General features: G+C 48.0%; 2 protein-coding genes and 1 long non-coding RNA gene across 5 annotated transcripts; 2 read left to right on the forward strand and 1 right to left on the reverse strand.

Annotated features, from left to right (window-relative positions):
• Positions 1–1,319: 1,319 nt before the first annotated feature.
• NPBWR2 (neuropeptides B and W receptor 2) lies at positions 1,320–5,291 on the forward strand. 2 transcript variants are annotated; one of them, XM_033075157.1, is made up of 4 exons: positions 1,320–1,368; positions 1,481–1,639; positions 1,976–2,065; positions 2,576–5,291. In XM_033075157.1, the coding sequence occupies exon 4, from the start codon at positions 3,213–3,215 to the stop codon at positions 4,209–4,211; it is 999 nt and encodes a 332-aa protein (XP_032931048.1). In that variant the 5' UTR covers positions 1,320–1,368; positions 1,481–1,639; positions 1,976–2,065; positions 2,576–3,212; the 3' UTR covers positions 4,212–5,291. The 2 variants fall into 2 exon arrangements, with proteins under 2 accessions (XP_032931048.1, XP_032931049.1); XM_033075158.1 differs by lacking the exons at positions 1,320–1,368; positions 1,481–1,639 and having other exon boundaries at positions 1,744–2,065.
• A 9,118-nt stretch (positions 5,292–14,409) lies between these two features.
• On the reverse strand, positions 14,410–28,944 carry OPRL1 (opioid related nociceptin receptor 1). The gene is made up of 6 exons (XM_033074794.2): positions 28,857–28,944; positions 27,816–27,980; positions 27,338–27,601; positions 26,688–26,935; positions 17,843–18,198; positions 14,410–17,504 (listed from the first exon to the last, which is right to left on the reverse strand). Exons 4-6 carry the CDS (start codon positions 26,912–26,914, stop codon positions 16,981–16,983), a joined length of 1,107 nt encoding a protein of 368 aa, XP_032930685.1. The 5' UTR covers positions 26,915–26,935; positions 27,338–27,601; positions 27,816–27,980; positions 28,857–28,944; the 3' UTR covers positions 14,410–16,980.
• Positions 26,942–46,529, forward strand: LOC117004207. Of its 2 annotated transcripts, none has more exons than XR_006163085.1 (2): positions 26,942–27,218; positions 45,356–46,529. It is a non-coding gene; the product is annotated as an uncharacterized LOC117004207 (long non-coding RNA). The 2 variants fall into 2 exon arrangements; XR_004419601.1 differs by lacking the exon at positions 45,356–46,529 and adding an exon at positions 28,533–29,961.
• Positions 46,530–70,940: the final 24,411 nt, after the last annotated feature.

Raw genomic sequence — 70,940 nt, forward strand, 5'->3', positions numbered from 1 at the left:
CCCTTTGTAGCAGCATCTTCACACCAGTGCTTGATTTTCAGGGCTTCACACCACTGTCACTTTTATAATCAAGGGATGCCCAGCCAGAGAAGACAAGAAGGAAGAACAAAACATTCCCTCAGTCTTCTTTCCAAGCACTCCCCATCACACCAATATACATGGATCTGTTTCCTCTGTGCACAGCCTCTGGCCCTGGTGGGGCCCAGAGGTATACAGAGGAAATATTTTCACTGTTGGTAGAACAGTTCCTACTGCAAAGCAATTTCCTACGTAAATTTAGATCTGTTGGCAATTCTTCTCCCCAAAGCAAACAAGTTTTATTGGAGAACCAGGAAAGGAGCTTCGAAAGCAGGTGCCAGTAATTTGTTTGGGGCATAAAAGCAAAAGCCCCTCTACCCACTGCAGGCAATGAGATTTAATTAGTCTCCATCTCATCTCTGACAGGTTATTTTAATCAAGCACATCCTAACCAAGGCACGGAGAGCATGTTCACTACGGATAATGAGGAGTAAGGCACAAGGCAGAGGGTAAAGCACAAGGGAGCATCGTCAGCCCCTGTGCCCCCCTCACCCCTAAAACACACACAACCAGGCACAGCACCCTGGCCACGGCAGCATGATGCCAATTCCTGGATAATATTGGTTGGGAAGAGAAAGAACAGCTTTTAAGCTATCCCAGAGACCAGAGATATACTTTATGCTGAAAAAACAGAAAGCCTCAAAGGATAGTGGATGAAAAATACTTTCAAACCCTTTTGTCCCAGGGAATAGTTACAGATCAGCAAATGTAACATCACATTCTCCTGAATTTCTCTGCCTTCCTGTATGTTCTTTTCCAAAAAAGACAACAGCAATTCCTGGAAACTGCCTTCCCCCTGCAGACCTATGCCTTGCTTCATTTACAACTCCTTATAAACCACAGTAGCTTCCCCAAAACAGGCAAGAGGAAAGCTGCGGGGGTGTTTCATCCAAAGAAGTACCATCCATATCATTCCTATGCAATATAATTGGACAATATAATTCTGTTTCATTTTCCTTAAGCCCAATGCCTGGTTAGATTTTGGCCAAGATACAGGAAATGTCTTGAAAAGTTGTACGTTGGGCATAAAAAAAATTCCCATCTGCTGAAAAGTCAGTTATAGCCATGGCCTTAAGAAGTGCAGTGAAATGTTTTACTCCCACCCAGCTACTGGTGCACAATAATCTTGCCAGGAAAATATAAAAGCATCCAAAGAAGAGGAGCAAAGTCGAACACAGTTCTTGGCTGCATGGCTCAGATCTATGAGCTGGCCCTCCTGGTTAAATGCACACAGCCAGGCACGGCAGTGATGGATGCCCGTGTTTTCCCTAGCCTTGTCTTCAAACAAAGGTCAGGCAACATTTAAAAGACTAAAGGAGAATCAAAAATTCTTGATTTCCTTTTTTTTTTTTTTTTCCCTTTAGGGACATGCTGGTAAAGTCATCTTACATTCTTGCTCTAGAACCTGGGGTGCATTTCTGACAAGCTCCACGGGACTCCTGCACCTCCTGATGCACATCTGAAGTATTCCATTGGATTTCCAATGCCGGATCAGAGACCCAGCTGGAGAAACCCGGCCAAACTCCCCCAGAGCAGCCCAAAACAGCACAGATCTGGCAAGGTAAGTCTGTTTATTTGTTTATTTTGCACATTGTAATGTTGCTTACCCTCCTCCTACTCCCTTTGTTAAAACCATCCACTGCTCTCTGTTGACGCAGTTTAACCCCCTGCTTCATGCATCCCTCAGCCAGTCCTGGGTGCTGCCTGTGTCCCTCGACATCTCCCTCATTCCTGAAGGGAACATCCACCGTATTTACAATTGTAATAATCCTGCAGAGAGAAACCTTTTGTTTTCCCCCCCTTGCCTGGTCTGAGCAAGTGCTAATTGCTCAGACATGCAACGCGCACACACAGAAGCATCATGTTGATCTGATTGCAAATCCCGGTACGTCAGCAGCCCAGAGACCCTCCTCCAACTCGGATTAGAGGGAAAGGCTCACCAGTGCAAGCAGCAGGTGCCGGAGGAGACAGCAGAGCCGCTTCCCAGGTAAGGGACACTTCAGCCCTCCATCCCCAGCGCCGGCAGTCCCGCTCACTTTATTGCCACAACAAAAGGCAAGAGAAGCGAGGCACTTCTCTCTGCAGAGCCTCGGACCGGTCGCCAAACCTTTGATCTTCACGGTGGGGGTAGGGGTCGGTTGTTTGTTGAATCCTTGTGGAGGAATTCTTGGAAGTGTGGGTCCGGCGGTAGTGATGGATGTGGTAACTGCTACAGATGGGATGATTCTTGCTGTGTCTCTAAAGTGGCTTCGCTTTCAGGGTACTTTTCTCCCTCCTCCCTGATTAATCCTGAACTTCTGAGGTTTACAGGTTTGTCTGTCCATCTGTGCCAAATTTGGGGTGCTGCCAGTTGTTTGTACTGGGGATGGTTTACCTGGTGAATAAATTGATAGCTCACCCTCACCTAAAGGTCTACTTTGATTGCAGGGTAATCCCCTTTAACCGTTAGTTTCAGAAATACTCCCTGAACTATTTTCCCCCCTCTTTCTTTTGCTAGGGGACCCTGGGAGTGGGGAGTAGCAGTGTCAGAAACTTCTTCATTGTTTGTGAAATCCCAGTCCGTGAAGATCCTGAACTCCGACACAAAGGCAGGCGCTAATTAACCACTGGAACGCTTCTGCTCCGGCATGGAAAGCGAGCACTGTGCCAGTGAAACAGCAGCAGCCATCCCTCAGGTCCACCAAGGGCTCTGAACAGACAGCCAGGCACGAAATTCCCCTTTCTGCCTCCTTGTTCCTGCCAGCCCCAGAAGAACTCTCACTGCAGACAGCTGAACGGGAGCCACTCAACTCCCCCAGGAAAGAAAAGCCAAAGCTCACCGGAATGCTCTCGGAAAGAAGAGTTCCTTGACTTACTTAGAAAGTCATCATTCTCTTGTTTTCTTGATTCATGGAGCCTTATGTCTTCCAAATATTTTTATCTCCCCTCATCACTTCAAAATCTAACTTCTCCAACAGGGCGGAGAGGTAAGTTAGGCGTTCCATGAAGCCTCACAAGTCACCTTTGAAAATCTAAATGAGGTAACAGCTGCTTCTCATGGGAGGGGGGGGAAAAGCCAACCAAACAAAAATCCTCTCACTTCTGGGCTAGTGAGGCTTTCAGTGGCATCTGTGGGTGGACTGTGATCAATAGGCATGGGAAACATCTCCTTTTGGGACGATCTGAACAGCTCCTGCAGCAATGCAGGCAACAGCTGCTACCTGGAAAACACCATGAGGTTCAACTTCACCCTCCAAGAGCAGGCAGCTGATTTCTACGTTGTCCTGCCTGTGATCTACTCTGTGATCTGTGCTGTGGGGCTCACAGGCAACACTGCTGTCATCTATGTGATCCTCAAGGCCCCCAAGATGAAGACTGTGACCAACATGTTCATCCTGAACCTGGCTATTGCTGATGACTTGTTCACCCTTGTCCTGCCCATCAATATTGCAGAGCACCTCCTCCGCTACTGGCCCTTCGGAGAAATCCTCTGCAAGGTCATCTTGTCCATAGATCACTACAATATCTTCTCCAGCATTTATTTCCTGACAGTGATGAGCATAGACAGGTACCTGGTGGTGCTGGCTACAGTCAGGTCCAAGAGGATGCCCCACCGCACGTACCGAGCAGCCAGGATTGTCAGCCTGTGCATCTGGATCCTGGTCACCATCATAGTCCTCCCTTTCATCATCTTTGCAAACGTCTACACCGACGACCTGGAGATCAAGAGTTGTGGTCTCAATTTCCCCAAGCCTGAGAGGTTTTGGTTCAAAGCCAGCAGGATCTACACCCTCATCCTCGGCTTTGCCATTCCTGTATCCACCATCTGCATCCTCTACACCATGATGCTCTACAAGCTGAGGAACATGCACTTGAACTCCAATGCCAGAGCCCTGGACAAAGCCAAGAAGAAAGTCACCATCATGGTCTTCATAGTCCTGGCTGTGTTCCTCTTCTGTTGGACCCCCTTCCACTTGGCCACCATCGTGGCTTTGACCACTGACTTACCCCAGACTTCCATGGTCATTGGGATATCCTACTTCATCACCAGCCTAAGCTATGCCAACTCATGCTTGAATCCTTTCTTGTACGCTTTCCTGGATGACAGCTTTCGGAAAAGTTTCCGCAAGTTGCTGGAATGCAGAACTTCTTGAACAGAGGGTTGGGGCTGGCAGGTCCCTGCCCTCCTGGGGCTTTTCAGGGGCAACTTTGCAGACTGAAGGGGCAGCCAATGAATGCACACTGTCCTTTCTTTCATTTACATGTAATGTATGGTCTGTTTATAATCCTCAACAGCAACAGGGTTTGTCCTGCCCGCTTGCAACTCTTGTATTTCCTCTCTTTGCTCCTACCAACTTCTCAGAGTTGCATTTCTATACCCTGATTTTTAATTTCACCCTCTGAATTATTGAGGACAGAACATTTCCTTTTCAGGGGTGTACTTCTGCCACAGAGTGGTCCTTTATTGCCATCTGCTGTACAGCACAGACAGGCTGGAGACCAATTTCCAGATGAGTGCAAAGCTCAGTTCTTTATCACTGTGTTATTAGGAGGATTGTTTAATGGAGCAGAGCTAATGAGCACTTTCAATGAAATGTCAATAAAACAGAAGATGAGTATTTGAAGGAGAAAAGAAACTATTTTAATGTTCATGTATGTTCCTGTGTGCAATGGCTTTCTTTTGATTTTGAAGGATGTCCATCTTCCACCCCACCACAAATTTTCTCTTTTCAATTTCTTGTTAAATTTAGACCAAAACAAATATTTGAGTCTCAAAAATAGTAATAAACAGCACACCATACAAGTACTATGACAACTGTGAGAATTTGTGTTAGAAGTTATTTTGGACTAGTTGTTCCTGTTAAGTGTCAAATACATATTTATTTAAGAGTGAGTAATGAAATAAACCTCATGGGGGGAGAAAGAGACTGGTTGTTCTTTCACAAGAGAAAATTTATGCTACTTGTGCCATGTTTTTGCTATATATATTGCATTTTGCCTATTATAAAATAAAACACAGTACATTTGTAACAAAATTAAGGTGTTTTGTAAGCCATAAGAAAAACTCCAGTGAGCACGGCAGATATAAAGTTCCTTCTTTCACAGAAAAATAGTCAAAATACTTGAACAGAACCAGGACTTGACTGGGAGAGTCTGGAGATCAGAAACTCCTCGTTGAAAGCTTGGGAAGCTCATTCTCACACCCTTTAGCCCTGAGGAGTTTGTATGTTACTGGGTTTAGCAGGGCTGTCTTAGTTGAAATATTCTTTTCAAGCTCTCCCCAGTCCCAGGTACCAAGCTCTGCTGTTACCTGTCCAGATTCCCCCAGGAAATCTGTGGGAAGTGCAGGACAGGTAACACAAAAGCAGAGGAAACTGCAGCTCTCAGCTCAAATGGACTCTCAGAGCAATGGGTGAGTGTGAGCGGAGCCCCCAGGCGAGACCCCAACACCAAAACTGACAACCCTCAATACCTCAGGCTGGCAATTTCATTTATAAAAGAATAAAAACAGATGTGTGGATACAAGATCACTCTGTTGCCTTCTCCATATTAAAGGTGCTAATTTTGGGAGGACAGGGACTCATTCTTCCAGGCAAAACTTCTCCAGGAATTTTGCTTTGGCATGGTTGCCACCTGCTGGCAATGGGCATCTCAGGTGGAAAAACCTCTCTGAGTGAGAAAACTGACTCAAATTATGTCACCTCTCACACAAACTGCCCAATCAGCTGAAACATCACTGTTCATTGCCATTGGGGCTCTAGGAAATCCAATGTATTTTATTACGTAGAAAAACTACTGTATCTTTTTAGATGGAAAGGACCTTTTCAGTGTGTTACCCACTTTCTGACACGACAGTGATATTGCTGGAGCTTTTTCCATTAAATCACAAGACATGACAGACACAGAGCCACAGCATGGCTCAAGCAGGGTCAAATTTCCCAGCACTTGGGTTTGAAGGTCTCCAGGGATGGAGAAGGCACAGCTCCTGTGGACAACCTGTTTCTGTGCTTCAGCACTCTAACAGCGAATTTCTTTCTTACAATTTAATGGAATTTTCCATATTTCAGTTTGTGCCTCCTGTGCTGTCACTGAGCATCACTGAGGAGAGTCTGGTTCCCTCTTCTCTGAACCCACCAGAATTTACAGACACTGCCTGCATCCCCTGAGACTTCCCTTTCTGAGCATGAGCAGCCCCATCTCAGCATCTCCTCACGGCAGCATCCTGCTGCATCCACGCTTTTCCCCGTGTCAAACCCACGACACGAGTGTGGGTCCCCGGTGTGAGTGCCAGGCTCCTGTGGCTGGCTGTGACCTCTTTTATGACTTGAGATCACTCACTGCACACATTAAGGGGTGGTCTGCGAATTCCTGCACCGCGGGCCGAGCACACAGGGTGTCAAAGAAGACTCAAGCAGGTTGATTTTCTGAGTTCCAAGGCTGTTTATTTTATCTTATCTAAGGAATTTTCTCTCTAGCTTACAGCTATCTGCTCTGCATTTCCTTCAAAGCTCTTCTCCCACCCTCAGGGTCTGGAGTTATCTTTTATACCCTAAATTACGTACACTTTATTTACAATTAATCACCAATACTTTATACCCACATTACACCGTGCAGTTTTCCCTTCACCAATCCCGAGTGGGCATTCTGACCCAGAAGATGGGTGCCATGAAGAAGAAAGAATTTCTTACTATGCCACAAATCCTCCATTTTATGTTTAGGTCCTTAATGTAAACAATCTTTAAAACCTTACTTTTCTACTTTCTGATACACCACTTATTTATAATACACAATCTACTTATTTTTGTGACCTTGTAATTCTGTATATAAAGATGGTAATTTCTCCCATGGACTTAGATCGAATTCACAGGCATTTTGGGCACCTTGCCAAGGTTTCTGAGCCCCCTGCCCAGTTTCCAGAGAAGCCAGGGGAATACCCTGGGTTCCCACAGGCTCCAAGGGGAGGAGGTGTGCATGGCTGGGGTCCCGTCCCTGCCCGGGAGAGCCCCGTGCGGTTCAGCCCGGCAGCGCTAAGCGGCACTCGCCGCTCTCAGCTCGGCATCGCCGCATCTCACACAGCATCTCTCACATCTCCCGAGCCTGGGCACACCCTCGGGGCACAGCATCCGCATCCAGGCTGCCTCTGCTCCCTGGGGATGCTTGCCCACTCCCAGCACAAGATCCCCCCAGGGATGCCCCCAGCTTGTTGCTTTGAATTCCCTCCCACTGCTGGGCTGGCTTGTCACACCAGCCCACACCAGCTGCATCTTGAGGAGTGTGAGTGGGGAAATAAACCCCATTAACGATTCACTGAATAAATCCTTCTAAAGCAAGCATCGGGGTCTGCAGGAGGCTGAATTAGAAACCCTCAAAGCTCTTTCCTCCTCCTGACCCCTTCCCAGCCAGCCATACACTGAGCAGGGGAGCCAGCTCAGCCTCAAAGCCGGGGAAATTTCCTTCTGGGACAGTCTGGGGTGTGTTAATAGGTGCAAAGGTGCAGCCACACAGCTCCGTGGGCACAGCTGGAGCTGCAGCCCTGCCACTTGCTCCTGGCCACTGCAGCAGAGGGCTCCTGCTCCAGGCAGCAATCACCTTCCTCATTCTGTCACCAGTGAGGACACAGCCCTGGAGGACTCTGCTCCATCATCCCTGGCAGCCATTTCCTACCCAGAACAGGAATTAGGGCTCATATTCCCACTGCAGGGGGATCAGAAGCAGTTGTTGCTTTCCAAGTCTCCGTGCTGCAGCAATATTGGCTGTTTGGATCAATTGTCCTCATCCGAGCTCTGCTGCAGCTTGTTCTCCCGGGAAGCTCTAATCCCCTGGGTCTGAGACAGTCTCACACTGCCTCCCTAAGGCTGGTCACGATTTTTGGGTGAGAAAAGAAATAATACCCCCCTGAGAGTTGAAGGCCTGGCTCTCACAAGCGTATTTATGTGAGAAAAAGATGAAAATAAAAATTAAACATAGATAAGCAAAAATTTGGATTATGGAAGATATGAAGCAGAAGGGTCTCCAGAGGATACTCTTCAAATCAAACCAAGAAAGTCAATTTGTCCCTTCTCTGTACAGCCTGACATCTGTAGCACTTCCTTTTTTTCCTCGGGGTTGCTGGGAGCCCTTGGGTGCTGATGATCCACTGATGCTCCCACCATAAACCCAAGGAAATGATGACCCTCCAGCTTAACTGCCAATTCTGGGAGAAACAAACCAAATTTTGTGCCTTCAGAGGGTTCTCAGCACATTAAGGTTTGACATTCCCACCTGCTGCTGAAGGGAAGGGGACATCCCAGGCTGGATTCCCTCTCACAGTGAGTCAGGACATCCCCTGAGCATCCTCTGTGGGACATGGTCCTGGCAGCTCCCTGTCCATGCCCAGGCAGAGTGCCTGGGTCCTGCCCCATCCACAGCACCACTGCAGCTGAGGGTGTGCCTGAAGGCAGTTTGGGGTGATAAACTCTTGTTCTCTGGCAGCTCTGAGGCCTCCAGAGGAGCTCCAGGCTTGTCATCATGGAGTGACAGGGTGAGAGGAAACAGCCTCAAGTTGTGCCAGCGGAGGTTTGATTAGATATTAGGAAATATTTTTTCATCAAAGGGTAGTCAAGCCCTGGAAAAGACTTCCAGGGCAGGAGTGGAAGTGTTAAAAAAACTTGTGCAAGTGGCATTTTGTGGTTTAGTGGTAAATGTGGTGGTGTGGCTGGGTCGAGAGCTGGACTCATTGAGCTTCTCTAAACTTAATGATTCTATGTTATCAGGCATCCTCCAAAAAGTCCTTCCAAAGAAACACCAATTGAAAAGCCACGAGCCACATTTCCCTCCCTCCTCCTCCTGTTGGCTGGAAGGGAGGAAGAGGAGTTCATTTAAAAGCAAAGGCCAAGAATAGTGACTGTAAATATTGCCATGAGTCCTTGTTGGCGTTGGTGTTTGGTGAGTGAAGATGCAGAGAGAAGGATCAAAGCTGCCTGAATGGCTTTTAATTACAAGCCTCGATTGTTCTATTTTCTCTCAGAAAAATACCGCAATTATCTAACAAAGCTCTTCAAGTGGAATTAGACACTAGCCCCAAGCTTCAAGTGGCTATTTTCTCTTTTAAAAAAAAAATAAAAAAGTAAATTTGATGTGTAGATAAAAACCAGGCACTCTGCTTACTGCCTACAGCCAAGTCTGGTTCTTCCTGGGTAAACAGTGGATGGGAGCTTTCCCCATGAGGAAGTGAGCAGCCTGGGGTGCACCAAAGGCTGCTGCTGCTCCGCTAAAGCCCCCCAGAACAATGTTCCATGGCTGGGTGGGGGCTCTGGGTGCTGCCACCAGCATCCCACATGGGAAGGGGGAGTTCCCTCTGGGGGTAAAATAAGCTACAGTTTGGCAGCAAGACCTTTATCCCTATTTTCAGCTTTCCTGACATGTGTTTTCTTTCTCTGTCTTTCACCAGGATTTCTGCACATCTCCATCCTCCCCCTTGCTCCAATGCTTCTCCTGTACAGCTTATGCCAGAGCTGTAAAATAGCTCAGGAGTTTCTAAGATCCAAATCATCCCCTGTACAGGACTCAATAAGCAGCTGAATAAGGAAGTCAGAGAAATAAGGATCCCGTTTCATAAACTTAACCCTCAAATGAAATCAGAGACTGGTAATTAACAAAGTCAGATTTCAATGCAATGAAAAATCTCCCCTGAGACGCAGCCTGCTGCTGCTCAGCATTGATGGAAATCTTACAGATGTAATTAAATTTCCCTTATCCGTGTGATGGATTCAGAGGGATCCTTCATGCCTGGCCACGCCCAGCTGAGCTCCTTCATCCACATCAATGGCAGTGAGCAGCCACGCTGCCCAGGAGCTGGGATGTGAAGCTGGTGGGCACCATTTCATGATGGATGGGGCAGGTCAGAGCCAGCAGCTCACAGACTCTCATAGACTCACAGAATCACAGCCTCACAGAATCACAGAATGGTTTGGGCTGGGAAAGACCTTAAAGATCATCCAGTTTCAACCCCCTGCCATGGAGCTACACCTTCCACTAATCAGGATACTCAGAGCTCCATCCAGCCTTGAACTCATCCTGCACAATCCTGGTGGATAGCCCCAGGCAGAAGGGCTCAGTGACATTCAGAAGATGAAGCGTTTTCCAGCCAAGCACATGCAAATTAAACCCCCGTGCAGATGCCAAAGCAAACCACAGGGACAGCCCTGCTTGGCTTTCCATTGCCACCCCCCAGTCACCTCTGGAATGCAGGGACAAGGGTAAAAACCAGCACTCATTTCTGTCCCTTTATGCTGGGTCCCTGGAGGCAGGTGATTATCTCCAGAAATTTTAATGTCATGAAGGTTGGATAGATGACATTTAAGGTCTCTTCCAGCACAATCCATCCTGTGATTCTATGATTTCCTCTGTGGTTAAACAAAGCAAAAGCAGTGCAAGGCTGAGATGAGGGAAACTCTAAAATATGTGAGCAAGTGACCTGTGCATGTGGAGAAGTTGCTATTAATGCCTAACACTGAGCAAACATTAAATAGCCAAATCGCAATACGGGGTTTGCTTCACACAGAGGAAAGCAACCTGAAAAGCCATTAATCTTAATTTCATGTTGACTGCAGAGCTTCTGTTTTTATTGCTCGTCAGTGAATGAAATCAGCATGGCATGAGCTTTTCTTGGAGCATTCACTGCCCATGCCAGGCTGGAAACACACAGAGAAACTGATGCTTATTGAATGGACAGAGCCAGCTCAGGCTCTGCCTGGGCTCCTCTCTGTGGCCAGGAAAACAGTGCTCTAATGCAGCCAAAACCAGGCTGTGGGAAGGTGCTGATTCTTTCAATGGTTTCCTTGGAAAAATCAAGTTTCCTGCTTGGTTTCTCGAAGGATCATTCTTCATTTCACTGCATGGAAAATGTGCTGTTTGGCAGTGCTGGTGCTCCAGGCTCCAGCCCTTCCTGCCTGGCCTCAGGCCCAGAGGAGAGGGAGGCAGTGATGCTTTCCCTGACCACTGCTGGCAGCAGGAGACTCCATCAGCACTGCAGCTACATCCTCTCTCAGAAATAACACAGACTGGAGGAAAAACCCCTTTTGCTGCACGAGTGGGCTGGTTGAACAGGATATGATTTCCTCTCAGAGGCCCTTCCAGCAGTTCAGCCACAGGAAGACCAAATTCCTGAGAATCCTGCCCATGGCAAGAGGTTGGAACTAGATGGTTTTTGAGGTCCCTTCCAGCCCCAACCCTCTAGGACTGTGAGATTCTGTGACTCTGAACATGGGAGATGTTGTACTGTGGGGTGAAGGTGACCCCAGCTGGGGTGGGATATTATTGTGCCCTTACGGAGTTTTGGGGCTGCTGAAGCACAAACCTTGAGATGGGAGAAGGGGCTGTGTGTGTCCCCCAGCGCTGTGCAGAGCTGGCATCACTCCTTCCCTGCAGCCAGACGGGATCTCTGCACTGAGGGAGAGAGAGCAAACCCAGTTTACATGGTTCAGCAGCATCGTCGTTGCCAAGATACGAAACCATGTTGCTCTATTTATTGATTATTTAATTCTGTCATGCAATCTACCCAGGCTTCAGAGTGATGAAAGCAGGAGCAAAGGGAGTTTGTGGGCTGTGGGGCTCTTTGGTTTAACAACATCCAGTCTAAGAGGAATCTCTTTGCTTGGAAAAATCCTGAATCTCTCTCTTTCAAAAGGAGCTATGACCTTGGTACTTCTGCTACCACATTTTGAGCAAAGGTGTCATGAATCCCCAGCCTAAATGGGCAATGGGGCAGTTGCATGCAGCAGCTGTGAACCACTCAAAACAGATGTGCAGCAGCTCAGACACAACAAGGAGTCCAAAAAAACCCTGTGCCAAACATCCATCAGCATCACACAGCACACAATACTTCCTTATAGTCCATCTTTATTCCTCACACAGCACCAGGACTTCTGGCTTATGGGCTACCCTTCCCACCGTTCATAGAACCACAGAATCTTAGATTGGGAAACAGTCTTAAAGGATGTTTCATTCCAGCCCCCTGCCATGGGCAGGAACAGCTTCCACTAGGTCAGATTTTTTCAACCTGGCCTTGAGCATTTCCAGGGATGGGGCAGCCACAGCTTCTCTGAGCAACCTGTGCCAGGGCCTCACCATCCTCACAGGGAAGGATTTCTTTCCACTATCCAATCTAACCTGATCTCTGGCAGGCTGAAGCCATTCTCCCTTGTCCTGTCGCTCCAGCCCCCTGTCCAAAGCCCCTCTCCAGCCCTCTGGAGCCCTTCAGGCACTGGAAGGGGCTCTGAGGTCTCCCCAGAGCCTTCTCCAGGCTGAACACCCCCAGCTCTCTCAGCCTGTCTGTGTAGCTGAGATGCTCCAGCCCTCAGAGGATCTTTGTGGCCTCCTCCGGACTTGCTCCAACAGGTTCCCTTTGTCCCCTTCTCTCCCTTTCTCATCCTCCCCACCTCACAACCAGTCCCCACCACAGAGATGGGACATCTCCTACATCTGCTGCTGCTGGATTCTTCCCTCCCCCCTCCCATCTCAGCTCTGTGCTTCTCCTCAGCAAAGAACAAGTCTGCTGAGCAAGATCTGGTCCTTCAGACAGCCCTGGGCAGGGGAAGATCAGGGATGTGGATAACAAACTGATTCTGCAGAGTCCCAGCCATGCAGCTCTGCTGCCACAGAGCCGTGAATGCACAGCCAGGGCTGCAGCCTGGGGTGTGTCCGAAGGAGATTCTCCTGTTGATGGAAGGAGAAAATTGCTTTTGCATAAATATCCACAAAAAAATAGCTGAGGGGAAGCACAGCAAAATGAGTGGGAAAGCAAGCTGGAGTTTTCCTGGCAGAGCCTGCTTTGCTGCCAGTCTGAGTCTCTCTTCTGAGCAGATATCAAAGGCTGCACCCACACCAACTGCTGCTGGAGATCCTTTTCATTTAAAAAAAGAAGCTCTAACTATAGACAGCAGCCACCTTCCCTACAAAGCATTGCAGGGTGAGAAGCATCCTTCTCTGGACATATTTTGTTGTACCCAGCAATGATATTCCAAAGTTTTCAGAGAGAGACTGGAGCCCAGTGACAGCTCTTCAAATAGTTAACAAAACTGGAAAAAAAATTATAGGAGAAGATAGTTTTTAAAAAGAAAGACATATTAGACATATTTATAGTGTCATGAAAGCCATGTGAAAACAGACATGGCAACTGCTCAGCATCAGGCAGTGTCTTCATCTGGGTCTGAGTCCTGGGCCAGGTTTTTGGGGGGCAGAGGCATTTGGAGCAGGGGAAAGGCTTTGGGGCTCCCATGGGGAGGGGGATTTCAGCTGAATACTCACCCAAAACAAACGCCTGCAGCTCAGTGAAGGGTAACCCAGCATGTCCCAGCTCAGCTCTTCCCATGGCATAAAACCATAAAACACAGAATATCCAGAGCTGGAGGGGACCACAAAGATCAGAGAGGAGCTCCTGGCCTTGCAGAGAGCAACACCAAGAACCCCACCATGTGCCTGAGGGTGTTGTCCATCCAAACCTCAGTGAAAGTGTAAATTCTGCTCCTTATTTTTGCTGTTAGAAGTTGTAATTGATGGAGGGGAGAGTGTTGTTGGCTGAGGAAGAGAGATCTGGCTCTTGCAAAGCCAGAGATCTACCCAGCTTTACCAAGAGCTGCTAGGGAGACAGCTCAGTTCATCCATTCTTCAGCCTTTTCCAGCACTTGATTTCAGCCAACAGCAACAGAGAGAATACTTGGAACATTAATAAATCCCATAATACTGAATAAAGCACTTTTGTTTATGGTTTTGCTGTAAGAACTCACCCCTGGGTACTTATCATTAACTGAACTAGAGGAAAATTTAAGATTTCCATTTTTATTCTCACCAATTTACTTTTTCTTTTTTAAGGAGAAAATCACCACTGCCAATAAAAAACCCCCTCCCGATATTTACCTGCTTGGGTAGGAATATTGATCTTAGTGCAGAGAGAAAGCACTTTCCTTATTGCACATCTCACTGGCTGATCCATCTTTCCTGCAGGATATGGCCTTGGCTTTATTTTCAGAGCAGTTCTGCAATTTATTGTTCTCCCAGGCCACTCCTAACCCCATAACTCCTGGGAATTGTGGGGAGAGGAGGTGGAAAGAGCTTTTTTTTCATCCTTCAGCGGATTTCACCTCTAACAGCAGGCAGCTGCCTGCACTGCTGCCCTGCCTACACATCACAGCTGCCCTCTGCAACACCCATGGACCCAATTTTCCAGCATTTTCACATCTTCTGCTCCTGTGTTAACTACAGACCAAGTTGTCTGAGTAACAAAAGTTCCCACTGATCTCACTTGAAAGGGATGGGCTTAGACATCCCAAATCCACCCAGTGAACTCTTCCAGATTATCATCCAAAGCACAGGGGTTTTTATTTTCCTTTATTAAAGCACACAAGTAGCCACCTAAATGTCATTTACACTGCAGCAGTTGTAAAAATCACACCAACACAACCACTTCCAAAGGGAATTACAGAGCCAGCACCAAAGCCATCCAGCTGACCATGAACCTGTAACTCCAGAGGCACAGTACAATAAAGTTTTGCTTTCAGGTGTTTGCTGCTCTTCTTATAACAAGCTTCACTGAGCATTGAACAGAATGCCTAAACACATTCACTGCAAGGGCTGTGGAAATACCCAAAAGCTTGGTAAACACACATTTATTGAGTACTTGATTATGTAAGATCATTGCAGCATAGTCATTATAACAAAATCCATATTTAAAAAACGCCAAACACAGGGATATATTTTTTTTTCAGAGGACATAAATATATTTAAAAACCCAGCCAAGAACAACAAAGGGAGTGTGGCTGTTCCTTAGGCAGCCACCACTGAATGCTCTCCTGCTCCCTAAGGGTGAGAACAGCCTGGCAGTCAGTTCCAACCATCCCAGACCCCATCAGACCATCCCACAGTTGGGGGTTGAGCAGACCCGAGGTCACTCACTGCCCAGTGCTGTTACTGCACCCACAAACATCCCACCTAACCCAGCTTTCCAGAGGCATGGGTGCAGCTTGCCAGCAGCACAGCTCTCAAGGAGCTGTTCTTCACATGCCTGGGGTTTATATGGGATTTCCTGGGGAGGGCTCAGGGATTAACATCCACTACAAAGTGCTTAAAGTGCCCAGATTTCCTCCTCCCTCCACACTAGAATGGGGAGGTGCTAATTGCAAAGTTTGCTCGGGTATGCATCTAGATTTCCAATCAAATGTTAATCAGCATCAAAATCCTTCCAGCTTGAGCAGTTTACAAGGAATCTGGGTCCTACAAGAGGGACACTGGAACTCTGTCTATATTTTAAGCCCAACCATGGGGGAAACACTCTACATAGAAATATAACATTAAATTCCTTTGTACAGCATATATAAAGAACATGACAGCATTAAAATATTGGCAAAACAATACATTAAAAATACAGAATCTCATCGATCAGAGCACAAGAAATATATTCACATTGGAGTCTGTACAGTCCAGATCACACTGCTGGTTCTCATGTTGGAATTGACCTCCCATCTCCAGGTGGAGGTTGGTGCTCTGCTCCCCCATCAGCACCACTGGCCACCACTGCCCAGATTTCCCTGGGCTGTTGTTCTACAGGGACAGCCCCAGCCTGCTGCTCTCCCCAGCACAGAGGGCACTCAACTGCTGGAACCCTTTGGGGAAGCTTTTTTTATTGAGTGAAATGACAGCACATTTCATTTCCCACAAAACTCTGGCCTGCTCTGGGAGAGGAAAATCAATCCATGGTTGGCAGGAGGGTTGGTACCTGGGCAGCATTTCCCACATGCTTTCAGCGTCGTGGGTTACAGTTAAAAACATAAAACAAACCACAGAAGCCCAGGTTTTGTATGGTTTGTGCCCTGTTTATCCCACGTGGAGCAGGTGGGACTGTTTTAGGCTGCCTCCTCCCACCAGGAATGTCCATGTCTTCTAGAAGAGCTGCCATTCTGATTTGTCCAAAATGGCTTTCCCTATACATAAATACATGTGTCTATAGGCCACTTCATTCCTCCTCTTCTCACTGAGGAAGATACCCAAGGCATGCTTGGTAAGGTGAAATCCTACCGTGTATCTGCACCTATTCCACTACAGACACGTATATACAGACACATTCTGTCCATTATTACACTAGAAATAAATACAAAGTTTAAAAAAAGAAAAAAAAAAGTAGTAGCAGCATGTAAATGAGAAATTGTGTTCATTTCCTCAGTCTTTTTTCTTCCACCTCTTTGGAGCTGCATCATCATGTCTGACAGTCCCTTCTCCCCACCCTGCTCCCCTCTGAGAGGGGGATTTCACTGCAGATCCCATCTGCAGGAGCTGGCGCTGTCCTCCCAAGGCAGTTCGAATTTCTCTTCCTGTCAGCTCCCTGCTCTCCCTCCCTGCATCCTTGCCTGCACGATGACTCATCCTGGAGATGATCTTGGGTTTTGTCTGATGGCTCCTGCCCGTTTTGGCTGCAGCAGAGTCTGATTGCCGAGCGATGGCACAGGAGGAAAACCCGCGCACGAGCGCCTGGTGAGCCAGGCGAGCTGTTAACATCTCCACCCAGGGAGGAAAAAAGCAAAGCAAGAGTTCACATTCTGCCTGTCTCCCAGCAGCAGAAGTGTAAGCCCCAGAAGCAATGCCTGCTTTAAACCCTTAATTCCCAAATTCTCAATAATGTTGCAAACTCACAGGGTTTTGCAGGAATCATTTGGGCTGATTTCGAACACGTTCCTTAGTGCAGGATGCACTGGAATTAAAAATGCATCAAATGGGCTGACTTTCTTGCGTGCTCTCGCAGTATCCGGTTTTCCCAACCCCCAAAATTGTTTCCTTGGTTTCTCACCTCTCAGTTTTGAGGCCCTGCTAAAGGGCAGTTATCTGAGTTAGTTCTGACGTGGGGGTGGTCGGACTCTGCTGGGCGACAGCCACCATGGGGATTTCCATGCCTAGTCAGGCCGGATTGTTAGTCCCCTCCGAGTTCTTGCAGGCATAGGCCACATCCTTGGCGATGCTGCACATCCTGTTGGACATCTGGAGCTCGGTCCTGAAGGCGGTGGGGAAGCAGAACTTCTTGAAGCACGCCTTGAAGTTCTCATCCAGGAAGGCGTAGAGCACGGGGTTCAGGCTGCTGTTGGCATATCCCAGTGCCGTGCAGAAGCAGGAGATGGCCAGCTCCAGCTCGCTCTCTGCCTTGGCACCCAGGCACTGCACCAGCACGAAGATCTGGATGGGAGTCCAGCAAACGATGAAGACTGCCACCACCACCAGCACCATGCGGGTGATGCGCCGCAGGTTCCGGTCCTTCTCCTTGGAGCCCGAGAGCACACGGACGTTCTTGAGCCGCCTGATCATGAGGCTGTAGCAAATGGTGATGATCAACACAGGGATCATGAAGGAGAAGAGAAAGACACAGATGCCAAACACTGGATCCCAGTAGTCCACAGGAGAAGGGAGCTTAATTAGACAGTCAATTTCTGCAAGGGTAAAAGAGTAAAATGGGAAGATCAGTAAACACAGATCAAGCAGAAAAGCATCTGCACATTCAGATTAGTTTGGGTTAGTTAGGTTAATGGTTGGACTTGATGATCTTAGAGGGCTTTCCCAACCTCACATAAAAATTCTATGTTTAATGTTTAATTCCTCACATAACAATTCTATGTTTAACACTAGAAAAGCAGTAACAGTGATACAGAAAAGCAGAGTTAAGATGATTTGACAGCAGGACCTCATGCCTTTGATGAAACTGGCACCCCTCTCCCTGGGCTCTCCTGCCCTCCAGCACCTCCCTCCCTCCGGATGCAGTTTTACTGACCATTGTTCTCATTCTCTGCAGATCCCATCACCATGGCTGGGATGCCAAAGACAGAAGCCAGTGCCCAGATGCAAACATTGACCACCTTGGCCTTGTGGGGCGTGCGGATGTCCAGGGCTTTGATGGGGTGGCAGATGGCGATGTAGCGGTCCACGCTCATCATCGTCAGCGTGAAGGTGCTGGTGAACATGTTGTAGTAGTCAATGGAGATGGCAATCTTGCACAGGACATTGCCAAAGGGCCAGAAGCCCAGGAATGTGTCAGTTCCCTGGAAGGGCAAGGTCATCAGGCACAGGGTGTCAGCCAGAGCGAGGTTAAAGATGTAAATGTTGGTGGCTGTCTTCATCTTGGTGAATCTGAAAGGCAGGAATGAGCAATGGTTAGAGCTCCCACCTGACCATGCTGGGTCAGACACTGAACTTTACTGAACTAGATTCTGCTGTTTACAAAAGGACATGCTGTATTTTCTTATGTAATGAGATTGGCCATCTTCACCTTTCAGCTCCCACGGGTTTATCAACACACAGTTCAGCCCATCTCCTACAACACCACAAATGGTCCCTCCATGGGCAGGAGAATCCCTCAGACTGGCAGTGAGCACTAACAAAGCCTGAGCCTGCCAACTCAGATGGTGTTTCTTAAAAAATTTCTGCAATAATGCCAACTTAGGATTTCACTACCTATGGTTTCATTGTTCTAAGCATTGGTGAGAGCTTTAGCCAGTAAGCTAATCTGGAAGGTGTAGGGGTAAATTGATCAGCCATCTGATATGGGCTCATAGCCAGAGAGCATGGCTAACTTGAGCTGTCAAATCAGAGCAAAAATAGCAGCCAACCCTGGCCAGCCAAAAACTGGTGAGGAGCTGGTTAGAATCAGAAATCAAAATGTCACAATAGATCTTTCTAGAGAAAGGAGTAAAGTCACAAATCAAACTCTACTCCAAAGACTCTTTTTGTCATTTCAATACTACTTTTACCATGTGAACTGGCTGCCCCCAAGGAAAAGTCACCTTGCTGTAATGGCAATCATCTCCTCGTCACATTTGGGAAATGATGGATCCACCTGTGATCACCTATCCAGGGGAATGTGCAGAAATGGAAGCTCAACAGTGACTCCGTGACTGAATCTAACATTTCAGCTCCAGGATATTCCTCTCATGGGCAGAATAAGAGCTCAAATGGGTATAATTTTAAAACTACAGCTCATCCATCATTTACTCTACTAATGGCCTTAGCAGAAATATGGCCAAAAATGGCAGACAATGATGTTATTAGCAGAGTGCAAGCTCATTTGAGGGTAACACTTCTACCCATAAACTGCTGCACTATTTTCAGTCTGATACATGTTAAAATATTACAGGGTCTGATTTGACCTAAAAAGCTCTTTTTGCCAATTTGATTCAGAACAGCAAACTGCCCTTCTCAGTGCTGTGCCCTCCCATAGGGTCTGAGCTTCTTCAGCTCTTGATAAATGATTTGAATGCTTTGGCAGAACATTATCACTGGCATATTCTGAACTTTGCTGCGATACATGGTGACCTGGCCAGGTTTGCAAGAGAAGTAGACAGGGGAGCCACGATCCAAGCTATAAAGTCTATTTTTTCACCTGCCTTGGAGCTCTAAGCTGGGCTTGTATCAGAAGTCTGAAAGCAGCTTCAGAGAGCAAAACCAAATGATCCTATTTTTGACCCTGAAAGCCAAGGGAAGCTTTTGGAGGTGAGCACTGATGGAAACGTTGGAAATACTTTGAGGTCCCCACACAAGCCTGAGTGAGGCTTTTCCTGACCCAGAAATCAATCACAGGTTCTTAGAAAGCCAGCCCAGACAATTTTACATAACCAAAAGCAGTAGAAGGAAAATACTGGTGCCTTTCCTCTTATGATGGGATGAAGGAGCAAAAGCCCTTTGCAAATCCAACATAACCAGGCAGCTGCTAGGGCTTTACACTTTGGGATTTCCTAAAGAGAATTACAGCAGCCTCCAGTGCCCTCAACTCCAGAGGAGCATCTCAGGGTGCCCAAGTTTTCTTTTCTTGAATTCTTGTACTTGGCATAAACGTGGCAAAGCACAGGGGGATGAGTTGGGTCTGGGAATGGATTCACTTTCCCCTCCAGGTCAGCAGAGGGGGATTAAAATGAAGATGTGAAATCACTGCTTTATCAGCTCTCACAGAAATAAGTATTGTCAGCTCAGGCTTTAGGAAATTATTCAGTCACCCAAGGTTGTGCTGGAAAAGGTCTCCTGGGAGCTGCTTTCCCCTGAACACCTCAGACCTGGCTGGGCTGGCTCAAGCTTCCCAAAGGTCAAGGGTGCTGCAGTTCATCCTTCCAGGAGGGCTGGAGCCAGAGGCACTTCATTAACATGCCTCTAACCCTGACTGCATGTACTGACATTAAAACTCTAGGGAATAACAATTTTGAGCAATGGTGAACAACATTACTGCAAAACAGTAAAAATTAAGTTGTTCCTGCTTTATTTTTTGTTATTGGCCAATGGCAGAAACAAGAAACAACTGACCCACCTCCAAGCCCCATCCAGCTCCCAAGGGGGACAAAGCTGCCTCCCTGCACACTCCTGTGTCCCCAGCACTGGGCTCAGGGTGAGCAGAGCAAACCTTCATCTCCTTCCCACATCCCTCCTGCCCCACTGGCCCCACTCCTCCCAGACACTCCTCAGCACGAATTCAGAGTCCAAGTGCAATTGCTCATTCCTGGCCCTGCAAAATCCCTCAGTGCAAATCCCTCTCCTCTGCCTCCTTCCTCACCGCCTCCTCCAGCTGATGGCAGAGCCACCTTCCCCTGCTCCAAGAGGACACTCTGGGGTGGCTGTCCCACCACTCCCTTCAGCCCACCTTCCAATAGAATTTAAAGCTGATTTTGCACTCTTGAAAGGGGGTGAAATTAATTTACACCTAATTAATTACTTCTACACCACTTTCTCTACATGCTGAGAGCCAAAAGCCATTGTCCCAACCAACCAATGTTCCCAAACATTTCCAGAATGTTCAGTACAAAAATCAATCAATCACTTCTCCGTGGATTAGCCTCTATTTCTTTTCCTCCAGAACTGAGAGTGTTCTTTCTCTTAATCTGCTCAAAAAAAAAAAAAAAGAAAAATTAAACTCTCAGGCTTTAGGAGGCATCTCAGTCTCCTCCCCCACAACACAAATCTGCTGCAGATAAGCCTGTGGATTCCATGGAGGACATTAACTCCCTGCTGGGCCACTTTCTTGCACTCTGCCACGGAGGTAATTTCCTAATGGAGCATCTCCCACAGGGTGGTGCTCAGCTCTCCATCCAGCTCCCCCTTTCTCACAACAGTAATTGCTTTGCTCTGCTCTCCTGTTCTCTCAGATGCTGAAACCTGAGAGAAAAAACACCTGGGTATCAGCTCAGCACTTGTCATCCTCCTCCTTTTTTGGTAGTGGACCCTCTGGCAAGGGGAATACATGGTCTGGGAGAGGAGATTGAGGACAGGGAGGCAGGCACACCCTCGGGGCTGTCAGGACCTGCTCCTCACAAGAACAGATTCTGCCCCTGGCTGAGCCTCAGGGTGAGCTGCAGACCTGATTTTGCATCTTCCCCTTCTCCACCCACCCACAGCAAGGCTGCAGGGCAAGAGCTGGGGCTAAGAACCAGCAATCCCAAAACTCAAAATGGAGCTGCAGGCACCAGGGGCAGAGGCACCAGAGCAAAGCCTGCAGCCCTGCAAAACCCTGAGCATCATTTCCAGGAGCTCTCTGCTTCTTGGAGCCTCCTGATTTTGATATGTAGCTCCAGCTAATTAGGATGCAGACAGTGTTGTTCACCTTGAGCAGCTCCCTCCATCCCCACCTCACACCCTGGCAGCAGTGACAGCCTTTGCCCCCATCCCTGCTCCAGAAAGCCACATAGCAGAAAAGGCTCTGAGAGGATTTTTACTGAGCTGCTCCCACCCTGTGATGGTGGAAATCAGCCCCAGTTCTCTCCCACCTCTGCTCCCAGCCCTCAGGTTGTGTGAAGCTGATATTTGATCTGGCACGTTCTGTCATGATTTGTGTCTCCTCAGCCATCCGCCCACACCGTGCTCTCTGCATCCCTGCTGCTCTGATCACCAGCCCAGAGCCCCTCAGCCTGAAACTTCTGACCAGTGCAAGATGATTTATTCTTAATGGTTCAACAGGCCCTGAAAAAAACACACAGAATTTGAGAAGGACAAATTTAAATTAGCCTGGACTCTGAGGCCAGACACTACAGCAAAAGCAGCCACCAGCACAGCACCTAAAGCTATAAATTACCCAGCTAGACAGGGACTGACTAGCAGGGGCTAGCAAGGGAATCTGCAGCCAGCCACAACGAGCACACACTTTGGGACAGATGATTTTTTTGTCCTTGAGTCTCACCTCTGTGTCTGGGGGACAGCAATAAAAAACCAGCCCTGCCTTCCCCTCCAGGTGCTCCCTGGGCACTGCTGTGAGTGGTGCTGCCATGCCAAGGGAGGAGGCTCTGTGCCTGCTGCTGCTGCAAAGGATTCAGGGGCTCTCAGGGATGCTCCCACATCCCTGAGCAGGTGTTTGGCCACCAGGAATGGTGCTCTGGTCTAAAGAGGGCATTTTTCAGTATCCACCTGAGCAGGATGCTCTTATCCCTGCTCGTGGGTCAGATCTGCCTCTGCTGGTATCCAGAATGCTCCTGGGAATTGCCCAGTCTCTGAAAAACACTGGGAGCCAAGCCCCATGTTGAACATCACAGAATTTCTGCTGCACATGGGTAACTCCTCTCAACAAAGAGCCCTTCAACACACACTGGAGCTACAGGCCCTGTGCTAGCAGATGTGGCTAATGTGGGTCACAGGCTGAGCCCAGCTCACCTGGGCTCATGGGGACCCAGAAATCAGAGAGCTGCAGACCTTTGCAGCCATTATCACAGCAGGATCCCCTCCTGCTCACCTCACCATCCTCATCCAGCTCCACTCACTCTCCAGGGCAAGGAGCCCTTGGTGTGGGTTTCATTTCTCTATAAATCACAATAATTTATGTCTATTTATTTTCTTTTTCAAGGAAAAACTAAGAGGCAGATCTGGAGACAACAAAGGTCTCAGATGGCCCCACTCATGTCTGCTGGGTCCCCATGAGGCACTCACTTCATTCCAGCTCTGAGACACACAGCTGGCCCAGGCTTTTCCCTTAGAAAGCTTTCTATTAAGAAATCAGCATCTCTGAAATGTCATAATTAACTTCATTTCCCCTGTCTCATCACAGCCAGCTGCCCTCACCCCTATTCTCAGGGATGAGGCAGTTTTCAAGCAGAACAACAGCTGGCACAGCATCCCCAGGTGGGCTCATGGTTCAGGCACCTCCCATCACATCTTTCCTCCTAAAGCTTCACCTGGAGGCAGCAGATGACAATGGAGGGGCCTGACAGCCCTAAACTGCCTAAAACATTGCTTGAAATGCTCTGAAAGGTGCAGTGCCACAGAGAGCTGAGCATCCCCAGCATTTTGCCAGGCCCCCAACAGAGAAATGCCACAGCCATGAGGAGCGCCCAAGAAATGAGGCAGCATTCCCTGGGGGTTTGAACTGCAGGAACAGAGCCCTCCAGATCCCCACTGCTGAGCATCACAGTGGTGGAGCTAGGGACAACAAGCTGGGCTCACCAATGGCTGGCAGAGATTTGGGGCCTCTGTCACACCCCCAGGGCCAAAGATACACCCTCCTTCCCCTCTGCTTTCCATCCTAAATACAAAGATCTTGGGCAAGCAGCCTTGCAGACTTCAGTTAACAGCTAGGAGGGATCTCAGCAGCCTGGCTTCCCCCACTCTCCCCCCAAACCCTCTGTTCAGCTCCTTGTTTCACATTCATTAAGAAGCAGAACAGGAAATATATGCAGAAGAGAGCAAACAGCAGAAGGAGGAGGGAGGGGAGGCATCGTCTCTGCTGGCAAGGAGCTCCAGGATGAGCCAGCAGAACAAAGCCACAGACAGGCAGGTTCCCACAATAGGCCCTTCACTGTCCAGGAAATCGTGTTCCTGACAAGAGCCCTTCCCCATCTCACCAATTAGTGCTGCTCAGCACTGGAAGGCATTGACACTCACATGATGACTGTCCCTATAAATTAATCGTTCCAAATGTTAAATCACTCCAAATACAATAGAGATGTAGGCTGGGTTCTACAAGGGGAAAACCTAGAGGAGGCTTTGAACTTGTACTTCTGTGTGAAATACTGGGAGATTTTAAAACTTTTCCCTTGGTGCTGCAGAAAACTCATTCAGGAGGAACAAATAAATGAGTTTTCGTGATGCCTCCAACTTCCTTGAGTGCTGGTATTAGAGTCTTTTTATTTCCCAACTCCCTCAAAAACAGGAAACAATTACTGTGTGTAACACTACCAGCCTTTTTCTGGAAGGTGGCACACAATTTTCCTATGGGCTGTGTAGTATGTTGAAGCCTGGTTATCATTGCTGAAACATGGGAACAAAAAAGCTTGTTGGGGTGCACATGACCTACAGTGATAAGGGGGCAGCACAGAAGGTTTGCTGATCATTTTTCCTTTAATTTATCATTAAGAGCCCCTAAACCCTGTGTTGACTTACCAGCAAGCAACTTCCAACCTACTGAAAATCAAGTGCTATTCAAGGCATGAAGCATCAAAGCTCTAATCTGAGGAGAAAAGGCTGGTTTTGAGAAGTTCACCAGCATCCTCCTTGTGGGGCCACAATTTGGCAGCTCTTCATCAATCTGTGTACATGGCCAGGGTCAAGAGTTTGATATTGAGTCCAGCTCGTCCTCACAGCTGCTCCTGACCTGAGCAGACAGGGCAAGGAGAGAAGACTCCTGGGCAGAGATAACCAGCAGCTCTTACTCATCAGCTCAAGAAGGGTCATTGCCCTGGCTCTAACTCAGTGGTGGTCTCAGCTCAGTACTGAGCTCCAAGGGAATATGGATGGGAATGGCAGCTCCTACAGGTGCTCTGGGTCAGTTATAACATCCTCAGCACACCCTTTTCATTTCTGAATAAAGGGAAATACAGACATGGAAAAACCCTGAGGGAGATTGGGGTGGCACCTGTCTTCAGTTTTCAAGTGCTTAAAAACTGTAAAAGGAGAGGACACACACAAAAAGAGTTACATTCCATGGGAAATTCTAGTGCTAAATCCCACTTTCTTTTTTTATGAGTGCCATTTATCCAGCTGGAAGGTGTCAAAGTCAGAAAGGTGTGGAGCAGAAGCCAGTATTTTTCATGTCTACCTATGGCACAGCCATGGCACCCTGCCAGGACCCAGCTTGGGACACTCAGATTCCTGGGGATCCTCCAGTCCCAGCAGGATCCTGTGTGCACATCCCACCAGACCTTTGCAGACAGGGAAAAGATTTCTGCCAAGGCTTCTCCTTGCACACATTGAGGCTTATGCAGGGGGTAAGGACTCCCTTCCTCTGCTCACATGGGCATTCCCATGCAGCCACATCACCATCACCAGAAAGGGCTTCCAGCTCCCAGAGCCTCGCTACTCACACACTTACACACACCCACCAACTACTCCAACGATTGCTACTACACTGAGCAGCATCACGAGCTCTCCAGACATGGCACCAGTGTGCTGCAAACCTCTCTGCATCTTCAGACTCCCTGGGGCTAATGGGATCCCGTGGCAGTGCCATAAACTCCCCAGCTAAAAGAGCACAGACAGGCAGCCTGATGAAGCCACATCACTTTGCCCTTGGAGCAGAGATTTAACCACCCTGCACTGACCTGTGGTACCAAAGACCTGATTTTGCAGCATCTTCCCCAGCCAAGTTGTAGTTATTCAGGGGAAAGGTGCTTTGGAAGCAGTTGGGCTCCTGGCAGGAGCAAGACAATCTCATCAGTGTCTGAATACCTCCTAAATACTTTCATCTTCTGTTGGAGGGTTCAGCCTGTCTTTTCTGTGCTGGCAGTGTCCATCTGCACCAGGAATCTGCTCTAAGATGTGGATAAAATGGAAGTTCCCTCTTTAACATGCAGGGTGCAGAGATCAGAAGGGGGATGCTGGGATTTTACATAATCACAGTCTCCTGAGAGCTGCACAAACTTACTCTGTACTTAGAGAGTGAACAAGGTTTCTGATTCCCAGAACCAGAAGAGTTTGAACCACAGCAGAAGCAGACAGGGACACTCAAAATGCCAACAATGGGCAGGGAGGATGGAGTGGTGCATGCTCTGTGCTGTCCCTCTGCAAAGGTCCCCACACTCTCCTGACTTCAGCACAAGGAGTCAGAGAAGTTGCCCTCAACTCTGCAGCATCCTCTCACATCTCATTTAAGTCTGCAGGCTCCAGAGGGTTGGAAGACTTACGTTTGTGGGGACTTTTAGTCCTGTAAAAGTAAAAGGAAGCTTCCCAGCAGGCTCTTTCCTTTGCAACAAGGTTCAGCTTTGGAAAGAGCCAGCTCCCAGATGGAGCAGCACCTGCAAACACAGCTGGGGTGCCGGACACAGCACAGGAAGGACAGGTCCCACAAAGCCAGCACACCCTGGCAGTGGAATGCTCCCAGCACATTGCCCTCCCCAGCGACATCCAGCTCCCTAAAAACAAGAAGGGGGAAAAAAGCCCCATTTTTTTTAGCAGATCTGCTCACTCTGTTCCATTCTCTGGGTTAAACTTTAGGAGGCACCAGAGGGCAGCTGAAAACTGGCAGAAACCTTCATCACAGCCTAGGAAGGGGAGGAAAAAAAGAAAAAAAAAAAACCAAAACAATAAAACAAATGCCACATCGTTACCTGTAAAGCACGTCTGTAACCCCAGGGAAGCGCCTGCCTGCTTTACCCGCAGCAGGGATGAGGGGGAAGCTCTGCCCCGCTCCCAGCCCTCCCGGAGCATCCCTGGACTCCTACCTGACGATCACATACATGACGGAGCAGTTGCCCACCAGCCCCACGATGCACACGATGGAGTAGACGACCACGATGGTGATCTTGATGCTGAGCGGCAGGAAACCGTCCCCGGTGCTGTTGTTGAACCAGTTGCTGGGCAGAAAGCTCAGGTTGAGCATGGAGGAGTCGTTCAGCAGCTTCCTCAGGTCGGGGTCTTCAAAAATATGGGCAGGGAAGAGCGGGTCCATCCTGAAGCAGCAGCTAAGGACCTGGGGCAGCAAGAGGCAGCTTTGAAATCTGCTGATCAGACGGGTGGCAGGGGCTGTAGCAAGGAGGGAAGCGCTGGGGAAGGGTGATTTATGACCGGGGGGAAGGATGATTTAGCGCCACGGAGCACAGCCCCCCCTCCCCAGGAGGTTTTTATTGGGATGCCACCCTGCGAGCCGGGCGCATCCCGAACGCACAGGCATCACGCATATCTCCACTCTGCTCACATCATCCCCTCTGCTGCGGCTGGCTGTCCCCACCTGCCTGTGCCACCCCTGCGGGCCGGTGAGTGCCCCACACGCGGTTCGGTGCCCGCAGACCCTGCAGAGAGCCAGCGGGGCCCCGTCCCACGCTGAAAGAGCAGGGACAGCCCGAAGTTGGCACTAAACCGAGGCGGTGCTTACCTGCGGCAGGTCCCTCTAGCGCAGCCCCGGAGCCGGCTCCGCTCCCCGCGGGCACATCCAGCAGCGGCGGGCCGGGATGGGGGCGGACACGGGACAAAGCCGGGGCTCGGCACTGCAGGAGGGGAAAGGGCTGCTCTGGCAGGCAGGGATGCTGCCAGCGCAGGGGGCTGCAGCCCGGAGCCCACGTTTTTAAGGAAAAGGGAGGGATGAGGGAGAGGGAGGGAGGGAGGACGGAGGGCGGCTGGGCAGAGCCAGGCTGCCGGGCTGCGTAAGAGAAAAGCGGGAGGGGGAAGGAGGAAAAGGGAGGGGGGGATGATAAATAACCAAAGGCGGCGAAGGGAAGGCGAGCCCACACCTGCGAGACACGGGCAGCGTGTTCCCCCCGCCCCGGGAGCTGCGGTGATCTCCCCATCCCACCCCCAGCATCCCCAGCATCCCCAAAATCCCCAAACCCACCCTGCCGCAGCCCCGGCCCTACCTGCCGTGGGCTCCCAGCAGGAGATGCTGGGGAGAAGGGGAAGAATCGGGAAAGGCAACTGGGGAGATCGCGATTCGGGCAGCAGATTCCTCCCTCCTCTGCAATTGTGCAACCTGAGCGCTGTTCTAGCGCAGGAGCGGCGGAATGGGGAATCTGACCTAGAAACTGCCAAAAAAAATGCAAGGAGGAATGAGAACTACGGGGAGAAAATTATAATTATTTAGTATTCTTCTAGCAGCATTAGCTATAGGTCATTTTGGCAACCCAAACCATCCTGCACTTCTCATCTGAGTTAGATATTTCAGAAGCTGCAGTGGTAAATTCCTTACCTCAAGGTGGGGTGATCCACACAGACCCCACAGGTACCTGCAGTTCCCAGCCTGGCTGTGGGACACTGACCCTGATAAACTCAATTCCCAGGAGCTGCAGAGTCCCCCAGTCAGGGTGCACAGAGGACTTTGGGACCCACCCCCAGTTTGATTCCAGTTTGAGATGGTTTGACTGCAGAGAACCAGAGCCCACTGGTCTGGTGCCTCTGGCCATCCAACATCTGCAGTGTTTCCCCAAAGAAGCCTTTTCCCAGCATTTTGGAGACATTTCTGTGTTGGGGACACATGCAGAGACACGCACAGATCAGAGCAAATTCAGGGCCAAGAGGTGGAGAAAAAGAACATGAGCTCTTGGGCATCAAATGTTTTTTCTCTTCCCAACCCACAGCCAGTCCAACACAGAGCTCCTGGGGCCCAGCAGGCAACCAGGGCTACCCCTTTGTGCTCCAGCTCTCCTTTATTGGATATTTGGGGACATTTAGCACAAAAGCTGCACCTCCTTCCCCAGGAACACAATGCTAAGGTATGGTGCTGAATGCCAATTTTCTTGAAAGCTTCAACAAGAGATCTCAGCTCTAACAGGGACGAGGGAAAAAAGCATGACCCAGAGTTGCAGCCCTCCTGCAGAACAGAGCAGCCTCACTGCTTCAGAAAGTGGGGTTTTGTCAGTCCATTAATGAGAGTGTGAAATAAATATTAGACCAGACATTACCTTAATTGTCAGTGGATTGATTTCCAAAGGCTGAAGCAAGGACAGCAGTAAATCAGTGCAAGAGCTCCCAGCTGGACAGCCCAGGAGCTGACGGGAAGAGTGTTTGCAAATTCAGCTCTGCTCCTCTCTGCTGGCTCTCACCCCAACAAATGCTCTCAGCCCTTCCCACACTCCTTTATGTTAATGCAGTGCAGCAAATACAGCAGGTTCACCTGCTTATCTTGTGGTTTTCTTTCTGGCCTGAGAGATGTGTTTCAGAAAAGCTGCCAGAAAAGGGATCAGAAACGCACTTTGAACTACTGACAGCCAAGGTATGTGTGTGGGACAAAAATCCTTCCAAAAATTCCCCTCATCCATCCCTCTAGTTGTTCCTTAGTGTTCATCCCTGCCTTCTTTGCATGAAGGAAAAAAGCTCAGGATTGTCCATGCTGCACCTTCAGTCCCAATCCTGCTGCTTCACAAGATTTCACTCCAATTATAATTCAATAATGGTGAGATCCTTCCAGAATACCTCATGGTATCTTAACACATGCTCTTCACCTTCCTGGGGTGAGAAGAGAACAATCATCTCAAGAGCATGATTACCAGGTTTCTTCTTCATCAGAAGTCTCCTGTCCATTGGGATCTATGCTCCAAGCCTGGGAAGGAAGACAACCTAAATTTTATCAACATTACCCTAAAAGGACTTCTCCCAGCCTATTTATTTGAAAAACAGATCAGTTCTTCAGCTTGAAAGCTTCTCAGCAGACAGCAAGGTAAAAAAAGCCAAGGAAAAAACAAGACAAAAAGGCACTTTTCTTCCAGGTGATGCCCAGGGAGCCTTTGGGGAGGCAGCAGATCTCACACACCATTAGGAGATGCTGAATTTACAACACAGAGTCCAGAGCATCAACATGCAAGTGAAAACAATTTCCACTAGAGCAGATTGCTCCAACCCCATCTGACATGGCACTGAACACTTCCAGGGATGGAGCAGCCACACACACCTTTCCCATTTCTACCTCCAAACTCCTGGAGCATCAGCACAGTCTGCGTCAGTTACGGATGAAAAAATCCTTAATTATTTCAAGATAAATAATAAATAATTGAACTGCCATTTCAACCAGTTTGACTTTACAGACATTGTTCCTAAATGTGGAGACTGCTGATTCTGCAGAAAACCGTCCTCAGCCACCTGCATCTCATAATAGCAACAGCCCACAGGGATTTTTTTTTGTCTTTCCTTTCAGGAGGTGAAGATGTCTGCATGTCAGAACTGTTTTGCCACCTTTAGCACGGTTTGTCAATCTGTTTAATCAAGGCCATCATGAGCAGAGAATTAATTTTTCAAGATGTGAAATCATTTTTTCATGCAGGGAACGAGCACCTGGGCTGGAGAGGAGCAGGAGAAAGGTTGGGGGGATGTGGAGGGTGCTGGAAAGCAAAGATTCAAAAATGCAACTGTCACTCCTGGGATGATGGGCACCTGGTTAATGGCTTGCCAAAGGCTCATTAGCTAAATTTGGACCACAACCATTGGTAATGAGTGATATTGTTGTCAGGACATTAATGATGACAGTGTACCAATGATCTATCCCTTCCTATGGCAGAGGAGTTAGAACTGCATGATCTTTTCATATTTATGGTCAACAGAGCATCAGGGAAACAAGAAAAAAGATACATAAAAATACATAAAAATATGAAAACATTTTTTCTTGAACCCTAAACCCCACTTTTCCAGAGCAGCCTCTACAAGGGGATTCAGTGGTACTTCACTGAGGCAGTGGTGACAAATTCTGTTCCTTGCATGGTGCTATAAATCACAAAACAACACAAGATAAGAAAGATTCCACAACTGGATTATCTGCCCTCCATGGCCAGCAGACTCATTCAAAGAATGAGAAATAACATCTATTAAAAAGAAGAGGACATTGGCTTCTTCAATATTTCCAGTAATACATATTTATTGTAGCTTTTGTACTTCCTCAAGTCAGACTCATTTTAGAGATGACAGAAACCTCTGCAGACTCTTTTCTGCCCTGCCAAGCATCAGAACAAAAAAGAAAACCAGAAAAACTGTTCCCAAGGAGCAAAGAGGGGCCTGGGGACAAACACACTGTGGGAAAAGGAGTCCCAGTGACTGCAATGTGCACTGGGGTGTTAATTAAATCCCAGTCCAGCAAGGGGATTGGGGTCAGTGGGATGTCACAGGCCAGGTCCTACCTGGTTCAAAGTCCCCATCTCCCTTCCATGATCCTTGGACTCCTCAGGAAGAGCAGATGTGGGACAAGATCTCAAGATGCAAATGGCAGTGCCCAGCCCATATCAGGGGTGGCTGATCCCAGTACATCCCATACAGTCTCAGACTTAGTCACAAATACAAGCTAAGACATTCACTCACAGATTTTAGGTCCAGCCCAGCAAAAAAAGGCAGCTGAGCTCATCCATCCCCACATTCCTGAAGGGCAGCTTCATCTTCCCAATCTTGACACTTCTATACTCTGACAGCCCATTTTAATGCTGGCTGGGGACCCCCCTGCCAGTTCCTGAGGCTGCAAGGAGCTGATTCATAGGAACAGGCATATTATACAATAAAACAATTTCCTGAAGAACCAGCTGATTCCCTGGGCCACCAGGCTAACAAAGCTGGAGTCAATGGATTCCTCTTTCTAAAACAGCAGGACTGCAGAACAAGAGTAATTCATGCCCATTTCAAGCACAAATACTGAGGAAATCTCTCAGTTTCTCTTCTACCCATCTACAGGGTCCATGGTAAGGAGAATAACCAGGATTAGTGCCAGAGGCCACCTGCATTTTCAGAACACTCCATGTGATGCTAAGCCTGACCCTCATTACTTGAAAATAATTAGAGCAGATCCTGCTTTCACCAAATATTCATTTAGAGCAAAATCCCCCAAGCTCCAGCAGGAGAAAGAGCACACAATGCTACTGACTTCACTGATATTTTATTGTCTGCCATCACTATTTGCAATTTTCAAGGGACTGATTATTTCAGGTGACTGCAGATGAGACCATAAATCTTCCCTGCAACATTAAAATGCATTTTACTGCCTTCCTCCTCTTTGCATCTCAAACTCATGAACCTGGAAACAAGCAAGTCCCTCTGCTCTTACAAGACAGAAATCTCTCCTCACCCCCATTATCCCTTGCCCAGTACACTGATTTTTTTCATCATTCTGGGAATGGGCACCCATCATCCAAGGCTCACTATTTGATGCTGAGAGAGTGAGGGTCTCTGATTTCAAGAAAGGCAGTGATGGTTGCAGGATTTACACAGGTGCTCAGTAAGATGATGAATTTAGATCCTCTGAACACCATCCCAGCATTTTAACCTCTTATCCCTTGGGGAGGAAAACATCTCTGTGCTCAGATGGTGAATTTCACAGGAGCCTTTCAAAGTAAAGATCTGCTTATCACCTTTGTGCTGCAGTCCTTTTACATAGCCAGCAGCTTGGAGAGAAACAAAATCACTGCAAAAAAGTCTGACACCAAGATACCCAGAAACCATTTGCTGTTTGCTTCCCCCTGAACTTGCTCTCCCCAAAGAGATGTCACTCAAATTCTCACTGTTGTGTGGATCAATAGCAGCTGACGCCTGATAAACCACCCCAAGGCAAGATGTTTTCACAGCTTTAACCCACCTGAACTCAGCCCCAGAAGCCTTCCCTCATTCCATTTTCCAGCAAGAGGAAACAATAGATGTTTACTGAAAATTTCAAGCCACCACAGAGGGAAATGTATATTCCTATCAGTTTCTCAAAGGCTTAAATATCTGCCTTGAAAAGGCTCCAGCCTTTAACAAATCTGTAACTGGGGAGAATCACCAGTGAAGAAGAGGAGATGTATGTAAATAATATGCACTAGGCATCAGATATGTGCTGTCTCCTCACATATGCTATTTATGTGGCTGTCATGCTCTGGAGATGTCACACAAAGAGCCATGGCACAGCACCACACACATCACTCCAGCTCCCTGTAATTTTATGTGGAACTGAGAGTCAACAGCCTTGCTGGGACAAGCTGGTTGCAGCAAAGCTGTGCTGAGTCACAGAAGCCAAAAAACTGGGCCTGAATATTTGACAGGATAAAAAAAATTTAGACTTCTAAATGGGTGTCACAGATGTCAGTGGCTGCACCCAGCCATGCCTGCCCACAGCTCCACAAGCCCTGGTGGCAGTGAGAGGGGCTATCCACCACCCTGGGCTGCTCACATCTCACTCCCAGATGAGGAAATTGTTTTATTCCCCTACAAAAGTGACATTTAACCCTCATCAGAAGCTTTTCTGTCCTTGCCTAAAGCCACAGCCTTTACCTAAGGATCTGCTCCATCCCACAAGCTGATCCATTTCCACACATCCCTCACCCTCCACACAATCCCACCCCCTTCCCCAGCCCCACACAGCCCTTTTGTCCCTCACCCACCCATCCCACATCACCTGCATTCCCCATGGAATGAAATTTGTCACCTCAGGTTCCTCCTCTCCCCAGGCTCTTCCAGCCCCAGCAAAGCTTGTGGCACAAATGCTGCAGGGGCAGCCTGGGGACTGGTAGAGCTTTTCAGACCCAGTTCAGGAAAGCCACAGATACTGAGACTGAGTGTTTGTGATTGAGCCAGGCTTTTGAATGTGAAAAACTGTGTGAAAAGACCCAGAGCAACATATATCCTATTACAATTTCCTCATCTGGATGTGAAAAATTGTGTGAAAGGTCTTTAGGAAATAGATACCCTACCACAGCTTTCAGTCTCTCAGGAACACCAAGGCAACACATTTGGGGCTGTTATTGAAGTGTTTTCCAGCCAGGAGCACAAAGCAGGGCACAGCTGCACGTTGGCACTTCATCCTCTCCTTCACACAGGGGGACACACTCATCCAAGCCTGACCCCAGCTCTGTCCCAGGGTCTGAACTCTCATTACCTCCCTCACATTGCCCTCAGGACCATTCAGCTTCGTGTCTTTGCTTCTCCCAGGCTCCCAGCCCCATCCCTGGGCTGAGCTGCCGGGGGCAGTGTCCGTGTCCGGAGCAGTGTGAGCTCAGTGCTGCAGGCAGGACGTGCCAGCTGCACTCCTCACACAAACAGGGATGGACTTCCCACCCCCTGTGTCTCCTGCAGGCACCCAGGGAGTGCTGCAAACTCCTCTGGGAGAGGGATGGAGAGGGAGAAACAGCAGGAGCCTGGGGGTGCAAGAGGGGCATCCCAGAGAGGAGGAAATGGCTCAGCCCTGCAGCGTGCTGCTCTGTGCCAGAGGAGCTGAGCTGGGAGGGACCCCCACACTGAGGGCACCATCACCTGAGAGAAACATCCCACCAGGGAGCTGGGCCCAGAGGGACGGGGGACACCCACCCCTGATGGCTTCCAACCCACCCCAGATGGCTTCAACCCACACCTGATGGCTTCCTAGCCTCCCCTGATGGCTTCCACCCACTCCTGATGGCTTCCAACCCACCCCTGATGGCTTCCAAACCTCCCCTGATGGCTTCCACCCATCCTGATGGCTTCCAACCCAGCCCTGATGGCTTCCAACCCTCCCCTGATGGCTTCCAACTCATCCCTGATGGCTTCCAACCCACCCCTGATGGCTTCCAACCCATCCCTGATGGCTTCCAACTCATCCCTGATGGCTTCCAACTCACCCCTGATGGCTTCCAACCCATCCCTGATGGCTTCCAACCCATCCCTGATGGCTTCCAACTCATCCCTGATGGCTTCCAACCCTCCCCTGATGGCTTCCAACCCACCCCTGATGGCTTCAACCCACCCCTGATGGCTTCCTAGCCTCCCCTGATGGCTTCCAACCCACTCCTTATGACTTCCACCCACCCCTGATGGCTTCAACCCATCCCTCATGGCTTCCAAGCCTCCCCACCATCACAGCCACGCAGATCCCAGCTCCCTTCCCACTGACACATCCCAGCTCACCTCACAGCCTCTCACAGCACATTAATTTGCTCTCCTCCAAACAGTCCAAACCAGATTTCCCCTGGAGAGCATCCCAGATTGCTGAGGAATTCTGATGGCATCCCCAAGTCCTGCAGCTTCCTGAGCCCATGGCCATGCCCAAGATCACAGTGCTCAGATCAGCACATCCAAGGGAGGAGCAGCTGTGACAGATGAAACTGGGAACTTACTTTTGTTAAATTTTCTGTTAATTTAGGTTGTGTTTGGGTTTTTTTGGTTGTTTTGTTTTTGTTTTTTCACTAGAAGTGTCTCAGATTCAATCCAGTAATTAAGGGATGGTTTATTACACATACTATGTAGGACAGGAAACCTATTCCTTCCCCAGGCCTCATTTTGACATCTGAGCATCAAACCTCCTACCTCCATATTTTGGGCTGAGAAAGGATTGACAGAGCTGCCTTGGAGGATGAAGTAACAGCCTTAGACATCAAACTCCTTTAAGATTTCACTGAATTAATTTCTGAGGAAACTTTGGGACACCATTGCCACATGTCTCTACTTTTTATTATTACCATATATACTGAAGGCTTCCAGTTACCATCCTTATGGGTGACTGAAGCTTTTTAGTTCTCACACAATAAAAATCTGCAGTGCTCAGGGAAAATCCTGGAAACAATTTTTCCTCCCTGTCGTGACCCCCTCCATCTCATGGCCTCTGGATCAGATGTTTCTACAAGTTCTTCCCAAGGTTTCCCTGTGGCTGAAGTTTGGTGCAGGTAGATTAGGTCCCCATTCTGCACTGAGGGTCATTCCAGGTGAGAAAACAGACCCAAGGAAAGAAAAAAAAAAAAAAAAAAAAACCAAAAAAAAGAAAACCAAAGAAAACCCCACTCTGTTCTTGAAATAAGAATTTCAAAATTCTAGAAATCTTAAAACTCTCTTGAGATCTTATCTGTGTGTGAGGTCACCCTACAAGCTGGGGCATCATCTCATGCTGTCCATTGGTCTCAAGAACATCTGGATGAGGGCTGAGGATAAGGAAGAAGAAGGGAAATGGCATTTTTAATAATGCTGAAGAGAAATTATACTTTTGGAGGTCTAATTTGTGCTTTCCTGCAGGCTTTGATCTTTCAGACAAGGTGAATTAGATTTTGCAATATGCTTGGAGTTGCTTCTACTAACTTTGAAGTAGATATTAAAGCAGTTCAGGGCCACAGTCACCAAGGGTGGTTGGTAAATTTTGCCCAAGGATGCCTTTTATTGTCTCCTCACTGTGAAGCTCAGAATACGACAGTAAAATGTAATGATTTAACAATCTGCCTTATTACTGCCCTCTCTGCCCTTGTTTTCTTCACTGGAGCTTTCAGGCTGTGAACCATTCCAGGGAAGCATCTCACTGCAAAGCCCAGAGCCTGCAAAATGGGCACCCCCTGCCCAACACCTCCCGAGCTCTTCCACGAGTTTGCAAATTCCCATTGGAACCAGCAGGTGATGCTGAAGCAGAAAACATGGAGTTCATTCTGCCTTCTATTAGGCTTTTATTTTCCTCCCATAAAATTCACAAGTGAGAAAAATCCTGCGATCCTGGTGGGGTATTGAGGAACATAAGCTGGAAATGCTGACATGCAGCATATGGCTTTGCTCTGGCTGTCTACTCAGCTCTTCAAGCCCAGGGAAAACACTCTGGGCTTTCTCACACCTAGGATGGAATGAGGACACCTGAACTCAGAGGAACTTCTCTCTCTTGGAAGGTTAGGGGGGTCTGAGCTCTTCCTTGGGTGAGTCTCTCCTCTCAAAGCCGCAGGGCTGCTCTCCACTGAGCTGGCTGTGACATCCCCAGGCTGTGACATCCCCAGGCTGTGACAGACACCGTGTGCTCCCCTGCAAGTCTGCAGGTGTTGGAGTGAGCCCTGTGGGAAGCAGCTGTGCTGGGAGAGGAGACTCATGCTCAGCATCCTCCTAAGTGTTCCTCTGTGTTCCTGTCCAGAGCAAGGACATGGCTATTCCTGTTCCTTTACCCCCCTGCATCATCAGCAGCTTCTGGGAGTCACACTGAGCTGTGTCTCCCTGGTAAATCATCCTGATGCTCTGCCCCTGAAGCTGGAACATTGCAAGTGTTAGCAGTGCCACAGATGTGCCTCTCTGGGCTGGTTTTTGCTTTTAGACCTTGACTTAATTCTGCATCTTAATGTTTTGGCTGAGACATCTGCCTCTGGGAGAGATGGCATTTATTAGATAAAAAAAAGAAGGAGAAATGGGGATGTCATCAGTAAATACCAGCAGGAAAGAATCCCTTTTTGGTGCCAATGTTCCCTGAGAGATAAAAACTGCCACCAGCCTCCTCCAGCAGCAGCCTGGCAGGAGGGCACTGGGTGCCTGCAGCAGCCCCTGCTCATGTCCCCTCTCTCCCAGCCAGGGCACTCGAGGTCAGTCCCAGCCCCACCCAGAAGTGCAGCCACCACCTCATCTGCTCCATTCCACAGCAGCTGATGCTCCCCAGCTGCACCAAGGGCAGGGGCAGCCCAGCCCATGCAGTGACAGCCTTACCCTGCAGACATTCCCCCCTAACTGGGGCAGAACCCATCCCAACGCCCTGCCCATCATCACCTTCTGTCACTGCCACCTCTTCATGTGCAAAGGAGATCACATGGGCTTTTACCATCTGGGCTTTGTCTGCTGATGTAGTCCCAGCAGGGACAACGTCCTTCATTCTCCTGACCATTCCTTGGCTTTCCCCTTAACTGGCAGCTCCAGTGTGTGATACGTGCTAATTCTGCTCAGACAAAATCTAAAAATCAAATTAGCGTCTTACCAGAAACATTAAACTGTGGAGAAGAGACACTTGATAGGCAGCCTCCACTCCAGGGGATGGGAAATGCAAAAGATCTTCCTGACAGGCACTGACAAGTGCAAGCGTTGCCAAATTTTCAGGGGAAAACAATAATCTTCAATATGTCAGGGGAGGAGTTTGATACCTTCAGTCCTTCCCCACTCACCACAGGGACCAGGACCCAAACATCCTGTCTGGATGATTGGACCTGCTGAAAAGAGTCCAGAGGAAGCCACGAAGATGCTCAGAGTGCTGGAGCCCCTCTGCCCTGGAGACAGGCTGAGAGCTGGGGGTGTTCAGCCTGGGAAAGAGAAGGCTCTGGAGACACCTTAGAGCCACTTCCAGTGCCCAAGGGGACTCAAAGAGAGATGGAGAGGAGCTCTGGACAAGGGCATGGAGTGACAGAGCAAGGGGAATGGCTTCACACTGACAGAGGGCAGGGTTGGATGGGGTATTGGGAAGAAATTCTCCCCTGTGAGGGTGGGGAGGCTCTGGCACAGGTTTTGCCTGCACAAATCCTTTACATATTTTCTAAGGAACTTCACCACTGCACCCAGGTGCCTTCCACATAAAACTGCAGTAAACCCTGGTGGTTTGGGGGTCTGTAGGAGGCATTTATTTCCAGGATGGAAATGTACCAGGCTTAAAAGTTTTGCTGGATGAATATTTTTGCAAAAAAAATCTTTTTGTTTCTTTTCCTTTCCTTCCCCAGAGGATTTAGTTCACTTACATGCACTGATTTCCCTGAAGGCACACACAGCACATGGATCTGAACAGAACAAACAAAGATCACAAGTTCACAGCAAACTTTCATATGCCTTTTAGTTCCTAGCTCAATCACAGATGAATTTCATCCAAATTTACAGGCAGTTTCAGTTGACTTTGTACAGCATTATTCCAGGAAAGAAAAGATGCAACTAATATTTTCTTGAAAGCTCCAGCTAAAGAGCCAAACCCTGGCTAAGAGACATGGTGACCTTGATGGAAAATAAACAGAAGAAATGTGAAACAGAAACACTCAGAGTCCTCCACAGCCTCCTCCCATGACATCAGGCATCTCAGCTGCAGAAAATGTCACCTCTGGCAACCAGATGACGTGCATGAAAATTTCTAGGAAAAGGGAAGAAAGAAAGAAAAAAAGATTTGCTTTTATTCTAAGAAACATCATGTGCAGCTGCTGTCCTCAAGGTAAAAATTGAAAAATCATTTCCTGGTTAGCCAGGGGCTGTTGGGTTTTTTTGTTCCTTACCAAGGAGGCTCAGCCAAACCTAATGAAGGAGAGGATGGAGCACGTGCAGCTCCCTGAAGCTGCAGGAAAGTGCTGCTCCTTCAACCCCTGGGATGTGGATGCCTGCACTTGGAGCACATCTCTGCTCATCCACAGAACAGGGCTCTGGACAGCCAGCCCGAGTTTGGGAGAGCTGAAAATGTTTATGGTAGCATCAGAATCCAGCAGTAAATTCGTGCTGCTGTAAATGTGAGCCCCGCTGGCACTGCCATAAACATCCACAGCAGGGAATTCCAAATTCTTCCCCTTGCCAGGCTATCCCCCTTCCCCAAACCTGCTTGCAGTTCATCATCTCCTTCAGGAAGCAATGTTCCCCCACCTCTGTGCAGGTCTGCCAGCACCATCCTCTTCCTCCCATGCCAGGAATGGCACAGGGACCTTTTCCATCCCCAGAAATCTCTTTGCCACTGCTGAGCCTACACAGTAAAGCACCAGCCTCTGCTTCATCACAGCCTCAGATGATGGGCTATGTCTTAAAAGCACAGGAAAGCTTTTAGGAAGCCATTTAGGAAATTCAGTTTGTCAGTTCCCAGGTCATCCCTCAGGCTGTGGCTCAGGGCCAGGAGCAGGAGCTGTGTCCTCCCCAGCTCTGAGCAGCATCTTCAGAAGTGCAGCTCCCTGCAGGGGCCAAGGGAAGCCTGTCCTGCTATTGGGATGAGACACAACCAGTTAAACTGATCTGCAGGAACAGGAAAAGCCTCAGGAGGGCCAGGGTCCAGACACAGTGTGTCCCTTCCAACCCAAACCATTGTGGGACTCTGGGATTGTCCCAGATGCAGTTTGGGACCTCAGAATGAGCCCACTGGTGGCACTGGCCCCATCCCTGAGGACTTGCAGTCCTGGGAGTCTGTTTGCACTTGGATAAGAGCAGAGCTGCTGCACTGATTTACCTGGGACTCACCAAGGGGCTCAGACAGGGGTGAAGGTTTCCAGGATCATTTCTCCTGGGATCTCATGTTACTCTGAGCCCTGCTCAGGGCCATGTCCGAGCTTTTCTCAGCCCAGCTGAGCAGTTTGCTCCTGCTCTGTTGCCATCCATCTCCTCAAGGGCACCATGCACTGGGAATTTGCTCATGGCTTTTTTCCTGGCTAACTCCTGGTTTTGTCCTTCATGTGCAAAGTGAATCTTGCCCAGATCTGGATCACAGACTCAAGCTCCCCTTCCCAAATCCCTGTCTCTCAGCAAGGCCAGCACACATGTCTTTAGGTTGCACTTCAGATCCTGAATTTATGTGGCTTTGGGCTGAATACTTAAAAGAGTTGTTTGGTGATTTCATCCTTGGATGTTGAGATGCAGCTGCTTAAACACAGCTCCTAAATTTTCTTCTTTTTTTGATGTGAAGACATTAATGTCTGAGGACAGCTGCTGCCCAAAGACTGACCCATTTTGAGAGAACAGCTGTATTTTTCTGGCCCATCTTCGTTTTGCTTCCTTGTGCAGTATTTGTTTCCTGAGAGAAAACAACAGATCAATTTTGCTTCATTATGTTCACTGCACATTTTTAGAGATTCCTTATAAAATTCGCTGTACTGTTCCACCCTGTTTATCTGAAAGGTTGCAGGAACTTGAAGCATCATTAGATCTTTGACAGGAGTTATTTCTGCCTACAATTTACCATCCCTTTTTGGAGAAAAACCTCAAATCAAAGGCAGGAGAGCTGCCCTGGAGCTCATTAGCTCTGTGAGGTTATGCTCTCTGTGCAGATCACATCAACAGCTCACCCAGGGCTTCCAAAACCTCCTGATGTTTTGTGGAAGAAACCCCAAGCCCCAAACAGGACCTTGCTTCCTATATCATGCTCCCAGACCACAATCCCCAGCTCATCTGCAGCAGCTTTTTCAAAACCAAAACCCTGGTGGAAAAATATCCTTCACCTCCTAATCTGTGTTTACTCCACATTCTATATAAAAGCTCCTCAAACCCAATGGGATAAGAGCATGTTCAATAGCACTGATGAAAATAATGGCTCTTATTTGGCCCCTGGTTCCTCATACTCCGCCACTCCTCTCCCTTTAATGCAAGCTTTGAGGCATGTCCTGATGTCCAGTTTGTGCCTGTGGAGCATCTGCCACAGCCTGGGAATGGGTTTCTGGCTGCTGCTGCTGCAAAAGTGCTGGGACCTGGGTCCTCACACCTGGGTTGCAACCCCTTCACTCCTCCAATGCCAAAAATGAGGGGGAGCATCCTGAAAACACAATGATTTATAATTTTTTCCACTTGGCCAGATAAATTCACTAAACCAAGTTTCCTTTTACTTTGCAACAAGAGAGAGCACTGAGGCATTAAAAACATTGGCTTCCATGGATGAAAATATCTCTTGTTTGTCCTCCTGGAAGAAGTGACCTTGAAACACTTGTGCATCAATTCCCCCCTAATATCACCAGGATGCTGCAAACAGCTTTTAACCTGAAATCACATCTTGCATGTGAAACCAGGGGGAAGATAAGCCAAACAATTTTGTGTTAGCCTAGAAAAGTCTTTAACTTGAGAAATTAAACAAAAACTTTGGAAGTCCACACAAATATCACAAGCATTTGTTTGCACACCTGGAGGTGTCAAAGCCTGCATCCCAGTCCTGGTGGCACCTCATGTCACCTTCCTCCCCATATCTTGCTCTCCTCATTTGGGATCCCTCTAGGGACAGCCAAAAATAATCCAGACAAGGTCTCTGACTGTCACCAAAGCATGTTGGTCAGCAGGCACACTGTTATTGCCCTAGTGCCATGGGATGCTGGACTGCTGGGGGACTGGGATGCTCCAGTGGGAGGGGTTTGCTCTGGGGGCTGAGCACCCTCAGCATGGCAGAAGCCACCCACACAGCCCATTGCTCCAGCAGGAATGACTCCAGCTGGGAGACACAAGTGGCAGCACTGGATACAGATGGAGAGGCATTGGATGCAGGTGGAGATGTGTTGGATGCAGTTGGAGATGCATTGGATGCAGACGGAGATGTATTGGATGCAGACAGAGATGCTTTGGATGCAGATGGAGATTGTTGGGGACAGATGGAGATGTGTTGGGGACAGATGGAGATGCAGTGGATGCAGATGGAAATGTGGATGCAGATGGAGATGTGCTGGATGCAGATGGAGATGCTTTGGGTGCAGATGGAGATTTTTGGGTGCACATGGAGATGTGTTGGGGACAGATGGAGATGCATTCTCATCGGGAGCAGTGGCATGGGGAGTTGTGCCCCGAGGGCAGCAATCACTTAGCAACTCCTGGCTGATTCTCACAGCAGCTGGATCGTCTCAGTCCTTGTTAGAAAGCTGAAGCACGAGAAGAATGGACAGCTTGGGTCCTGTTTTCAAGTGAATTTGTGTTTCTCCTGGGGTTTCATGGTGCTTGGGGGTCATTGCTAACAGGGTGATGTTGGGAGGAAGAGCCAGGTTTGGGCAGCATCATTCCCTGCTTCCAGTCACACACAGCTGGAGCTGTCCCTAAGGAGGCAGAATGGCACAGGGAGGCACAGCTCAAAACTGGGATCCTCTTGTTCATGTGGAACCCTCAGCATCCTGGGGAAGACAAAAAGATCCTGTCTTGGCTTTGGAAGACAGTGTTGCTGGAAGCACTGTAAAGAAAGTACCTCTGGACCCTGGGACATCTGGGTGTTTGTGGCAGGGCCAAGTCAAATGCTGAGAATTTATCCAAGTGCCTTCTTGGATGGAGCACAGCTACTTCGGTAGATTTTATCACTATTTTTAAATGATTTTTTTTCATTTAAAAAATGTTCTTTTCTGTTGGATTGCATCCTTACCCATAATTATTACATTGCAATGAAAGAAAAAAAGCTTAGTTCTTCAAGAAATAGCACAGCAAGAGGTTTTCTCCTGAAAAGGCCAGGGTTGGAGCTGATGGAGGCTGAGCCCTGATCAGTGCCACTCCCCCAGCAAAGCTCCCACTGTGGGGAAAGGATCCCCCACCCCTGCAGCTCCCTGCTCCCATCTGTGTTTCCCTGTGCCCCCTCGAATGGATTAATCCAAATTCCTTGTGAAACAATGTCAAACACTTTACAAAACCCCGGGAATATTAGAGCTACCTAATAACCATGACTAAGCTAATGAATTCAGACGTCTAAGGATCTGTGCTTCATAAATCCATTAGTTTTATCCCCAGCTTTTAATTCTTCCTCATTTGAATTCCCTTTCACCTATACCATTATTTTGTCGAGGATTACTGGCTTGTAGTAATCTGGGACATAAGGACAGCCTTTTGAAAATACAAACCAGCTCTTTCCCAACTTTTCTGGTATTGATTAAAAACAAACATCTGCAGAACCCAATCTTCTGAGACACTCAGACACGAGTTACTTGGGCACTGATTTCTAAGTGTACCCTCTGATAACGCAGATATCATTTACTACACTGCTGATTAGAGATGGAACAGGAACAATCTGATCTCCCATCACAGAGATAAAGCACATCATTCTGTCTTTCTAAATGCCACAAAGAAATACTGACCAGATCTTACTGTGCTGATTGAACCATGTCACTCAGTGATGAACACACCAGCTGGCACTATTTTTTTTTTTCTGTTTAATGATATTTAAATTTTTTGTGCTTACTCTTGATAGCCACAGATTTCAAGCTTTTGTCCCTCATCAGCAGGCTAAGCTTCATAATTCCTGATACACATCATTTGCTATTCAGCTTTTTTCACAAACTACTCCTTTTTGGGGTTTTTTGGAATATCTTCTCGGACCTGGCTCCTGGATCTGGAAGTCCCTCAGGGCAAAGCCAACATCTCTTTATAATGAATTCCACAGGTTTATCCACATGATGATCTCTACCTAAAAACTGCCAAATTTGTTCATCCTTTTCCGTTCATATTTTAGTTTTCCAACAATTCCAAGTTGGCCAGGCAACCCTATGGAAGCTGCTGTAGGATTTATGGCTGTAAATAATGATGATATTGATGAAAATTCCCTTTGTCAGCCCATATTGGACATAATCAGGCACTGATTGCCAGTTCCTAAGCAACCACAAAATTCCTGTCCAGCTACCAAGTCCAGAACAGACTCCAGGTTTGTTTTGGTCAAAATATCTTCTGTGTTAGAAAATTATTAGCTCATTATGAGAAAGCCTTGTGGCGTTTTAATTACTGCCTGCACGGGACTTCCATCAAAAATCACCCTTGGGAATGAGAAGAGTTTTCTTCCTGCAGGCTGTCAGCAGGAGCAGCAGAGCCCACCCTGCTCCAAGATGCAGCATCTCCTCTCCCACATCCCCAGGGTTCATCAGGAAACACATCCACACACATTTTCACTCCTCCAGCATGAAGAAAAAGGTCTTACAGAGCTACAGATAAAAGCACTTCCTGCTGCTGAAGATGGAAATCTCCCTTCCCAGACTGGTGATTCCCAAATTTTCAGCTTCCCAGCATTTCTGATCACATTTCTGAGTAAGGATTTATTTGCCAGAGTTGAATCTCTCCAGGTTTTCGCTCCTATCTGCTTGTATTAAGCCGCTTCAAATTTCCCTCTGGGCAGAAATTAAATCTGAATCAGGAAAATCTTGATGGAAAATAACATTCTCTCTCCAAAGGATATATTGTTTTTTCTATAGTTAATTAAAAAGTGAATTAGACTCATCCTTTTCTAAAGTTTCTTGGGTGTCTGGAGGTTGTGGGCAACCGAGAAGCAGCAAAGACAACTCAGAAGAGCATGAAACAGCCCTGTGCAGCAGGAGGTGAAAGAGTCAACACAAGAAAAACCCAACTTCTTGGCACCCTTCAAAGGACCTGAGTGTCAGCAGCCAACCATCAGGACGGCAGGGTTGAAACAGAGATCGCAGGGAGTGTTGTCACCTGGACCTGCTCTCACATCTTAGCAGGGCTCTGCGAGAATGATGTCCCAAAATGGCCAAAAATAGAAATGCTGCAGACACTGGGAAAAGGAAAAACTGCTGAGAGCCACCGTGCCAAGTGTCCTCCATGCCCTCTCCAGAGGGAATGTGGCCACTGCAGTGCAGGCTCCAGCAGGCAGGGTCCACAGCAGCCACACCAAACCAACCTCCCTCTCCCTCCACCCTCGAGTTTTCCAGGCAGCCCCCCCCTCTGCAGGCTCAGCCCCCTCCTGACCTTCAGTTCCTCTAAAACCTCCCTGACCTTGCTCCCATCCATCCCCCGTGGATCAGGAATCTCCCAGGACTGCTGGACCATGAGCATCATTCCCAGTGAGCAGCTCATGTTTGCCTCTCTCTGTTGTCTTCTTCATTTTGGGGACAAGGAAAACTGTCCTACAAGGACTTTCATGCCACAGTGGTACCTCTGCTGTCAGAGCAGCTTTGAGCTCTGTGAAACCCCAAGACTCTCTGTGTCCAGTGAATTGGAGATTGAACACATTTTTCCTTCAGAAAAGGGTTTTTTCCCCTTTTTTCCTTTTTTGCCTAGCAGGCAGAAAAAAAAAAAGAAAAGAAAAAAACAAGACAAAGTATCTCTGTTAAAACTGAATCATAACTCAGCTTTTTCTGTTGTGTTTCAGGTAGGTGACAATTCCTGGAGTTACTCTCACCCAGTAGCTTTGCTTAGGCATTAAAGGACCCAGCTTCAAAAGTGTAGATTTGAAGATTTCTCTGCAACACTTCAGAGCTCTCCCTGCCTGTTCAAGCCATGCTTCCCCAGACCAGTGCCTGGCAAAAGCCAGGATGCCATTCCCTGAATTCAGCAGAACATTATTTATCTGAGCAGGGAGCAACAATAGCACAGCAGAGATTTCATTTCCTTTCAGCACATAAGGAATGCAGCGAGTGAAGGCGAGATTCAATAATGCAGCAGACACAAAGAGAGCAAGGCAAGGGAAGGTTCTCAAGTCCTTTTCCTCTGCAAGGAGGTATGAAAACCTTACAGGAGGCTTCACATCTGCATCTCCCTGGTTATCTTCAGCCTCTTAACAAAGGTGCCTCAAATACTCCCCATACAGACTCACCACAAGCTTTCCTGGCTGGCTGCAGATGGATCCAACTTCCCAGCTAACAGAGTTTGGGGTTTGCCACTCAAACCATTGACCCAGCTCCTCCATTTGATCACAATTTTTTTAATTTCATAGGGAAAATGTGCTGCCTGATTCTGGAGGACAATGAGCAGTACAAAGAAATCTAAATTCCTGATAGTTCTGTTCCCAGCAAAACTTGTCGGGTGTGCTGCCAGGGGCCCTCAGTTCATTGAAACACTTGGATAGGTGCTGAAACCCATCCTTAGGAAAAAGAAGATTTAAAATTTAAAAATTAGGAATTACATATATATATCTTGGAGATTTAAGCATGTGCTGAACATGTCCAGGCCAGCTCTGACAGGAAGGGTGGGCAGCTGAGCCCACCCAGAGCTGACAAACTGTGAAGCAACTGATGCTCACACGAGTGGAAGGAATACACAAGCACGAGGCACAGAAGGAGGAGTGACACCCTGGCACTTCATTGTAATCAGAAACCCGGGGTTTGGCAGTGCCTCACGGCTTCACTTTCAGCCAATACAACAGAAAATGCTGTGCCTCCTGTGCAAGCGACTGCAAGAATTCATCAGTCTCATTTGAAGCCAGAATACTCCTTTATCACCAAAGACTTCTCAAGATCTGACTGTGAGCCAAGGACTGCAATGAAATGTAGGACTTAATTATGTTTGACAAAAGCAAGTCAATTAAAGGCTGTTTCACATCTGTGCCATTTGACTGGGGCTTCTGCTTTATCATCTCTTCTCTGGTCCCTCGCAGAAATTTAATATTTATGGCCAGGAATTAGGTCAAAGCCTGGGAATGAATAAATATTTGCAGCTCTTTGCAGGAGACAGGGAAATTTTCAGATTGCTAAACACGAAGCAAACCCCACTTTAATGACCCAAATGTCCAGACAAAGCCTCACCGGTAAAGAAGGAGCTTCACCCGAGCAGGTGTCATACCTGGGCAGCTTGAGCTGTGTGCTGGTGGGGCTGCACAAGAGATGCTCAGGGTAAAGCTGTTTGATCCACAGAGCCATTGCCCACCTCTGGGTGTTTTATTTCTCTGACATCCCTTAGATTTGCTTTTAAAATTGATGGCAGAAATAACCCTTATAGGAGAACTCAGGAACTCCACAGTTCACTGGTTTTTAAGTGCCTGGCTTCAGGGATCTGAGCCTCAAGTGCTTCTTGGGGAAGTGATGTTCCTGCAGTGAAGCTCTTCCCAAATGTAGGGCTTGTGTGCAACAAACTCCCCTGGCTCCCACCCCACTCCTGAGACCCTCTTCTTCCCTCTTCAGTTCAAGATCCTTGACCCCCATCAGCTGCTCAAAGGTACAGGACACTGCACAATTTAACTTTTTACTAGGCAGGGCTACGTGCTCAAAGCAGCCAGACTGACTTTGAATGTACAGGGAGGGGAAAATTCCTGTGCTTGGTGCAGCAGCAGAGCCCCAACAGCATCACCACAGCCTCCAACCTGCCTGCCTCTGCTTGTGTTCAGCATCCAGTAAAGTAAACTGGATAAAAGCAACTCCCAAGTCACTTCTGAAAACTCAGAGCAAAAAGGGGGAAAACAACAGTTTTCTTTATGATGACTGGTAGCAATTATTTCCCCATATACCTAAATGTAAGGTCTGAATTACATTTGGCAGAATCCTTTTAAGTGAATTTATTGAAAGGTGATGTTTACCTATTCCCCCTTATACCATTCAGGGATTGTTTTTCTCATATACTTGCCCCTGACAGTTTAATATTTATACCTATATTAAACTACTCACACTGCTTTCAGCACATTGTCTGACATCATTCAACCTTCAATAACTTGCCTGCAACAAAATTGTTTCCAATATACTTTTAAATCCTGCACCAAGACTTTTGGTGCCAGGTACTAAAAGCTGACACTAATGGTTGAAGATGTGGACCCAGAAATCCAGCTTAGATATTATCACACTCCAGAGGTACTTGAAGACAGCATAAATACAGAGCAAAAATCCCAAATCACATTCTGTTTGCTGGTTTTTACCTTCCATGAGAAGATGATGACACAGAACTTGCAGGTTGTGTTGCTGCCAAAGGAGTCTGTGAGTGCAGGGTTTGCAGCATTTTGGAGGAAAAGGTGTTGAACCAGCTCAGGGATGCTGGTGGTTGCCACAAAGGGGAGGACAGCTGAGTCTTGCAGAACCCCACCCAGTGCAGGAATGGAAAAAGAGCAGGTTTAGATTGGATTTTAGGAAGACATTTTTCCCTGTGAAGGCAGTGAGGCCCTGGCAAGGGCTGTTCAGAGAAGGTGAAGTTGCTCCATCCCTGGAAATGTTCAGGGTCACTTTGGACAGGGTTTGGAATAATCTGGTCCAGTGGAAGTTGTCCCTGCCCAAGGCAGGGTTAGAATGAGATGAGTTTTCCTTTCCAACCCAAACCATTCCAGGATTCTATGATCTGTCCATTAAACTCCCCTTCAAGAAAATGAATGTTACAGCAAACTCCCAGCAAGTGTCCCAAACAACTTTTTGTGCATCCACAAGGTTTATAATGGACACAAGGTTGTGGCTTTTTGAAGCCATCACCTTGCTGATGTCACTCTTTCATATTGCAGCAGGGAAAAAAAACCTAAACTTAACAAAAAAATATCTTTGCAAATTAAGCCCAAATTAAAGCAGTACTTGATTCTCCTGGAGCCACCCACAAAGGCAGAAAAACAATCTATTATTCACCTGGCTTTAATTCCAACTTCTCTGGATAGCTGAGGTCACCCTCTATTAATCACAAGTGGTCTCTGCATTGCACAATGGGAAAAGAGGTAAAAGCTTTGTTGCCTGGTATTTATTCTGTCTTCCTTTTGAAATAACAAACCCAAGATAAACAGAAACCTTTTACCCTGCTCCAGCTCTGACCACAGGCTGTCCTGAGGAGCTGGGAGCCAGCAGCACACGGGCACTGCACCAGAGGGAAATGTGCTGCAGGCACTCAGGGAAAGGCACTTCAGAGCTGCTGCTCACATTTCCCCCCCACCTCTGCTTTAAAGCACATCCATCCTGCTGTACTTTTAAACATCACATTTATTTTCTTAGTAAACAGCTCATCTCACTGTGGAAGGCAAAAGCAGAGTGTTGGGGAGTTAAAGAGAATTGCCCTCAGTGCTGGAGGCACTGGGGTGAAGCAGAGCATCCCCCTGAGCTGGTGGTGGTGACTGCTGGGGTTTGCTTTTATTTTTTTGGTCTTTTAAGAACTTTCCTTTCCCGCCTGACTCTTCATTCCTGATGTTTCTGGAGGAAAGGGCCCCTGTGGTACAGACCATTCCTGACTCCCATCTCCACTGAAGCTTTGCTGCCCCAAGGGGATCACCAGCCCCCAGGGACAACTTGTGACTGAGAGGAAATTGCAAGGCATGAGCTGCAGTTGTGCAATTCCTGCAGGAAAGAATAGCAAGGACCCTTTCTGCAATTCTTTTTTCCTTCCATGCATGGAAAAGATCAGCAAAGCCTTTTGAGGCCTGCAATGTGAACACAGGCACAGACTGGACGTGGCCCAAGGTTTAACTCACACTCCAGGTAACAGCACTGAGAGGGCATTGAGAGAGATGGCACACTCATGAATATTTGATGTTTCTAAGAGCAGATTTGATGTCTTACAAAACAAATAGCCTGTGTCTACCAAAGCAAGGGAGCTGTTAGTGATGTCCAAGCTTCATCCACTCCCTTCCAACGATTTTTTCTTTCCCAAACCACAACTCAAGCCTGGGAATAATCTCACCTGGAATTGGGGCAGGAAAGGCTTCAGAGGACCAAACGGTGCCTACACCCTCACAGCATCCCAAGCCTGGGATATTTCTGCAGAAAGTCCTCAGGCACCTTCTTTCCAGCTGGGCTTCCATCAGAGGTTGTTCTTGGGCCCAAAGGCACTGCCATAGTTCAGAGCTCACCAGCCCAGCTGCAAAGCTCACTCCTGCAGTGTTTTCAGGCTCATTAATACAATGGGCTGCCCCTCACCTTCACACTCTTGCCCCTTCCCCTCTCCCCACACTCTTTGCACCAGGGAAATTCCAGCCTTGCAGAAGCGATCATCCTGCTGGAATAATCACATCTGTGCTGAGCTAATTCCTGTCCTAAAGAGCCTGGCAAGCATTGAGCAAAGGCAGCCCAGCTCTGTCCCCTCACACTAACACAAACCAGTGCTGACAGCCTCACTCTCTGCTTCACAGGTGTTTTCTCCTTCCTTTCTGCTTCAAAGTGCCAAATGGAGCAGGATTTTATTTGGAGGCAGGAGCATTTCTGACTCCCTGCCAGCCAGAGCCAGCCAGGCTGCAGCTGGGGAGGCACAGGGACACGAGTGAGCAGTGCCTGATTGCCAAGACACCAACCCAGGTACAAATGCACCTCCCTGGTCCAGCCATGCAGGCAGAGGCATCTCCCAAGAACCAGAGCACTTCCCAAACAGAGCCCCAACTAAAATCCACCTCCAAATGGAAGCTCTGCCCTGTGTAAGTGAAGAAAAATGCTGCAAACACCCCAGACATGGCAGGAGAAGCTGGGAGTGCCTGGCAGGTCCCAGCTCCGTGGCAGATGATGTCCCCTCTGCTCTGCTGTCTCCTGACAGCTCTGTTTTATACCCACCTTGGTTCTCCTTGGGGTTTCCTGAGAATAACCTACAGAAAGGGCAGCAGTGGCTGATTAATGAGCTGATCCTACAGAGTCAGGAAAAACACCTGCACCAGGAAGGAGCTGGAAGCATGAAAATAAAGGCAAAGAGTTTTTACTCCTTCCTCACGTGTATATAAATGATAAGTGATGCCAACTTCATGTCAACAGTAATAAAACCCTCACAAAATACAGGAATGCTTGGTCCTCTTCTAGCTCAGAACTAAGTCTTTTTCATTTCAAGAAATATTTCAAGGGAAGAAAACAATTTTTTCCCTCTATTCATCTCTTTATTGTGGCATTTTCCACCCGCTGTAATTCACAGCTTTCTTCATCCCAGCGGGGTTGAAAATTAGCTCTGCCACCTTGGCCATCCAAAAGCACTGTACAGCTGGCAGCACCACCAATTGCCCAATTTTCTTCAACAGTTAACTCCTCTGCCAAGGGGAACAGAATGATTTGCAGCCACGCTGCCCATGTATTTCCTTGCTTCGTGTGGTTTTCTGTCCTTGTCTTAGGCTGCCCCAAACAAATAGGAGCTAAATAAGAGCTGCTCCTAACCAAGAAATGCTCCACAGCCCTGCCATGACACTGGGGGAAAATATGGAAAAATCCACTCAGGGGAGAGAAACATGGCAATGCTAAGGTTGAAAAAGTCCTCTAAGATGAAGAGGATCCACTCCTGATCTGGGAAACCCCAGGATAGCTGGGACTGTTCACCCCACAGTGAGATATCCAGGGGGAAAGGGTTGCCCAGGTGGACTCAGACAACCATTGGTGCCAGACTGCTTCTATTTGGGGCTCCCCTGCTCCCACAGGCATCAGAGTCCCCTGGAGCCAGAGGCATTGCACCAGAGGGCTGTCATCAACTCACACACAGCACAGCCATTGCAGCTAATGAATCCCCTCCAGAACCTGAATTAGCATCTCTCAGTAACAGCAAATCACTCCTGATTTCTGATTGCTTATAAATAACCTACCAATGACCTCGGGAGCTTTCTGACAAGACTCAGGAGCCCCAGCAAGCTGCCAAATTCCCCTTCACCCCACGGGGCTCGCTGGTCCCTGGACACAACCCAGTCAGGCTGGATCTCAACCAGCAACAGCTCCCTTATTGCTGGCAAGAGGGAAAACAAGACCTTTTTAGTCCCCAGGAGGCTGGCAGGAGTATTTATGGCACTGCCTAATAATTAAACCATTTATGATTTATCCCAGTTTCCTCTCCCATTCAGCTGATAGTTCTTTACAGGCTGACAAGTCAAATGGATGCAACAGATCCAGATCAGCTACACTCACATGGTGGCACCTCCTGGGAGGGCAGCAAAGGGCAGTCAGCATCATCCAGGACTGACCTCCCACACAGCTTCATCTTCACAGATAATCAGGCTCGTCAAAACCTTTTAATTTCTCTATCCTACTCCCTTAATTCCCTCATTTAATTCTAAAAAAAACCTGCTTTTGGAAGTCTTTGTATGTAAAGAGTGAAGTTAAATTCTCTTTTGTTCAGTGTCATGTTTCCCAATGCAAAAATAATTCATCCTTTTTTATTTAAAGGGACTGAGGGGCAGTGCCTCAAGAAAGGCTGGGAGATGACAAGGATGTCCAGAAAGTCCTTTTTAATGCTTGTATTTAGTAAATACATTTAATTTTGTATTTAGTAAATACAAAATGTACTTGCATTTAGTATTGCAACACAACCTGTCACCTAAAGGTAGAGAACTGTTCCATCAATGTGCATTTATGAGGCTCCACATCCTGCTGAGACCCTCAGTTTCTACATCATAACACAGGGCTGGGCTTCACTTGGGTCTTCTCTGCTTACCCAACACCACCAGTGGGTTTTTTTAGTACACCAGGCTCTGCAACTGGATTTCTTTTGTTTTAAAAAGGGCAGTAAACAGTACCACAAAACCTCTGTAATTACGGAAACACTCGGCTGTTAATCACAGCTTAATTGTTTTGTACCTTTTGTCAAGTCCCAAACTACTCAGACTGTGATAATTCTTGTCATTAGTGACTGAACCTTGGAGCAATCTTACTCTAACATCTTCACATTTGCACTGTGTCACTAGAGAACAGCATCAAATATGCAGAACAGCAGCCAGGGTGGAAATGAAAGGCCTTGCAGGAATGGCAAGTGCTCTAATCAGAGTTAATGACCTCCCTCCCACCGCAGTGGAGGACTCCAGAGCGGGGATTGCCATCACTTTTCACAGAGCTGCTTATCACAGGAGCATCTGGGCTTTTTCTCCTCCAAAATACTGTATTCTCCATCAGCCCATGCTGGTGTGAAATCCCACAGCCAGCTGTAGGACTGGGGGAGAAGCAGCACCCCAAACCAGCAGCGATTCCATGGTGCTGCCCCAGGGCACAGCCAGCACTGGGTGAGCAGGAGAGCTGGGACCAGGACACACAGATGTCTCGTGGTGCCTCATTCCAAGAGCCACAGAGTCAAATGCCAAGTAATTGCAGCTCCCTGGGAAGGGCTGTTATCTGTCTGATTCCACTCCTTTTGATGTAGTGTCTTTCATACGTTGTTGATCAGAACAATTTACAGCCAGAGAGGAAAATAACAACTTCAGGCTTCAGTGAATTGCATCCTGCAGCCCTCTGGAAGAGCAGCAGAGCTTTTTATCCAGCCCTTGTTACGTCTTTGCCATAGCAGGGTAATACATCCGAACACAGATCGCTCCATCTGCAGAAACTCAGCTCCCACATGAGGCAGGATTCCTCCCTGTTAAAAAGTGCAAATGGTAATGCTCTGCAACTAAAGCTTGTTTCAAGTGCAGGGGCTGAACACCCAGCTCTGGGCTGACAAGGGCTCTGCATCTGATGAGAAAATTGCTGTCAGTGCTCACCATGTGCTACAGAGCTCAGAGACACGGAGGGGCAGCTGTGCCCTCAGCAGGTCCCTCTGCCTAGGCTGGAGGTGTGCTCCAAGCTTGTGTCCTGCTCATCAGTGCTCAGCACCTCCTTCCAGGGCAGGACAGCATCCAGCAGTGACTTGTTCAGCTGCCCATCACCATCCAAACCTTGCTGGGATGTTCAGGGAGGAAAGAGAAGCTGCCTGAGAGCCAGCAAAGAGGAGGGATTGGGACAGCTCTGCAGATTCCTTCTTCCCAGGCCACAACATCACACCTTCTCTCCAGATGACAAAAGGAAATATTCAGGTGAGAGTGAGGCACTCCTTCACCCCTGTCAGGAAAATTAATCCACAAACACTAGAGGTTTATGTCCAAAAAGGAGACAGAGGAGTCCCTTTTGCTTTATTCCAATAAAGGGAGAGGCCACGGGGCATTCCTCTGGGGTCTCTCAGAATTTTGGAGGATGCAGCCTCCTTTTTATCCTGTTTTCCTGGCCACATTTCCCTCTCTCTTTCCCCTTTGGCTGAGGTACTTGAAAGGCACAGACTTCCCAGAACACCTGATACCTGAGATTCCCCTCTCATGTATAACCATCCCTTTTAATTTTAAATTCTTACAGAATTCATGGTTTTCCCTCCCATTGTTTCTTTCATCTTCCAATACCCGGTTTCATTTCTACAGTTTGTTTATAAAGGCAAATGTCATTTTCCATTCATCAATCAGTGCAATCAATCCCATTGTTTCTTCTATCTCTCAGTGCTGGTTTTATCTACCAGCAGACCCACAGTTTGTTTGTAGAGACAAATCCAGCGTTCCTCTCACCCCTAATGTCACCACAGGCACTTTCCTCACCCTGCTCACTCTGCTGGCCTCTGCCCCAGCCCCCTGCTCCCATTTATCCCCCTTTCCCTGGCCCCAACCCCACACGACCCCTCCACACTCCATCTCCCAGCTCAGCACACGCTTTGAGCTGCTCAGGAAGCTTTAAGGTCACAATGTTCTCATCTAATTCCACTTTCTGTAGACAAGAGCCATCTATAAACCCCCAGCTGTCCTCACAGACCCCGAGCCACGGTGTCACACAAAGGATGTCACTGACGTCTGAAGGGCTTTGCTTTTGCAACTTCACCCACTCTTCCCAGGAACATGTTTGCCATCGCCCTGTATTTAATCTTCCTTTCTCTAAAGCAATAGGCAGGGGTTTTTATCAGAGAAATCTGCAGGGCATGTATGGTCAATGGCTTCTTAATAACGTTTTTGGCATTATGTTCCCAAAGGCTCATGTAACAGAAAAAAATTAAACAAAATAAAAAGAGTGGAAAAAGCAGAGCAAAACAAATGGCTTGTGCTTGGCTCTCCTGGAATTGTTTAATAATCCACTGAGTGAAAAGCACCGCAGGGGAGAGGCAGGAGCAGCACTCCCAATTACACCCTCTATAGCCTAATAAGCCAGAAAAATGTGGTGATTGCTGGCAGTTGCCAAATCCTAATGCTCCTTAACTACCTGTATTTACCGTGTTTGGTTATTGTTGTACTTTGAGTGCAGCCCTTGCCTCACAAAACTCAGGTGAAAGCACCTGGGAAAGATAATCCCTCCCATCCCACAATTTCCATTTGGCCTTTCTGTTCCTGGCAGGAGCATTCACAGAAATAAAAGGCTGAGCTCAAGCTCCTGAGATTTTGACAAAGGAAAATCCTAATCTTTCCCATACTGGTGAAATTTGGAGCTTGACCTGTGCTGACTCAGCTCACAAACACATCAAACAAGGACAGAGCTATGGCAGGCTGTTTCCAGCAAACACCCCAAAAAATGAAATTGCCCAAAACTGCAAGGGAACCACTGGGACAGGAGTGACTCCCACCACAGGGGCTCCAATCCAGCTCCAAAATGACCCAAATTTAGCGGCAGGAGCATTGCTACAGCCACAATAGCTCAGCAAGAGCAAAGCTCTCTGCAGCCCAGGACAGCGAGACCCAAAGATTTTGCTGCCATTTTACAGAGCCTGGAGAGAACATTGAAATTTTCACTGCTCCCTTGATTCATAGCTCAGCTTCCATGGGAAGGCCATGCAGAAATGCACCAATAAAGTTTATTTCAGTTGATTTCTCCCCTGATTACCATTTAACTCCTGCAGACACACACAACTGTCCACACCCCATGGCCTGGGACCACTTCTGCCCACGTCTCACAACTTTTAATGTTTCAAATATTTCAAGTTTATCATCCCTTAGCCTGAGAATCAGAGATAAGAGTCTAAGGAGTAATGAAGAAAAAAGCCAATTTGTTGGGGAGCAGCTTTAAGCTTTCCTTGGCAAGGAGTTATCTGTGGTTCTTACTGAGACACAGTGTAACATGGACCTTTTAGGAAAATTAAAATGCTATTGCTACTCCAGCTGTACTGAAAGCCAACACCATTATTCACTAATAAGCTTAAGGGATTTCATCATTTCATTGCAATTCCCTCAGTATCTGGACATTACCCCAGTCTCAGTCACAGGTACATGTCAGAGTCCCTTCATGCAACTGAGAATGGTAAAATTAATTTGCAAATTGAATGAAAGCCCAGAAATGTGTCAGGAATATCTCCCCAAGGCCAAGCTGCTGGAGATGCTCAGCAGAGGAGCCTCCTCTGTCCCCTCTGCCCACTTTGTCAGCTCTTCAGCACTGTGTGCAAACGGGGACATCTCATGAAAAATGGTTCCTATTTGTTTCAGTCTGCTCTGGCTTTGCACCTCTCCCCACATGAGACCATGGGGATGATGTCTTGCTTTCCTCCCCAGAGCCCTGGCACACAGGAAAACTGATTTTCCACAGAACATAACTTGTTTTTACGGTGTGTGTTACAGTCACCCTGGAGAGGGAGGAAACCACTTTTTTCAGTGAAAAGGAATTTGAAAAAAAAAGCATCTGTATTACAACCACAAAATTTTGTTCTATACAACCAGGAGCAGCAGAAATTCCCCATCACCAGCTGGATTTAGGAAAGGAGACAGCACAGAAGAGCACAGATCCATTTTTACCAGCAACAGCCCAACTCCCAGGGCTGCCCCATGGTCCAGCACCACGCCAAGGGTGCAGCCCTGCTCAGACAGAATCGACCCCATACACATTTCTGAACTAGGAGTGAGCCCTGAGAGCCCAGACCCAGACCTCATTTGTCCATGGGAAATTTTTCCAGCTGTCTTTCTGCACAGAGCCACCCCACACAGCACAGCAGTGCTCCCAACACTGTCTCCTCCACCAGAGAACAGAACAAACATCAGGATAATCCCTTCCCTGCCTGTTGCTGAGGAAGCAAATCTCCTTTCTGGGGAGTTTTACCAGCTTGTTTCCCCAGTTGTTATAAAAATGATAATGATGATAAATTGCCTGGGCTTGATGAGGTTTGCAGGGAGCTCCACAAGCCCCATCCAGGCTGCAGCACAGCCTGGCTCATTCAGGGGAAAAGGAGGTTTCTCTCCTATTTGTGGATAAGCAGGAAACAGGAGGAGTTGCTCCTTGAATCTCTGAGATTTGAGGGCTTTCTTGTCCTTGCAGAAAGTCACCTCAGTGGGACTTTCCTTGATCTCATGGAGAAAGTGCCTCCATGAAAGATAAGAACTTCAGTGAGTCCCCTCGAGCTTTGTTCCCACCCTCCTCAGAAACACCTCATGGATCTGAGCAGGGGAATGGTTTTCTATAAACAAACCCTAATTGGAACCTCTGCAGCCTGGGGCTCTCATTAGAGGCCAGGAGCTGCCAGCACAGAGCCAGACTGGGATGAGTTGCATCCCAGAGGAGGGGATGGTGCAGAGGAAACCACTGCAGGCAAGGTGAGACACTGGGTTACCTGCACACCCTCCTCCCCCCGCAGTGCTGGGAGCCAGCAGCACAGCCAGCCAGGAGCCTGCCCTGGACCACCCTGCTCTCCACTTCTGCACCCTCCTCAGACTCAGACAAGGGCTCCCCTTGGAGCAGACACAGCATCCAAGAAAGCAATTTCACATTTGGATATGATGGGAGATGCCCTCTGGATTGCAGCCTACAGCCCAAGCCGTGCTGTGTCTCAGATGTAGCTCCTACAGACACACAAGTGATGCCTTCTGTTTGCCCCTGCCATTCAGTAAACACCCCAAAAGCTTCTCTGTCATCAGAGGTCCAGTCTGACCCGAGTCAGTGGCACACAGGGAGTGGAGCAGGCCCAGGAGGCTGCTCCATGCTCATCCCTCTGTGCTGTGTCCGTGCTGCACAGCTCTGCCTTCCCCACACACAGCCAGGGGCTCTCCCTGCCATCCTCTGCACCCAGAGGAGTCCCCAGGCAAAGCCCCAGCATGAGCACAGCAGGGCTCAAGCCTTGAGCTCACAGCCAGGGACCCAACACGTTGGCTTTTACCATTTCCCAGCTTCTGGCAATTTGCCTGCGAGGTGCAGGAGGAGTTATCAGCACTCACAGATAACCAGGCAGTTTCCTTTCGCCACAGTAATTGCTCAGAGGGATCAGAACCTTAATTGAATATCTGCTCTTCTCCGTGCAGGTGTAAACCAGGGGGGGTTGGGGTTGTTTTGCCTTGTTTAAATAACTGCTCCTCATGAGCTGACAGACATTAAAGTCTGCTGGGCACCAATTGTCACTTCCAAGACACCTCCGGACTCGGAGCAGGACAGGTCCTGCAGGATGCTCCCACCCACCAGTGCCTGGGGCTGCAAATTGCAGGACACAGCAGAGACCTTGCCTAATTAGCTAATTCTGCTCATTTAAAACATCTCAGCAAGGCATACGATAACATGCAATTTGACCTGCCCTCTTTTCAGTGAGTCATTTTGTGCATTCATTGATTGGTTTTTCAGGATAATATTGAATAAGAACTATTGGAGACAAACAGGAGGGACATTCCCTTCAGAGAAGAGATTCCCCCATAGGGCAGCACCTCCAACTCAAGGTGTGGAGCACCGCAGGACCCTGTCAGGGACTCCCAGGGTGCTGCTGATTTCAGCAAAATACTGAATACAAAGTAATGCTGCTCCTTAAGATTTGAGACTTTGGAGAAACAAGTGAGAGTTGAGAAAAAATCGCTTTTTTGATGTCTCTCTTCTGACTTGTGACATCCTTATTTCCATCTCAGACACACCTTCTGGCACTGCTTTAAATGGCAACTCTTTCACATTGTCCCTGCAGTATGCAGGTGCCTCAGCAGGAAGGATCCCACAGGAATGTCCAGCACTGATGGGAGATGTGGTTAATGCTGGTCACACTGCTGGGCTTCAGACAGAACTGCTGCAAACCAGCCCCAAGAGGCTTTTCCTATTGTTGTCTCTCTTTTCTATCTCCAGTTTCCTCAAGAGCCACGTGGATAAGCTCTGGCTATTTATTTAGAGAAAGCAGCAATAAATAAATGTATTCATGCAGCAGCAGCAGCTGAGATGATGAAGCACATCTGCACATGCTGGAGCTCCTGCCAGGAGCTCAGTCCCTCTTGCAGCAGCTGGAGGAGGAAAAGGGAGGTTGGGGAGCAAACACAGAGCTGGTGTGCACAGCTGGAACATGGGCAAATCACCAATGCCCTTTTGAAAAAGTGAAGGATAGAACAAGCAGAAAATGCCGAACAGAATGGAGTAATTGGTTTGTCACTAATTTATCTACAAATCGTGTTTAAACTCTAAGTTATTTCTTCCAGGATGAGCACTGGACATGGAGGTAATTGCTCACAAAACATCCCCTGATGAAGGTTTTCCTTTCTGCTCCAGAGCAGAACTAACCAGCCTCATTTCCCATTGATTTTCCTGGCTCTCTCCTGCCCTTGGGTGCCTGACCCACATGTACCTTGTTGGCTGTCACAACGGACATTTGCCCAAGAGTAAAAGAACACACGTTTCATCAACCAGGCTTTCCCTCACCCAGAGGCAGCACTTGATGCTTTTTAACTGCAGCTAAGTAGCAGCAAGACTGAGAAAAACACCACTAAAAAGCCCACGAGGCAGCCTTGAGCTGTGGTGATATCATCCAGGCAAGGAGCAAATCCGAGATCCCGCACTGAGCGCAGAGGCAAACCCAGGAGCCGGCAGCCATCCAAGTGACTGCTTTCATCTGTCTCACAGTAGGCTTGGAATTTAAATCAGGTGTTCCAGCCCGCTCCAGAGCTGTAATTGCATCAAAGAGCATCTCACGCCTGCTGCATCAAACACCAAGCATGAAGAATTGCCAAAGGAACATTAAGGTGGAATTAGAGTCGTAAACCAACGCACATAAAAATAGCTGAGGCAAGGGCAGCTTTTCCACACTCACACTTCTCACACATCATACCTGTGTGGTGAGCAATGTCTCCAGGGATGGAACGTTTCCTCAGGCCACCCAGCCCATCTCCTTCCCAGCACCAGCTTTTCACATTCATTATAATTATTTCCAGCTTCACCAGCTCAGAAGAGCAACAAGAATCTGGTGCAGGAGGGACCGACTGAGCCCTCCTCCCTCTTGATTTGCCAAATGGTTCCACACAACTGAACATTTTTTCAGTCCCTTTTTTCCTTAACATTTCAAGGTGTTTCAAATTCTGTTCAAGAAACACCCAGTGACTTTCTTACTGTTTGGATAGGAGCTTGAGATTCATGTTGAGTTGTTATTTATTTTTGTAGCTTTACAGAAATGATATTTTATTCACACATCCGTGTTAAGAAAAGCCTCTCAGAGGGTCAGACCTCGCTTGAATGTGTGAAAATATTCACATTGCAGGCTGTTTATCAGCCCATGTGAAGAAAACACTTTTCTTGTGTTGAATCCATCCCTCCCATATCAGCCAGGACAGTTCAGTACCATTTCACCTAAATTCTTACTGGCTTTAGAAGAAAATCCTTTTTAAAGTAAATTTCATTAATTAATTCTTCTTTCAATTTAAAGAAGAAACAACTGAAAGCTAAGAAAACAGCCACAACATCTCCTCAGGGCCCAGCATCATGAACAGGATCTGATTTATCCCATTGATTTATCCCATTGGAAGCTCCCTGCCTGGGAGCACTGCTAGCCTGAAACAACATTTCCACACAGCAGTCATGGAGGAGATAAAACATTAATGACAGTCAACAAATTCCATCATTTTAAAGTGTTTTCCATTCCCAACTGCTGCTGCTGGCAGAGGGGAGCATTTGGGGGTGTTTCCAGCTTGTTCATAGTAAATAAATCCCTTTTCTCTCCATCTGCCGTGCTGGAGGTGGCCTGGTGGGTTCCTCTCCTCCCTGGAGAGCAGGAAACCCCTGAAACACCATCAAAGGCAAGGACATGATTCAGGCTGGCTGTGGGATATAAATATTCCCACCCCAGGAGCAGACACATCCCCCTCACCATAAATCTGCCCCACACCCAGAGCAGCGCCAGGAGCAATGTGACAGTCTTAGAAATGCAAATATGCAAAGAAATAATTGGAGAAGCCAGGGACAGGGCAGTCATTCCCACCTCCCTGAGTGGAAATCTTGGGTATTCCAGAGAAAAAACACTCTGGGAAGAGCTTAGATCATCTTCCAGTACCTAAAGGTGCTCCTACTGGGGAGGGACTTTGTACAAGGGCATGGGGGGCTGTGCCACCAGCAGAAATGGCTCTGACACTCCCAGTAACATGGATCCTGCTGTCCTTGCCCCTGGGCAGGCTCAAGAATGCAGGTTTAGCTAAAGCATCACCACTCCCACCGGGTTCTTCCTTCAGAAGAGCCTCTCTCCATCTCCACACCCCTCCTCTGATGCTGGGCTCCCCACAGCCCTCCCCATTTGATCTGAGCAGCCGGTGAGTTGAAGCAATTAATGTCTCCATGTGAGAGCAACTCTCACTGCTCCCAGAGAGGAATAATTTCAGTAAAAATTCCAGTGCAAGAAGATTTAAGCACAAAACCTTTGAAGAACAAGGCAGAAGACCTTTGTCCACCAGGATACGCAGTGTTTCTGCAGCATCCCTAAGAACTGCAGGCTGCCGCATGGAAATTAAATGTCATTCTTTTTTATTGTCTCTTACAGAGGCTCAGAAGAAATAAAAAATCTTGAGGACATAGGGCTGATTAAAAAGAACAAACTTTGAGAGCTGCAAAGTGCAAACCTCATTTTGTTCCTTGCTGTTCTTCACACAATAAAAAAAGATGAGGTAAAACAAGGGAGAGCTCATGCAAAGGGCAGAGAGAGTCCTGGTGCTGTACACCACGAGCTTCATCTCAGCAGCCCTGGGACCACGAGGACTTTCTGACACAGCAGGAAGAGGAGACCCAGACCTCCTGTGAGGGACAGCAGAGGGGCAGGACCACAAAGCCCATGCCAAGCACCCAGCCTGGGGCAGCAGGGCAGAGGTGCCAGCTCCATCCTGGCTCTGCTTGCAAAGGCACTTCTCCATCACACACTGCTCAAACAAGCATTGTTTCTTTCCAGTGATCCTGCAGGGCCCAATCCTCACCCCACTCCCTCTAAAGTCTCCTAGACAAGCAGCAGAGAGGCACAGAGGGTTTCCCAAACGCTGGAGGGAGCAGGGGTGTCCCACCCATCACTGCCCAGCTCACACATGCCCGTTCCCATCTCCCTTCCTCCTCTCCCAGCTCCCACCTGCAAACCGTGTTTGCAGGGAACTATTTTCTGCAATCTGTCTGCCACTCCAGAGCTATTAACATCCTCCCACAATTTGGGCTGTCATTTTCCCTAATGATATATTTAAAGAAAATGATACCACAGGCAAAGCATTTCTCGGTGATTATAACACATGGCAAGTAACACCACCGGGCGTGAGTCAGCCCACCCTGGCTGTGTTTGTGCTCAGCGCTCCAGCTGCTGTCTGCTCCTCCCTGCAGGCATTGCCAGGAGCCACAGGAACAGCAGGAGACTCCAGCCCCACATCCCATGCAGAGATGTTTCCCCCAAAACCCCACCAAGCTGAGGGTTCCTGTCCTGTGGCCGGTGGTGACTCTGTAGAACCTGAGTCGAGCACCTGTGTGTGTTTCAGAGTCTCTGTGTCCCAGCCTGAGCACCAGAGAAAGAGTCTGGAGTCATCTTCTGTGGTTTCCAGAGGTGGTTTATTTTATCTAATCTAAAAGTTCTTTCCCTGACTAGCTGCAGTCCTTCCAGCAGCTCAGCCCCAGGCACTGCCCACCCCTGGGATGGCATTAACTTTTTATACTATAAACTACATAAACATTATTTACAATTATCTTCCAATACCTATCACTTATATTGTACAGTCTGGTTCTACTCTAAACCAATCTAAAAGTGCCAACATCACCTAAAAGATGGATGCAGGAAGAAGGAGAAAGAAGGAAAGAACACACCCAGATTCCTCCATCTTGACCCCAGACCCTTATTATAAACAATCTTAAAAACCTACTTTTCCACCTTATAATAATCTAACTTACACTCTACTTATTTTTTGTGACTTGTAATTCTTCATGTACGAGTGGTAATTTTTCCCAGGGAGAGAAATCCAGGGCACAGGGGCTTTGGGAACTGTGCCCAGGCTCCTGAGCCCCCTGCCAGGGTCTCAAACCATCCAGGGAAGCCAGAGGGATGTCTTGGGTTCCCACACTGTCCCATCCAAGGCTCATCCTGCTCCTGCAGGTGTAGCCAGGCTGTATCACTGAAGGGATGATGCCATGGGATGTAGCTCCAGGCCCGTGGGGTGGGGCTGCAGGGAACGCCTGTGTGTTTAAGCCAGGGTAGGGCTGATGTAGAGGTTTTTATAGAGAGCTGTGACTGATGAACTTACTGGTTAGACATGGTTCAGTGGTGCTACACAGGCACAGGTTGGACTTGATGCTCTTGAAGGTCTTTTCCAACTTTAATGGTTCTATTCTATGCTTCTCTATATTTTTCCTCCCTTTATGGCTGAGCCACCTGCACAGCAACGTTCAGGGACGTGCAAGACTCCCAACCCACCCAGCCTCAGAGCTGCAGGGCAAACAGGCTATTTTAAAAGTCTGATCACTAAAAATAGAGAGAAACACAGCTACCCAAGCAGATCCTAAGCACAGGCACATCCCAAAGATACCATTAAGACCACTTGGGAGTTCATTTATTGCCATTAAGTTGATGAGCAGCTGTCTCACACCCAAAGGCAGCTGTCGTGTGCACATCTTGTTCCAAACCGGGTTTTCTCAAAGGCAGGTTCTCCTGAGACAGTTGGAAACAGCTCCAGATTTGGCTTGTGCATTCCAAATAAAGCTACACGAGGTGAGAAAAATGCTAAATCTCATTTTAATGGCAATGGCAGAGACAGGTCGGTGTGGAAAGTCCAGCACATCCTGTGCCTCTGATCATGCAGGTCTGGTTCACCACCTGCAGCCCCACATGTACCTGCAGCTCCTCTCCAGCATGTTCCTTTCCCTTGCAGGTCTCTCCTGGTGCCTTTCCTGCTGAAATCAGGACCCTGGGCTTGTCCAGCTGAGGTTTTTTATTGCACTGCCGTGAGCAGACTTTCAGCCTCTGGCTGTTTGCCCATTGATGGCACTCAACAGCCAAACTCTGGAGCACTAAGTCAGAAAGTGATGAGACAAAAAACAAGGGTGATACAAGGGTAGTGCAAATAAATAAGTGAAATAAAGGAAATTTATCTTTCTTGGCCTGTTTTCAGTTGATGTCGTGAGGTTTCAGCAGTTCCAGCAAGGTGGATCACTGCACCAAGCACTCCCCAGCATCTGCTGAGCTCTGTGTCATTCTGTAGCTTCTCATAACTCCAGATGACAGGCACATGTTTGGGTGAAAACCCCTCAACTTTGATTGGAAAAGAGGAAAAACACTTCAATTTCCTCCTGGCATCTTTCACTGAAAGGCACATTTAAGCTGCTGAGCCTGTGAGGAGCAGCTTGAGGAGGTGACAAAGTGTGTCAGGAGCAAATCTGGCTGCACCCAGCCTGCATGAGAGTCAGCACAGGGTGCAGGGAGCTGCAAGCTGGAGCTATCACCATATGCAATTTTCCACATGGGAAAGGAGTAAGGAGATAACTTCCTTTAGACCCAAAAATCTGCCAGCAATTTGGGTTGCTACAACGGAAAAGTGTGGATGAGGAATGTTCATTGGTGCCCATCAGCAGGGATTTTCCCTCTGCTTCCCTGGCCAGGAGGGCAGCAGGGGAGATCCAAGGGGACTCTGAAGTGCCTGGAAGCAAAGGCACTTTTCACAAGCAGGGAACAAAGACAAATGTCCCTTTGCAAATACCCAGAGCAGCTCTCAGAGGTGATTCCCATAGGAGGGCTGGCTGCAGAGAAACCAGCAGCCAAGGAGGGGAGAAGGAGGGAATTGGAAACTTCCAGTAGATTCCAGGAAGGATCCTGCTCAGCAGAGGTGGAGACACAGGATAGGCTGCTATTCCTGCCTCAGGGTAGATCTGCCTCCAGAGAGAGAAAAGTAATGGAAGTGGTTAAAATTCAATTTAGAACATTGTACCAATGAAACCAACACAGAGAGTCACTTCTGCCTGTTTTCCAGCACAGCTCCAAGCAGCCTTCCCTGTGATTAATTTTCCCTTCTGTTGCCTTGGCAAGTTTGGGGAGACACATTGTCAGCAAAATCTGGGAAGAGACCCCCCCAGGCTCCCATCCAGCACAGATGGAGGAGGGCTCTGCAGCACCTCTGTGCCCACCTGCCACCCACAGCACAGAAATCACCACGGCCAGATGATCCCAAAAGTGCTTTTTTATTTTTTCCCTGTGCACACTCCCCTGGCCCCTCGCAGCATCAGGAAGGCAACACTCAACTCAAGGCTCTCCTGCACTCCCCTTGCCATGAACCTGCCAAATTCATAATTACTGAAGGGGTGGCAGTGAACCCTCAGGCTGTCAGCACGCTGAGTGTTTGCCCTTCTTTAGGATTAATTTCTAATAGGCAAGTGATTTAGAAATAGCAGAAGAGAACACAGAGCAGTGTGTCACTAAACAACCAGCTCGTCACCAGGTGGATTCCAATCTAACTGCAGCAATTTAACTTGCAAAACACAGGTTGCAGTTCTGGAAGGAAAGGAAATGTCTCCTTTTGTCTGAAACACCACATTTGTCTCTCTCACCAGGAAATGCTGTTGTCAGTCACTCCCATTGCAGAAGGAATTATTATTGCTAAACACTCTCTTTCTATTTTGGGAAGAAAAACCAGGATTGCCATAGGACTCTGCAGTTGCATCATAGCTCCTCACTGCTTTGTTTAGGAATATCAGCAAACTGGGGCTGGGTTGGGAAGTGTGGATGTGGTTTGCACCAGGCAATGCTGCCTGGGGTCTCCAAAAACTGGGATGTCTTCCCCAGGGGCTTGGAAGGGGAAGCAGTGGGAAGGGAACTGCAGATGCCCCTAAGAAAGATCAAAACACACAGATTCCATGTGGAGAGGAGAGAGCTTGAAGGGGTTTTTCCCTCCTTTTCCATATTATTTTCAGGGGAAAAAAGGGCATAAGAAAGAGCAGCCAGGAAGCAAGCACAGAGGAGCACAGCAGTAAATGGGTCAGCTCTGCCCTCCCAGGGAGATCCATTCAGGGCACTGCTGGGGACACATGAAGGTCTTTTGGGGGCAGGAATTCCACAACCACACAGTTACACCTTTTCTGAATTCACACCCAGCACAGCTCCATTGCAAAGTAAAATACTGACCAGAATAAAAGCTTCACCCCAAAACAAGCCCTGGAGCCTCATCTCCTGCCAGGATCCACCACACATCCCCCACGAGACCCAGGGGCCGTGCTGAGAGCAGCACAGGCAGGTTTGGAGCATGTTAATGGGGCTGAGACAGCTGATGTGCATCTCTACAGCCTTGTTTGGATGAACATGAATTATACACACTGAGGTTATCCTGGGAAGTGTGTGCCTGCACCGCCATGGCTCTGTGATGCTCTGTGATGCTCTGTCTCCCCTCCCAGCTGGCTGAGACAAAGCCAAGCTCCAATGACCTCCAGAAGTTGCAGACTCCACTTTGTTGGAGGTAGGGAAAGCAGCAGCCATGGAGATGAATGGCAGCACTCAAGGGCTCCCAGTGCCCGGTGAGGGACCCCAGGACTCACCACTGCTGGCTCAGTGAAGAGCCACTCCTTCACCTGCCCTGGCATCTTGCACAGCAGCACACACACAGGGTCACAGCCACCCCCAAGGGGAAAGATTCCATGTGCTTTCACCTTCCATGAGTGTTTACTTCTCCTCATCTCATGGGAAGGATAGAAAGAAAAAAATAGATAATGGAAAACAGATATGGAAAGATTTTCTCATCAACATTCCAGCCACAATGCTGCTATAAAGACTGTACAGCATCCTGGAGTAAGAATTCTCTAAACCCACCTCTCTCCAGGTGGACAAGTCCAAGCAGCACCTTTCCCCATCTAATGGGAAGAGCTAAAGAGCCAGAGCCCTCTTTATTGCAGGAGATCCTCTCCAGAGCTAATAAATACCTTCCGCCCTCGACCGCTCTGTGAATATTTTACTGCCACTTAAATCCTTTCTTAGCCCTGATTTTGTTGCTGGCACGGGGTTTAGCCAGCTTTGGATAATCACCAGGCAAGTGACGTTTTCTGTTCTCCCTTTTGTTTGCCTGCAGCGGTGAAGCCGTGTCGCTGTCACGCCTGATGCAGACAGGTTTTTCCTACAAGTGCTTCCCCACAGAGCTCTGCCAGGGCAGCTCATTTCCAACGCTTCCCATCCCCGCTGCTCCCTGGGGATGCAGGGCAGCTTTCAGAGCTGACACGGCTGGCAGGGTGGAATTAAATCCCTGCCTCCAGGAGCCCCTTCCCTGCCACGCCAGATTTGGGTGGAATAATATCTTCTGACTTTGATATGCTTGGCTTTGAGGATCCCCATTACCAGAGCCATCTGCCTGCTGCAGTCTCTGTTGCTGTGCAGAGCTGGACACCTTGACCTCACCTCCAACACCCCCTCCTGACCTCTGAGCTCACACTCCACTGCCAGAGCCACATTTCCACCCAAATAATGCCATTACAGCCACCAAGATCAGATGGCAAGGAGGGGAAAAAAAATTCAATTCCCCTGAATATTTAATATTAATTGAGGAAGTGGATGGGAAAGTCGGGTACACTCTGCGCAAACACTTAATATGCCAGATGGGCTGGAGTAATTCTAAGCAGTGGTTTAGTAAATGTCTTAAGAAGAAAATGAACACAGGCACAGAGCTGCATAAGTGACATCCAATAAATACTTCAATCACTGTGCATTAAAGACCAGAATAAAGGCTATTTACAAAATTTCAGTAGGTAAAAAAACCCACTATGATTTTAATGAGATACGAGGGCTAATTAGTAACTGGTACTTCACAAGACAGCAACAGCTGATGAAAAAAGTAGAAAGCACCCATTTGAAAGCATCACTTCTATGCAACTGCTTCTCTTTTTTTTTTAGAGCATTTTTCCTGAACAGTTTCCACCAGAAAAACTGGCAGGCAGATGGTGTTTACTAACTGCAATGGTGGCAAGGAAAATGGTAAAATTTAGGTAAAATTCCATCCATGCCCATCCTCAGCATCCTCCTGCCCAGTGAGGACAGGCAGGGACAAAGAGAGAATTTCCCACTGCCCCCTGGGCAAACCCATCCTTTCCACAGCAAAAAGCAAACGTGGACTGACACCTCTAATCTAGAGACACATTTCTTCTTCCCGTGCTAGACAACCTGCTTTTCACAGCCTTCACTTCCTTTGAAGCTCAGAGGAAGAAATGTCATGTGTCAGAGGGCTTAAGTGGGTGCTAAGAAACCTGTGTTTCCAGACAAATGGGTTTCTTGCCATTTCACATCACTTTCTACATTCATCTGTGCAAACAACAGTTGTATGCTCATTACTATTTTGAACCATGCTGTTGCCATGCTGAAATGTCACTCCATGGCAGTGGCAGTGCTCCTTGCTAAAGAGAAGCCACCCTTGGCACCAGGAGATGGTGCTTATCCTCCTCTTACTTTATAAAAAGCTTCTGAGAGGGAAAAGTAATTCCAAAAGTCTACCATCCATCAGCATCTCTTTCCCAGGTATTTCTTGAAGCAAACACATGAGTATCCTCTGTTCAGGGAGTCCTGTCCTCATCACACTGAACAGTGGGAAAAAGTCACATTCTTCCCTCCCTGGGGGTCACCCTAGGCTGCTCCAGCATTGCAGAATACCATGGAGGCATCACTGGAAAACCCTCCAGGGAAACAGCAGGAGGCAAAATCCCAGAAAATCCCCCTGGGGGAAAAAAAAACGAGTCACCTAAATTAGGGGAACAAAACCTGCAAAAGCTGTCACTTAGGCAAACCTGTGATCCAATCCCCTGAGTCACAGAAGAGCCTGGAAAGCAGAGCAGGCTCTGCCTTGGCAGCTCTTCCCTTCTGTCCCATTGACTTCCCAATATCCTGACAAAGCCCTGGGAGATTCACACCCATCCCTCCTACCCTTCTCCCCAGAAATGGGTACTGGCAGCAGGCAAGGCATGTTTTCACAGGGCTGAATCACTACCTGCATCCTTCCCACACACCCACTGGCACCCAGCACATCACCCAGCCTTCCCCCAACGCTGTGACATGATGCTACGGGAGAGAAGTTCCACCAGCCAGAGCAGCTGCCCACCCACATCATCCCTCTTTGAATAAAGCAGCTTCCAGCTGACAGATGCCTATTATTAATTATTAATTCCAGCACATAGCAGAGTTATTCAGTGAGCCCCAGGATTTGTGTTGGCGCCATTAGAAAGAAGTAACAAGGCAGAACTGCAAAGACACGGGGAAGTTTGATGGGAGAAAAACATTTGGTTCCAGGGAATGCCCATGGGGTGTCAGCATTTCTGGGAGTTAAGCGGGATGGAACATAATCCTTCAAGAAAAGGTTAAAATTAACATCCTGATTAAGTTGCAGCTCACAGAAACCAGCTTACAGAAACAGTGCAAACAGGAGGATTTGAGTATGAAGGACCCTCAGGGAGAGTTTGGGTGTAAAGGTTACACATCTCTGATCTTCAGCCTCTTCCATGGAGAAAACGGCAGCAGCACCCATCTGACAGCAGTCCTGGATCCCCAGCCAGCTGGCATCATCCAGGCTGGGAGACACAGAGGGAAAATGCTCTAGAGCAGATGGGAGCAGAGGAACATGTAACATGATGTTACTCCACTTCTGGAGGCATTGCTCTTCAGAAGCCTTTTTTACTTATTTACAGTAATTTCACGATTATAAGCCGCACTGAGTATAAGCCGCACTTCCAGGTGCCAGCAACTTTTCATTCTCTGTCCATACATAAGCCGCACCTCATTATAAACTGCACATTACAATCCAGAGTGTGATAAAAGGTATCTGTTCTATCACCATCTGTTGAGGGTGGGGGCAGTGATCCTTATCTCAACGGCAGATATTCTGCTAATGGGCCATCCACTGAAACCAGGCAGGGCATTGTTCTTTATCTTTTCACAACCCATCCTTCCTCCAGCCAGTCATTTTCTGCTAATGCCCATTGAGTCCCACTGCGGGACTGATAAAATTACTGCATCCCATTGGGAGTTGCTCCAGCCAGGGGGAAGAGCCCAACATTTCTTACCAAGATAAAAACAGAGGTTTTGGGACACTAAGGGAGCCCCTTTCTCCACTGGACTCCAGAGGAAAACCGGATTTCTCCACATCACCACTGGAGCTCCAGAGGGAAACTGCACCTTGTACAGGAGCACTGCTCCAACTGAGCCACATCTGTCACTGCAGGAGGATGCAGCCACCATTTAATGGGACTGCTGCCAACACCCTGCCTGACGGGTGTCAGGTTGTACTCTGACTGTGTCAGGGTTTGGGGTTTGTTTCTTTGTAGTACTGTATTTCTATTTTAATTTCCCTAGTAAAGAACTGTTATTCCTAATTCCCATATGTTTGCCTGAAAACCCCTTGATTTCAAAATTATAATAATTTGGAGGGAGGGGGTTTACATTCTCCATTTCAAAGAGAAGCTCCTGCCTTTCTCAGCAGACACTTGTCCTCCAAACTAAAACAGAAACTTTTCCTTCTTTGTCCATATATAAGCGGCACCTGATTATAAACTGCACTTCTGGGTTTGGACCAAAATTTTAGCCAAAATGGTGTGGCTTATAATTGTTAAATTACTGTACTTATAATGGGATGATTTTTGAGTCAGGCTCTACAGCAAATCTGTCCTGGATTGTGTCATATTGAGTCATATTTTAGGACTGCAAATTCCCTCAAATGGGGACAGTCCTGGGCTTGCCCTGTGTCCATTTGGAGCAAAGCATCTCACCTTGCCTGAGAGCAGGGCTCCAAGGGCCTGCTCAAAGCCTTCCTCATCATCATCCCATGCATCACCCTGCCTCGCACGTGGGGATGAGCTCAGCACGGATGATACATCAGTGCCATTAAAGTCTCATCTCCTTGGATTAATTGGCCTCATGAACTTTGGGAAATTTGTAGAAAACAAATATGACTTCAGCAGAATTAAATCACCTCCTTTGGTAGGACATCAATTATGGAAAATGCCATCCTAGAACCTGCAGAGATCCCTCAGCACAAACCTCAACAAGGCACCATTACAGATTTTGAGCAGGGTTCACTATGGGATGTGTAATGCACATTACTGCTCTACAAACAACTTACTTGGGATATTCTAGCAAGGAGCAATTCTTCAGTGGCATTCATGATCAGACCACAGAATCAGGATGCTGCCCAGGGGGGAGGAGGAACAGGGGAAGACAGAGAGGAATAAAGAGAA

Source organism: Catharus ustulatus, chromosome 17, assembly GCF_009819885.2.
Source record: "Catharus ustulatus isolate bCatUst1 chromosome 17, bCatUst1.pri.v2, whole genome shotgun sequence".
Classification (NCBI taxonomy): Eukaryota; Metazoa; Chordata; class Aves; order Passeriformes; family Turdidae; genus Catharus; species Catharus ustulatus.

Excerpts from the sequence above, each read along its gene's own strand:
- NPBWR2 (XM_033075157.1), top strand. The coding sequence starts at position 3,213 with ATGGGAAACATCTCCTTTTGGGACGATCTGAACAGCTCCTGCAGCAAT.
- OPRL1 (XM_033074794.2), bottom strand. The coding sequence starts at position 26,914 with ATGGACCCGCTCTTCCCTGCCCATATTTTTGAAGACCCCGACCTGAGG. Across the intron at positions 18,199-26,687 it reads GTCATGTATGTGATCGTCAG|ATTCACCAAGATGAAGACAG; the intron begins GTAGGAGTCCAG and ends CCTGCCTTTCAG. Across the intron at positions 17,505-17,842 it reads TGCAGAGAATGAGAACAATG|AAATTGACTGTCTAATTAAG; the intron begins GTCAGTAAAACT and ends TTACCCTTGCAG.